We start from the raw sequence: 72,089 nt of genomic DNA on the forward strand, positions 1-72,089 counted from the left end.
AAATCCAAATTTGTTCTTTGTGCTATATCTATGTTTTATTACTTTTTCCTAGAGTTTTATTGTATTACTCATAAGTTTAATGCTACGTTAGTTAAAACTTTGAATGGCTCTTTTATTTTTATATAAGTTGGAATTAGTTATTCTTTCTTTCTCGTCGGGCAACACACACCACTTCTCAGTATAACATTGAATTGTATGGTAATATTACGACCCAAAGTCTCTCCAAGGTCGTGATGGCAACCAGACAACCCATTAGGTGAACCAACAAACAATTCATAAATTCAAATCTCATAATACCATAACTAAGTCTAAATAGAGATAATAACACAGTACAAATCTAAAGTTGTCAATGCAAGTATATAAATAACCAAACTACCCGAGCCCGAAAACTTGTGTCATGACGTCATGAGCTCTAATAGTATCATAAAAGACAAATATCTAAATAATACATAACTATCTGACACAAATAAAACAGTAATTTAGAATGTGACTTCTTGCACTGTTATCGAATAAACAAGTTTACCTCGAGTCTCCAAGCCTACAATTAAACGGTCTCCTAGGTTTCACTAGTGTCAGGCTCAATATCTGCACAAAAATCTACGGAAATGGAATATGAGTACAACCAACATATTACTAAGTAAATATCATGATAAATCCCACGAAGCAGTGGCGAAATATTGTCAAGAAGATACAGTTCATAAGTATACACAATAACATAAGAAAAGCATAGAAGCAGTGTATAAAATATGCATAGTTTGAGCATGAGATAAAATACATGTTTTCATCAATTATCTAGTCTAATGCACATGCCAATGCATCTAAATATAACATATACAAGGATGTGCAAAAGTATCATCTTTGCGACTGCATTACAAAGAGCCAAATATCAAGGGCGTTTTATAAACGCTCAATCTTTACAGTTATCTTGTACTAGAACACGTTTCCAACAATACCTGCACATATATCCAAAATCCACAAACCAAAAAGTATGGACAACTCGCATGCATCTCATAATAAGGGCATGAACTACTCACGTGCTATAATTACATCGAGGTTTGGACTTAATATGAAAGTATAAATGATTATATCTATTCCGACATACATATCTATATAATATTAAACTAACATGTGAAGGACGCCTATAGCATTATACTAGCATGGAGAAAATGTTAAATAGTCATGCAACTAGTAAAGAATTTAAAAAACGTAAAGCATGTAATGAGTATAAGCATATCAAACTACCCCAACATGAATAAAGCTGGTACATGCATGTGCGCTCGTCATCTCACATATGCATTACCTCAAACCCGTAGAACATATTAAACAAGTTCACTTAGGAAAAATTCCCTCAAGATGAAGTTAATCAAGATACTTACTTTAATCTGAGCAAGAGTCAACCTTCAAATATCGCTTTACCTTGCTCCAAAGCCTCCAAATGTTTATTTTCTCCCCAAAAGTGCTAAACGATGTCAAATATAGTCGTATGACTCATTTCCATAAGAAAAGATTCAATCTTGGTCAAAGGCGATATAAGTACGGGTCCGCATGGTCAAACCTCAAAACAAATGTCAAATGCGGTTACTTATAACCTCTCGAGTTCAAATATAATTAGATTTTCAATTCGAGTCCAAATCGGTGTTCGAATTCGAAAAAGTACTTCATTTTCTTTAAGTTAAAACCCAAATATTTACCTTTTGATTTCATGATTTAGGTGTTAAAATTCATAGATTCTCATAATACATCATTAAAATTATGTGTGGATTATTTACCCTCAAGATGCATGTGAAAATTAGTGACGGGTTCCCAGAAATTCAACTGTCACGACCCAAAATTCCCAACGTCGGGACCGTGATGGCGTCTAACATTCCACTTGCTAGGCAAGCCGACGTTAGAGAATTATTAAGCCAATCCTTATTCAATTCAGTAAATAACAGCAAATAAACTAAACTAAAATACAGCGAGTGCGGAATAATATAATAACTTCATTAATTACTACTACCCGGATCTAGAGTCACAATTTACGAACTTCTAGGATTTAATACAAGTACGAGTCTGAAAGAAATACAACTGTTAGAACGAAAGAAACAACAAAGAAAAATAACGAAAAGATAGACGGGGACTTCAAGGTCTGCGAACACCAACAGATCTACCCTGAGTCTCCGATGAACTAGTCCGAGCTGCTACGCCTCTCGATCAGCTGGGACCAATATCAAAATCTGCACAGAAAGTGCAAAGTACAGTATCAGTACAACCGACCCCATGTACTGGTAAGTGTCGAGCCTAACCTCGACGAAGTAGTGACGAGGCTATGACAAGACACCTACATAACAAACCTGTGCAATTTAACAGTATATGTATAAATAATAGCTAAACATATATTATTGGGAGGGGGAACATGCTGAGGGGAATACGAGATAGAGAACTACAGCAGAATGGTAACTTGAATAACTAATATACTATGAACCAATAAGAACAAGTAAATACAATTAAGGAAAAACGTGCGACATCACCCTTCGTGCTTGTACTATCAACCTCACCATAAAATCAATTGAAACGGAATGGCATCACCCTTCATGCATTAACTCTCAAAATATAGCACGACATCACCCTTCGTGTATTAACACTCATAATATGGCACGGCATCACCCTTCGTGTACTTACACTCACAATATGGCACAGCATCACCCTTCGTGCATTAACAATCACAATATGGCACGGCATTACCCTTCGTGCATTAACACTCTCCCTTACCATAATGCAATGAACAAATAATAACAGGGAGATAGAATAACAAGTACAAGCCTTATCAACCTCAACTTCGAAATCAATACCCAATTATCACCAGAAGATCCATAAACATGATAAGAACGATCAATTTAACAATACTAGTCTAAACATGGATAACATGAACAAAGGAAGCTATAATTGCAAGAAACCAAGCCCCACCCATATAAGTACTCGCCACCTCACATATACGTTGTTCCCCAACATTTAAACATATAGCAAATAGACAAAATAAATCTTATTCCCTCAAGTCATGGTTAACCACAACACTTACCTCGCTCCGAAGACCAAACTCAAAGCTCAACCACGATTTTTCCTTTAGAATCCACCTCCAAACCACTCATATCTAACCACAAATGACTTAATAATATCAATTATTGCTAAAAGAATCAATTACAATGCATAAATTTAGATTTTCCAAACTTTCTCCCAAAAAGTCAAAAATTGACCTGGGGCCAGCTTGGTTAAAACCCGAGGTTCGAACCAAAATTCATTTATCGATTCACCCCCGAGCCCGATTATATAATTAGTTTCGGAATCCGAACCCAAATTAAGGTCTAAATCCCCAATTTGCAACCCCCCCCAATTCTTCCTAAATCCCTAGTTTTATACCATGAACGAATAAAGATTAGGGCTAGGAATTTAATGGGTGATGATAGAAATGGAAGAAAATAAGTTAAAGAGTACAAACATATGAATTGGTGTTGAGTTTTTCCTTCAAAATCGCACCTAGGCCGAGCTCTAATTGAGAGTTTGTGCAAAATGGGTAAAATCCCGTTTTTGAAATGTTTTAAGGTCTGGACGTCAGACCTTCTTCGCGTTCGTGAAGGGCCTGCCGCGTTAGCGATGTGCAGCAGCCCAAATGGCTTTCACGTTCGCGAGTTCCTCTTGGCGTTCGCGAAGGCTGTTCCCCCCTGGCCTCCACTTTCGCGAGCCAGTGCTCGTGTTCGCATAGAATAACGAGTGTCCCCTTCCCCAGGTCTCTCAAGCTTCGCGTTCGCGAGAAGCTGGTCATTTACTCGAAAGGTAAGGCCCCACTGCTTCAAGTTCGTGACCCATCTACCACGTTCGCGATAAAGAAAATCTTCCCCAACCCAGTTCACTCTTCACGTTCGCGAGAGTACCTTCGCGAACACGAAGAAGAACACACCAGATATCAGCTGAATCAAAACATCTGATTTTATTTCTAAGTCCAGTTCACCCCGTAGCCTATCCGAAACTCACCCGAGCCCTCGAGGCTCCGATCCAAACATGGACACAAGTCCTAAAACATTGTACGAACTCGCTCGCGCAATCAAAACACCAAAATAATGCCTAGAACTACGAATCGGACACCAAATCAAATGAAATTTTCAAGAAAATATTAAAACTTCTATTTTCACAACAGAACGTCCAAATCACGTCAAACTAACTCCGTTTCTTACCACATTTCACAGACAAGTCATAAATATAATAATGGACCTACACCGGGCTCCGAAATCAAAATATGGACCCGGTATCAACAAGACCAAACATAAGTCAATTCTAAACATCATTGAGCTTTCAAACTTTTGATATTTTATCAAAATTTCATATATCGAGCTGGGGACCTCGAAATTCGATTCTAGGCATACGCCCAGGTCCCAAATTACAATACGGACCTACCAGGACCGTCCAAACATGAATCCGGGTCCGTTTAATGAAACTGTTGACCGAAGTCAACTCAAATTAATTTTTAAGACAGAAATTCTTTTTTTTTTCTTAGTTTTTAACCTAAAAGCTTTTCGGAAGAGCACCTGGACTGTGCACGTAAATCTAAGAAGGACAAAAAGAGGTTTTTGAGACCTTGAAACATAGAATTTGGTTCTAAAATATAAGATGACATATCGGGTCATCACATTCTCCACCTCTAAAACAACCGTTCATCCTCGAACGGACATAGAAAAATACCTGAGCTAGTGAAAAGATGTGGATATCTACTCCGCATATTTGACTCAGACTCCCAAGTAGCTGCCTCAATCAGCTGACCTCTCCACTGCACTCGAACTGAAGGGTAACTCTTAGAACTCAGTTATCGAACCTGCCGAGCTAAAATAGCCACCGGCTCCTCCTCATAAGTCAAATCCTTGTCCAACTGGACAGAGCTGAAATCTAACACGTGGGACGGATCGCTGTGATACATCCGGAGCATGGACACATTTAACACCAGATGAGCTGTTGATAATCTCGGTGGCAATGCAAGCCTGTAAGCCACCTCTTCCACTCTCTCCAGAATCTAAAATGGTCTGATATACCTAGGGCTCAATTTGCCCTTCTTTCTGAATCTCATTACACCCTTCATAGGTGATACCCAGAACAACACTCTCTCTCCGACCATGAATGCAACATCAGGAACTCTACGGTTGGCATAACTCTTTTGCCTGGACTGAGTTGTACGAAGTCGATCCTGAATAATCTTGATCTTATCCAAGGCATCCTATACTAGATCTGTACCCAACAACCGAGCCTCCCCCGGCTCGAACCACCCAACTGGCGACCGACACCGCCTATCGTATAATGCCTCATAGGGAGCCATCTGAATGCTCGACTGGTAGCTGTTATTATAGACGAACTCTGCAAGGGGCAAGAAGTGATCCCATGATCCTCCGAAGTCTATAACACATGCGCGTAGCATATACTCCAAGATCTGAATAGTGCGCTTGGAATGTCCGTCCGTCTGAGGATGAAATGTTGTGCTCAACCAACCTGCGTGCCCAACTTACATTGTACTGCCCTCCAGAAGTGTGAGGTGAAATGCGTACCTTGATCAGAAATAATAGACACGGGCACACCATGAAGACGGACGATATCGCGGTAAATCTCTGCCAACCGCTCCGAAGAATAGGTAACTGCCACAGGAATGAAATGCGCTGACTTAGTCAGCCTGTCCACAATGACCCAAACTGCATCAAACTTCCTTTGAGTCCGTGGGAGTCCAACAACAAAATCCATAGTGTTAATGCTCCCACTTCCACTCAGGAATCTCTATCTTCTGAAACAAACCACCAGGTCTCTGATGCTCGTACTTTACTTGCTGACAATTTGGACACCGAGCTACATATGCAACTATATCCTTCTTTATCCTCCTCCACCAATAATGCTGCGGCAAGTCCTGATGCATTTTGGCGGCGCCCGGGTGAATAGAATATCGAGAACTATGGGCCTCCTCAAGAATCAACTCATGAAGTCCATCCACATTAGGCACACAAACACAACCCTGCATCCTCAAAACTCCGTCATCTCTAACAGTAACCTGCTTGGCACCACCATGCCGCACTGTGTCCCTAAGGACCAAAAAATGAGGGTCGTCATACTACCGATGTCTAATGCGCTCGAACAAAGAAGACCGAGCGACTGTACAAACTAGAACACGGCTCGGCTCTGAAATATCCAACCTCACAAACTGGTTGGCTAAAGGTCGGAACATCTGATTCAAGCACCCTCTCACCGACTGGAATGAATGCAAGGCTACCCATACTCGTTGCCTTTCTACTCAAGGCGTCGGCCACCACATTGGCCTTCCCGGGGTGGTACAAAATAGTGATATCATAGTCTTTCAATAGTTCAAACCACCTCCTCTACCTCAAATTGAGATCCTTTTGCTTGAACAAATACTGAAGGCTCCGATGATCCGTGAAAACCTCACACGACACACCGTAAAGATACTGCCTCTAAATCTTCAGCGCATGAACAATGACTGCCAACTATAAGTCATGGACACGGTAATTCTTCTCATGAACCTTCAACTACCGCGACGCATATGCAATCACCCTGCCCTTCTTCATTAATACCGCATCGAGCCCAACACGGGACGCATCATAATATACTGTATAAGATCCTGAACATGTGGATAACACCAACATCGGCGCTATAGTCAAAGCAGTCTTGAGCTTCTGAAAGCTCTCCTCACACTCGGCTGACCATCTGAACGGGGCATCTTTCTGGGTCAACCTAAGTCAACGGGGCTGCTATAGATGAAAACCCCTCCACAAATCGACGGTAATAGCCCGCCAAACCCAAGAAACTCCTGATCTCTGTAGCTGAAGTGGGTCTAGGCCAGTTCTGAACTGCCTCAATCTTTATAGGATCTACCTGAATGCCCTCTGCTGATACAACGTGCCCTAAGAGAGCGACTGAAGCCAACCAAAACTCGCACTTTGAAAATTTAGCATACAACTGGCTGGCTCTCAGAGTCTGAAGTACAATCCTGAGATGTTGCTCATGCTCCTCTCGACTGCGGGAGTAGATCAAGATATCATCAATAAACACGATCATAAAGGAGTCCAAATAAGGCTTGAACACTCGGTTCATCAAATCCATGAATGTTGCTGGGGCATTTGTCAACCCAAAGGACATCACCAGAAACTCATAATGCCCGTAACGAGTCCGAAAAGCTATCTGAGGGACATCGGATGCCCTAATCCTCAACTGATGGTAGCCAGATATCAAACCAATCTTCGAAAACACCTTGGCACCCTGAAGCTGATCAAATAAATCATCAATCCTCGGCAATGGATACTTGTTCTTGATGGTGACTTTGTTCAACTGCCGAAAATCTATGAACATCCTCATCGATCCATCCTTCTTCTTCACAAACAATACAGGTGCACCCCAGGCCGAGACACTAAGTCTAATGAAGCCCTTATCAAGCAAATCTTGCAACTGTTCCTCCAGTTCTTTCAACTCTGGCGGGGCCATACGGTATGGGGGAATAGAAATGGGTTGAGTGCCCGGAGTCAAGTTAATACAGAAATCAATATCCCTGTCGGGTAGCATCCCCGGCAGGTCTGCAGGAAACACCTCTGGGAACTCACGAACAACTCACTGAATCCATGGAAGGAACCTCCACACTAGAATCACAGACATAAGCCAAATAAGCCAGACACCGCTTCTCGACCATATGCCGAGCCTTCATATAAGAAATAACCCTACTGGTAGAATGGCCAGGAGTCCTCTCTACTCCAATCGAGGCAACCCCGATAAGGCTAAGGTCACCGTCTTGGCGTGACAATCCAATATAGCATGATAAGGTGACAACCAATCCATACCCAAGATAACATCAAAATCCACCTTATCGAGAAGTAGAAGATCTACACTAGTCTCAAGACTCCCAATGGAGACCACACATAAACGATAAACACGATCTACAATAATAGCATCTCCCACAGGTGTGGACACATACACAGAAGCACTCAAAGAATCATTAGGCACAACCAAATATGAAGTAAAATGGGATGACACGTACGAATAAGTAGAACCCGGATCAAATAGAACTGAAGCATCTCTACTGCAAACTGAAACAGTACCTATGATAACAGCGTCAAATGACTCAGCCTCAGGACTGGCTGGAAAAGCATAACACTGGGGCTGGGCCCCATCACCCTAAACTACGTCCCTGGGACGGCCTCTAGCTGGCTGGCCTCCACCTCTACTACCTGACCTATACCTCTAACACCCTGACCTCCACCTCTAACAGTCTGGCCTCTACCTCTGGCTGCCTAACCCGTACTTCTGGTTGGCTTAGCAGGTCCTTTAATAAACCTCCTCACCCTCTCTCTCTCTCTCTCTCTCTCTCTCTCTCTCGGTAGGAAGAAGAAGAAGAGCATGGCGGGCCAAATCCACAAAACGGGTCTCATACTGAGTAACAGTCATACTCCCATGCTGGAGACGCTCGAACTGACGGCGGTGCTCCTCTCTCAATGTGATCGGGAGAAACTTCTCTAGAAGGAGCTGAGAGAACTAGTCCCAAGTAAGAGTAGGCGATCCAGCTGGTCTGGTCAACAAATAATCTCTCCACCATTTCTTGGCGGAACTAGTCATCTGAAATGCAGTAAAATCGACCCCATTAGTCTCCACTATACCTATGTTCCGTAGCACCTCATTACAGCTGTCAAGATACTCATGGGGATCCTCTAAAGAAGAACCATTGAAGTGAACTGGAAAGAACTTGGTAAACCTGTCCAATCTCCATAAAGCCTTAGAAGACATAACTGACCCATCACCGGTCTGTGTCGCAACAACCGGCTGAACTACTCCGACTGGATGAGCGGCTAGAGTCTGATACTGGGGAGTCATCTGCTCCGGACTATGAGTAGCAGGAGTCTGGGCTCCTGCTCCAGCCTGAGAGACAGTTGATGCCATGGGAAATGCACCAGTCTGGGCCACACTCTCCATAAGGCCAACCAAACGGACCAAAGCATCCTGAAGCACTGAGGTGGCAATGAACCCCTCCGGGACCTGAGCTGGTCCGACAGGCACAACCTGGGCTGGAACCTCCTCATCAAACACTACCTGAGGCTCCACCGCTGGTGCTGCTGCTCGAGCACTAGTTGGAGCTTTGCCCCTGCCTCGGCCTCTAGCACGACCTTGGCCTCGACCTCTGCCCCTCGTAGGAGCTGCCATTGGAGGCTTTTGCTGCTGCTCAGCTGAAGATGTGATACGTGTCCTCGCCATCCACGAGAGAATAAGAGTAGAAGATTTCAATTAGCATTGAGAGAACAAAAATCGCACGACAGAGAAGAATAGAAGTGAAATTTGTTCCTAAACTTCACAGCCTCTGGAATATAAGCACAGACGTCTTTATACCAATCCTCCAGACTCTACTAAGCCTGCTCGTTAATTGTGAGACCTAGACAAGCTAGTGCTCTGATACCAACTTTTCACGACCCAAAATTCCCATCGTCAGGACCGTGATGGCGCCTAACATTCCACTTGCTAGGCAAGCCGATGTTAGAGTATTATTAAGCCAATCCTTATTCAATTTAGTAAATAACAGCAAATAAACTAAAATGAAATACAGCGAGTGCGGAATAATATAAAAACTTTATTAATTACTACCACCCGAATCTGGAGTCACAATTCACGAACTTCTAGGATTTACTACAAGTACGAGTCTGAAAGAAATACAACTGTTTGAACGAAAGAAATAGTAAATAAAAACAAAGAAAATAAAAACGGGGACTTCAAGGTCTGCGAACGCCAACAGATCTACCTTGAGTTTCCGATGAATCGGTCCGAGCTGCTACGCCTTTCGATCAGTTGGGACCAATACCAAAATCTGCACAAGAAGTGCAGAGTGCAGTATCAGTACAACCGACCCGATGTACTGGTAAGTGTCGAGCCTAACCTCGAGGAAGTAGTGACGAGGATATGACAAGACACCTACATAACAAACCTTTGCAATTTAACAGTATATATATAAATAACATATAAACATGTATTATTGGGAGGGGGAATATGCTGAGGGGAATACCAGATAGAGAACTACAGCAGAATGGTAACTTGAACAGCCAATATACTATGAACCAATAAGAACAAGTAAATACAGTAAAGGAAAAATACACGGTATCACCCTTCGTACTTTTACTCTCAACCTCATCATAAAATCAATAGAAACGGCACGGCATCACCCTTCGTGCATTAACTCTCATAACATGGTACGTCATTACCCTTCATGCATTAACACTCACAATATGGCACGGCATCACCCTTTGTGCATTAACACTCACAATATGACACGGCATCACCCTTCATGCATTAACACTCATAATATGGCACGGCATCACCTTTCGTGCATTAACAATCTTCGTTACCATAATGCAATGAACAAATAACAACAGGGAGATAGAATAACAAGTACAAGCCTTACTTCAACATTTGGTTCCACAATATCAATCTCAACTTCGGAATCAATACTCAATTATCACCAGAAGATCCATAAACATGATAAGAATGATCAATTTAACAATACTAGTCTAAGCATGGATAACATGAACAAAGGAAGCTATAATTGCAAGAAACCAAGCCCCACCCGCATGCTTTAACCCGACTACAATGCATAAGTACTTGTCACCTCACATATACGTTGTTCCTAACATTTAAACATATAGCAAATAGACAATACACGTCATATTCTCTCAAGTCAAGATTAATCAAGACACTTACCTCTCTCCAAAAACCAAACTCAAAGCTCAACCACGATTTTTCCTTTAGAATTTACCTCCAAACCACTCGTATCTAACCAAAAATGACTTAATAATATCAATCATTACTAAAGGAATCGATTACAATGCATAAATTTAGATTTCCTAAACTTTTCCCCAAAAAGTCAAAAATTGACCCCGGGCCCGCTTGGTCAAAATTCGAAGTTCGAACCAAAATCTATTTATCCATTCACCCCCGAGCCCGATTATATAATTAGTTTCGGAATCTGAACTCAAATTGAGGTCTAAATCTCCCCCTCCCCCCCCCCCCAAAATTCTTCCTAAATTCCTAGTTTTATACCATGAAAAAACAAAAATTCGGGCTAGGAATTTAATAGGTGATGATAAAAATAGAAGAAAATGAGTTAAAGAATACAAACCTATAAATTGGTGTTGAGTTTTCCCTTCCAAATCACATCTAGTCCGAGTTCTAATGGAGATTTATGAAAAATGGGTAAAATCCCGTTTTTGAAATGTTTTAAGGTCTGGGCGTAAAGCCTTCTTCGCGTTCGCGAGAAGCTGGTCGCGTTCGCGAAAGGTAAGGCCCCCATTGCTTCGCATTCGCGACCCATCTACCGCATTCGCAGTGAAGAAAATATTCCCCAGCCCAGTTCACTCTTCGCGTTCGTGAGAGTACCTTCGCGAACGCGAAGAAGAACACACCAGATATCAGCTGAAGCAAAACATCAGATTTTGTTTCTAAGTCCAATTTCCCCCGTAGCCTTTCCGAAACTCACCCGAGCCCTCGAGACTCCAAACCAAACATGCACACAAGTTCTAAAATATAGTACGAACTCGCTCGCATGATCAAAATACCAAAATAATGCCTATAACTACAAATCAGATACCAAATCAAATGAAATTTTCAAGAAAAAATTAAAACTTCTATTTTCACAACCGAACGTCCGAATCATGTCAAACTAACTTCGTTTCTCACCAAATTTCACACACAAGTCATAAATATGAACTAAAATACGGACTCGCTATCAATAAGATAAAATATCAGTCAATTCTAAAAATCATTAAACTTTCAAACTTTTAATTTTTATCAAAATTCCATATCTCGAGCTAGGGACCTCGGAATTCGATTCCTGGCATATGCTCAGGTCTCAAATTACGATACAGACCTATAGGGACTGTCAAAATACGGATCCGGGTCAATTTACTCAAAACGCTGACTAAAGTCAACTCAAATTAATTTTTACGGGAGAAATTCTTATTTTTCTCAGTTTTTAACATAAAAGCTTCTCGGAAGAATGCCCGAACTGTGTATGCAAATCGAGAAAGGCCAAAATAAGGTTTATGAGACCTAAAAATACAGAATTTGATTCTAAAATATAAGATGACCTATCGGGTCATCACACCAACAATAGTAAAATGAGTTCAAAATTTCAAAATTAGACGTTAAGTACCCTTTAACCTAAAATGCAAATCGAAATTGCAACCAGCCCTCATCGTGAAACATAATAGCCAGTTACCCTGCGCAAACCGTGATGGGTAGCCATGTGATTGCAAAGGCCAAATGGTCTGGCTCTAGGTTTACATAAATGCGAGCTAGACCATGATACCACAATCCTAATTGCTTGTTCTTCGCGATAGCAACCCATGGTGCAACTGATCGCGATGAAAAAAAATTGAACTAGTAAATATTAGCTTTTCCAACTTGCTTTCGAATGCATCGCAATACCTCTGAGGCCCTCGGGTGTTAATTCGTGCATGCGTAAACATCCAAAAATATTATACAGATCTAACTTAGATCTCGAAACACACAATGAAGCTCATTTTTTTAAAATCGAGGACCTATGTCAACTTTTTGAACTTTAAAGTTTCAATTAGCATGCAAGTATACTAAAATGATCCCGAGCCTTTTTGGGAGCTGAATTACTCGTACCCGCAATTCTCAAATTACCACACCTACAGGAAGTCCTAAATTAAGGAACAGAGTGCTAAAACTCAAAATGGTAAATTAGGTTGTTACAAGTTAGCCACCATATTCCAACCTCTTCAAGACACTTCCATCACTATGGAGATACCATCTGAACAACATACTTTTCTAATCTTATTATATTCTCATGGAATCTTCTGCTTCTTTGAGATAGTTTTTAGTGCAGTTGAAGTCTCTATTATGCACAAATTTTTGAAAAACTAAAATGTCATTTTCATGGTTCGAACTATCGAATAAATAGATAAAATAAAAATATTTGAGCTCCTTAGGTCTCTTGGTTAAGCTCCATTATTTTCTAAGAGAGGTCGTGGGTTCAAACCCTTGTAGTTGCATGCATGTTGTGTTTAAAATTTTGTATCTTACCTACTAAAAAGTATGTATGTTGGTAGATTTGAACCATTGATCTCTTATATAGTTAGGGTAAACTAAACCAAATAGTAGTTTCTATGGGTGTTGTCCATTGTAGGTTTTCTCCCTATTTGTTTCTTTCATCTTCCACTACTAGAAATTCACTATTTTTTATACCGACGTTCCTATTAGAATTTCGTTAGAAATTGAAAAATTTCATACTTGTCAGGAACATTTCGATGTATTCACCATGAAACTCTAAATGGATTTCCGACGGAGTTTCAGAAATTAAGCACGATAAGAAATGGTGAAGAATTGACTAAATTTCTAATGGAATCCATCGAAAAACTAAATTAATATAAGTTCTATTTATTTTTGAAAAAGGGTCACATTTTCCCCCTCTGTTATCGAAAATAAGCTACATTCACCCTCGGGGGGGGGGGAGGGGGAGGGGAGGGGGGTTAAATAGCTTGTTCCCAACTTAAAAAAGACTGGTTGTCGTAAAAGTGAAACGCCCAATTTCTAATTAGTATGCACGCGACCCATACTAATAACTTACCGATTTAAAAAAAAGAAAAATTGAACCCATTCCACCACTTCTTCACGTTCTTTACTTCATATTCGTCACCTTTCTTCCTCCTCTATAACACAAGCAACACCCTTATTCCAGCATGAACCACCACATTTTTCCAACATTTACCTTCAGAGCAAACTCCATTTATGTTACTTTCTTTCTCTCTAAAGAATCAATACAAACTTTCTTACTTCTTTTCTTTTTCTTTCTCATTCCCTTTATTTTCTTTTCTCTGTCAAAATCCCATAACTTAGCTCCAAAATTTAGAGACAACTGTAAAATTGGTGATGAAGTTTGATGGTTGGCCATCCCTTTACTGCTAATCTAATTCCTTCCTTTCTATGGACCTCTAATAAAAAAAAAATAATGAACTCAAATAAACGTAAAAGGAAAGGGAAAAATGAAGGGTTTTATGGAAGGTAGAAAATTGTGATAATTTATGGTGGTGATAGTATGTAAATTTTTGTTATGGATTTTTATGAAGTTGGGTATTCTCATTTGGAGTTGTAGGGAAGAAGACCATGATGGAAAAAAGGAAATAACATAAATTAATGAGAAAAGAAAAAAAAAAAAAAGAGGAAAGATTAAGAAAAAAAATTAAGTTTAGTTTTCCTTTTCTTTTTTGGAATGGGTGAGTTATTAGAATGGGTCGAGTGAGTTTTAATTAAAACTGGGCCAATCAGGGATAGCCAGGTGTCTTTTTATGATGGGACCAAGCCACTTAAAATGTAAGGGTAGTTATACTAAGAAACTGAAATTTAGGGTAAATGTAGCTTATCCAATCAAGACTAGCCACGTGTCTTTTAATTTGTGATATATTTATTTTTAAACTTGTAATTGAGTACGTCAGAAATTCAGAAAAATAATCATTAAAAAATTTATTTTTTTAATAGAAATTTTAATAATTTGTGATATATTTATTTTTAAACTTGTAATTGAGTACGTCAGAAACTCAAAAAATAATTATTAAAGAATTTATTTTTTTAATAGAAATTTTAATAAAACTACTAAAAATATTAGTTGTCCAGAATTGCAGACAATGAAAACAGACAGGGTAATATCCACTTTCTAAAATAATTAATGTAGTATCAACTAAAAACTTAGAATAAACTACTAAATTAAACCCTAACAACACTGAAAACATATAATACAATAACCTCAGATCGAACAAAAAAATGCCACGATCCAATATCCCAACCACGAGGCCGTGATGGCGCTTAACATCCGCTTGCTTGGCAGGCCAACATTAACTAAACGATTAATCACTTTAACAATTTTAAAAGCAGATTATTAAGAAAAAGCTATAAAATTTTGAAATACATAATAAAATCCATACACACTATCTAGTCTAATACCAGAAACTGATGTCACTAGTGCATGAGCTGCTAAAAATACTACAAACAGGGTTTGAATCAGATAAGAAGGGGACTTCAGCATTTGCGAATGTGATGCAACTCTACCTCAAGTCTCCTGGAAGTGATAGTTCGAGCAATCTCCGCTATGCGCAGCTGGGACTAACACCTGATTTACATTAAAAGTGTCGTATGAATACAACCGATCCCATGTACTCCGTAAGTACTAAGTCTAACCTCGACGAACTAGTGACGAGGCTATGACAGAGCACTCACTATAAATTTGTACGAGTATAAGTAGAAAACGATAACGAATTAGAGAAACAACAATTAACATGGAAACCAGAATAGAACATCCACAACAGAGGGCCCCATAATATCATCATTACTCAACTTCACAAAACAATGCAATAATGAAACCAACATCCAAGAATAACCGTATAATATAACTTCTCCGTTGCGGCGCGCAACCCGATCCACATCTATATTAAAATACCGTTGCGGCGTGCAACCCGATCCCATATACAATATCAACATCATTGCGGCGTATAACTCGATCCCAAATATCATATCAATACCGTTGTGGTGTGCAACCCGATCCCAAATGTACATATTATGATACCACGACCAGCAACGGTGTATCTCACAACATAATGCAAAAAGGAAGTAAGCGAATAAAGCCTCTAAGACAATCCATAATACATAGTAAAGTAAAATAGGAGCAGGTAAGACTAACAAACAAGTGAAAACACGAGACAAGTACAAGCATCTATCTAATAACATGTAAAAGTATCTATCTAATAACATGTAAAAGCATAGAACAAGTAAAGACAAATAATAAATAAAGGCATAAAAATATGGAAGCATAAAACAAATAGAGGCATGTAATAAGTGAAGGCATGTATTGAACAAATAAAAACATGTACCAATTAAAGCATGTAACAAGTAGTAACATAGAATAAATGAAGGCACGAAGTAATTGAGGACAAGCAATTAAATAGCCCACCCCCATGCTTAACCCATAACCTTGCATATACGCTCATCACCTTGCATATACACCGTCCTCACCCATAAATTAAGTAGCAAATAGACTAACCAAGTCCTAAATACCTCAAGTCAAGGTTAACCACAACACTTACCTCTTTCCGCAATTAAATCAATAATCCACCACGACTTTTCCTTTAGAACAAGCTTCCAAACCAACCGAATCTAGTCAAATATCATTCAAATAATCCAAAACAAGCTTTAGAAACTACCCCCAAATGAAAAAGGTTCAATGTTTAACTAAATTAAAAAAGTCAACAAAAAGTGAACCTGGGCCCACGTGGTTGAAATTCGAGATTTGGACCAAATTCCGATTTACCATTCATCCCCAAGCCCGGATACGTAATTTGTTTCGATATCCGACATCAATTCGAGGTATAAATCTCACTTTTACAAAGTTATTAAATTCTACCCAAAACTCCTAATTTCTATCTTGAAATTTATAGATTTAAGGAAGAAATTAATAAAAAGTAAAGTAAGACTAACAAACAAGTGAAAACATGAGACAAGTACAAACATCTATCTAATAACATGTAAAAGCATAAAACAAGTAAAGGCGAGCAATAAATAAAGGCATAAAAATGTGGAAGCATAAAACAAATAGAGGCATGTAACAAGTGAAGGCATGTATTGAACAAATAAAATCATGTAGCATTTAAAGCATGTAACAAGTAGTAACATAGAATAAATGAAGGCATGATGTAATTGAGGACAAACAATTAAGTAGCCCACCCCCATGCTCAACCCATTACCTTTCATATACGCCGTCCCCACCCATAAATTAAATAGCAAATAGACTAATCAAGTCCTAAATCCCTCAAGTCAAGGTTAACCACGACACTTACCTCTTTCCGCAATCAAATCAATAATCCACCATGACTTATCCTTTCGACCAAGCTTCCAAACCAATCGAATCTAGCATATCATTCAGACGATCCAAAATACGCTTTAGAAACTACCCTGAATGAAAAAGGTTCAATTTTTAATTAGATTTAAAAAGTTCAATAAAATGTTGACCTGTTCCCACATGGTTGAAATTCGAGATTCGGACCAAATGCCGATTAGTCATTAACCCCGAGCTCGGATACATGATTTGTTTCGATATCCGACCTCAATTCGAGGTACAAATCTCAATTTTATAAAGTTCCTAAATTCTACCCAAAACTCCTAATTTCTACCTTGAAATTCATTGATTTGATGAATAAATTAATAAAAAGTAATGGGATTTGATAAAAAATAAATTAAAGTTGCTAACGAATGAATTTGAGAAGAAAATGCTCTCAAGAAATTACTTCAATGGAGTCTAGGGTTGAAAAATAGTGTAAAATGAGCTAAGTCTGATTTTTTTCAATTTTTACCCCGTTGCAGATAACGCCATTGCGAACTCTTGTTCGCAATTGCGACCATTGCAAAAGCAAACCACTGATTGCAAATTGCGATCAGTGTCCCAACCATGCAGTCATCGCAAATGCGACATTCCCTTCACATTTACGAAGGACCTCCAGCTGGCAAATCGGAAATCCTTCGAAAAAGCGAAGCTATCACCCAGCCTACTAGTATCGCAATGCGACCCCCTTTCAGTTCGCAAATGTGATGAATTCTTCGCAAAATCGAAGTCCATCTCCCCAGTTCCCACTTCGCATTTGCGAGCCTGACATCGCAAATGTGAGGCTCGCAATTGCAATCAGGTCCTCGCAAATGCGAGACCTTAAACTTCACATCGGCAGAATTCCAACAGCAGTTTATTTCCGCCAAAACACATTCAAAACTCACTCGAACCCCTCAGGCTCCAACCCGAATATTCACACAATTGTAATAACATCATGCAAACTCGTTCTCTTACTCAAATCATCAAAATAACATCAAAATCAAGAATCGATTATCAAAACTCAAGATTTTCAACTTAAAAATTCAAGTTTTGCCAATTTTCACATAATGTGCCGATACACCCAAAGGTCACCCAGGACCCCAACTTAACATACGCACAAGTCCAAAAATATCATACGAGAATCGTCAAAATACCGATCCAAAGTCGTTTACCAAGAATGTTAATTGTGGTCAACTCAAGCCTAATTTTAAGTCAAAAATCACATTTTCTTCAAAATATCACATAATAGCTTTCCAAAAAATGACACGGACCATGCACGCAAGTCATAAATCATCAAATAAAGCTACGAGAGATCTCAAAATATTAAAAAAGGAGCTAATACTCAAAACGACCTATTGGGTCGTCACAACAAATATAGCTTTCTTGACAATAAAATATATACACAATCAGTAATGTAAAAATACCTCAACAAAATTAAAACATCTAAATTTTCTAATCTTGAAATTAAAAAAAAATACACTAAAAATGTTTTAAAAATTTAAAAAATAGTTAAATAGGAAAACTTACAAAGGACGAGGAGGAGGAGGAGGAGGAGGAGGCAAAAGAGAATATGTAAAGGAGAGAAAAATGAGGAATAAGGGTTTTCTACCCATTTATGCCCATGATTGTTCGACAGATTCCGTCACTAAGTATGTTGGTAATCAGTTAGTAAATTCTGTGTCGGGACTTATATCTTGTCGCCAATTTTTAAAAATCGATGAAAACTCTTTATGGTCTACGTATACATTATCCTCCCCAGATCCCACTTGTGGTATTATACTGGATATGTTGTTGATAAAAAAATTTGATACATTTGGCCGGAATATATTTATATTACTTCGTTGTCCCGAAGTGAAAGAGTGTCTTCAGTTTTCTAAACATTTGATTTTTAATATTTGGAGAACTCTTCTTAATTTTCAAAGTTTCAAAGTCTTGAGTTGTGAGTAAGTAGTAAGCTTAAGCATGTTTTTCAAATTACGAACTGAAGATATTCGTTAAGGCCATCGCCTGCTTTATGGGTTATGTCACGACCTAATTTTCCCTCCGTGTGAATTCGTGACGGCACCTATCTCTACAACTAGGTAAGCCTAACACTTTGCGAAATAATAAAATAAAAATATAAAATTAACCAACTATTCAAAAATACACAACAATCTCCAAAACTCGGAATATCGTGATTCACAAATTACAGAAGGAGAAGTCTATTGTCTCTATACATCAGAATTTAACAAGGAAGATACAGAAAATAATGGACATGAGAAAGAGTAGAAGGGGACTCCTTGGTCTGCGGACGCAGCAGATATACCTTGAAGTATCCAAAGCTGTCCCGACTCACTGATAGCGCGGCTGATAAGGTGTACCTGGATCTGCACAAGAAAAATATGTGCACAGAGTAGCATGAGTATACCACAATCGGTACCCAGTAAGTGCCAAGCCTAACCTTGATCGAGTAGTGACGAGGTCAGGTCAAGGCCCTACCGAAATAAATATAATAAATTAAACAGTCAAAAGATATAAGTAAGTTTTACGGTAAACAGTTAAAGAAATTTTTCAAAGAAATTTAACGGTCAAGGGAAACCTCGGCTCAGAACAAGGTATACACAATGTGAAATCTCTTGGGATACCGTCTCGTAGTCCCAAATGAATATGCAGTACAAGGGAATCTCCTGGAATACATCTGTAGTCCCAAAGTAAATATGCAGTGCTGGGGGATCTCCTGGAATACATCCGTAGTCCCAAAATAAATATGCAAGACATGGGGATCTCTCGGAATACGTCCGTATTCCCAATTTAAATATGCAAGATAGGGGGGATCTCCCGAAATACCGTTCCGTAGTCCCAAAGTAAATATGCAGCGCGAAAGATAGAAATACGACTACATCACCAAATGTTTTGCAATTTAGGCTACGTACCAGTCAGGGAAGGGGCAGAAAATTCACGAAGCATGCTGCACATAATTCACATATACAATTAAGACACGTAGACAAGTAGTAATAGACTAAACATGATAGCTACACAGATTGGAATAAGTTAATTAAGAATAGAATAGATTTGTACTTATTAAAATGGTATAACTCAAAATAACAGGAAAACATATTGCTGCTCAGTAAGAAAATCGGGTTTTACCATAACTAGCCCGTGGACGTACTCATCACCTCACGTACACCACGCTCACATATCACAATAGCTTCAAATCTTAAGGGGATTTCCCTCACACAAAGTTAGGCAAGCCACTTACCTCGAACCAAGCTCAATCAATCGGTCACAATACCTTTCCCACGAATATTTGGCTCCGAATGGCCCAAATTTAGCCAAAAGCAATTACATATCATAAATACAAACATAATAGACTCATCTAATTAATGAAATCAACATTTTAACAAAAAATCCGAAATTAACTCAAAAATCGCCCGTGGAGCCCACGTCTCGGAATAGAGTAAAAGTCGCAAAATACGAACACTCATTCACTTCCGAGTTTACTCGTACCATAATTGTTTAAATTCGATACCAAAATCTCGATCAAAACCCCAAAATTCTGTCTAAGAACTTTTCTCAATTTTTACCCCAAATCCAAAATTAAACGATGAATTCAAGCATAGATTAGTGGAATATAACCATAAGGGAGTTAAGAATCATTACCCAATCGATATCTCTGAAAATCCCTCAATCCCTCGTACAAAATCCGAGCTCCCAACACACGTTTTTGATAAAAATGGCATAACCCACGTTTTTGGAAACTTTAATACTGCCCAGACGCGTCCTTCATCGCGAACGCGGCCACACCCTCGCATTCGCGAAGTACAAATTACTTCGGCCCAAAAATCCTCCATCACGAACGAGATGCACATGTGGCAAACGCGAAGACCACTCAGCTTGACCCTTTGCGAATGCGGGTTCTCCATCGCGAAGCACGAAATCTCACCTGCCTCCTGTTCTTCTTCGCGAACGCGAGGACCATGTCGCGAACACGTAACTTCGAGGTTCCACACCTTCGCGAACGCGAGAGAGACATCGCGAACGCGATGAGTAATTCAGCTGCCCTTCCCAGATACCTTACGCGAACGCGAGGACTCCCTCGTGAATGCGATGAAGAAAATGCCTGCAACAGAATACCAGAAATCTGCTATCTTCCAAATTCTAAAAGTGATCCGTTAAGCATCCAAAACTCACCCGACGCCCCCGGGACCTCAACCAAACATACTAAAAAGTCCTAAAATACCATACGAACTTAGTCGAGCTCTCAAATCATATAAGAAAAAAATACTAAAATCACGAATCACCTCCCAATTCAAACTTAAAGAACTTGAAACTTTAAAATTCTACAACTGATGCCAAAACCTATCAAATCATGTCCGATTGACCCCAAATCTTGCAAGTCATATTCAATATTATGGACCTATTCCAACTTCCAGAATCAGATTCCGACCCTGATATCAAAAATTCCACTACCGGCCCAAAACTCCAAAAATTCGACTTTCGCCATTTCAAGCCTAAATGAGCTACGGACCTCCAAAATACAATTCGGACACGCCCCTAAACCCAAAATCACCTAACAGAGCTAACGGAACCGACGAAATTCCATTATGGAGTAGTCTTCACACAATTCTAACTACGGTCCAAATCCTAAGGCTTAAGCTCTCATTTAGGGACTAAGTTTCCCAAAATACTCCGAAACTCAAAACCAATCATCCCGGCAAGTCACAATAGCAGAAATAGATATGGGAAAAGCACTTAATAGGGGATCGAGGCTATTACTCTAAAAAATGACCGGCCGAGTCATTACATCCTCCCCCTCTTAAAACAATCGTTCGTCCTCAAACGAGTATAAAGACATACCTGAAATTGTGAAAAGATGAGGGTACTGGCTGCGCATTTCCTGCTCGGTTTCCCAAGTTGCCTCCTCGACCGGCTGACCTCTCCACTGAACCTTTACTGAAGCAATATTCTTTGACCTGAGCTTTCTGACCTGCCTGTCCAAAATGACTACTAGCTCATCAACATAAGATAGGTCCTTGTCCAACTGGACAGAGCTGAAATCCAATACATGAGTCGGGTCACCGTGATACTTCCGGAGCATAGACACGTGGAATACTGGGTGAACTCCTGCTAGGCTGGGAGGCAAGGCAAGCTCATAAGCAACCTCCCCAACTCGCCGCAATATCTCAAAAGGACCAATGAACCTCGGGCTCAGCTTGCCTTTTTTCCCGAACCTCCTGACACCCTTCATAGGCGATACCCAAAGCAAGACCCACTCACCAACCATGAATGCCAAATCAGGAACCTTCCAGTCCGCATAACTCTTCTGCCTGGACTGGGCTGTGCGAAGTCTCTCCTGAATTACCTTCACATTATCCAGGGCATCCTGGACCAAGTCTGTACCCAATAATTAGGCCTCGCCCGGCTCAAACCATCCCACTGGGGACCAGCACCGCCTACCATACAAAACCTCATACGTTGCCATCTGAATGTTGGACTGGTAACTGTTTTTGTAAGCAAACTCTTCAAGTGGCAAATATTGGACCCATGACCCTCCGAACTCCATCACACAGGCACGGAGCATATCCTCTAGAATCTGAATCACGCTATATATATTATGGTGAAATACCGCGCTATATATATTATGGTCCCCAAGTTTTTTTCCCACATATTTTAGTTCTATGAGTTCAAAAGAACCACATTTTGATTTCGGATTCCTAAAGACAGTGACCGACATTATTAACCAATAGAAGATAGATTCATTTGGAAGGTAGTCCCATTTTAGGGAAATAAAAATATCGAGGAAGATATCTTTTTCCCGTTACTTTTTTACTTTATCGACTTTTTCTAGTTACTTTACTTCAAGAGCACCGTCTCGGTGACCTGTCAGCACTGTTTTCCTCAACCTATTACCGCTAATATCCTTTGTCAGCACGCCGCCATCATCGTTTGTCTCCACGTGTTGCACCTTCATTGGCTAGTTCCAAATACGTCCGTTCCCCTATTCTTTCACCCACTATAAATTCACTCAATTACCACTGCCAAAAAATTAGAGATCCAAAGCGAGGTGAAGTATATAGAAGACGAACCGGCATGAGTACCATAATTAGAAGAAAGTTGAAATAAAGCGAATTGAAGATAGGAGTAGTAGGCAAGCGACTTTCTCGAAACGGAGAAACAGACTGATGAAGAAAGCCAAACAACTCTCTATTCTCTATGACGTTGATGTCGTCGTCATCGTCTTCTCTAGCCGTAGACAACTCTTCGAATTCTCCAGTACTAAAAGGTTCCTTCTTCTTCTTTTTCTTTTTCTAAACAAAGAAATTACTCTCTTTTGTGTTGTATTTATCTGAATGAGATGATTACCTCTGGTAGATTTTTACTATAATATTATTACTTTGAGCCCTAGATATTTTTTAAAAGCGGATTTTTTTTGTTTAGAATATTTATCGCCTGAGTGTAAGCACGACAACTAGCTATCTAAGCTGATAGAGATACGTTTTAAATTGATTATTTTAGAGGGTGTTTGGCTAAGCTTTTAAGCTGGTCAAACTGGCTTATAAGCACCTTTTGGCTTATCTACGCGTTTGGTAAACACTCAAAGTGCTTATAAGCCAAGTGCTTATAAGCTAAAATCAGCCATAAGTCATAAGCCGGTCACCCCCAACTTATGGCTTTTCAACTTATAAGTACTTTTAGTTTGACCAACACTTTTACTAGTTTATCCTTAATAATATTTTCTAATTCACAAAATACTTTTCCCAAAATAAATTTATTAACTTTCTCTTCATTCCATATTCGTTATTAATTCTTTTCTTTACAAAGAAATTTTTAATTTATAATTTTTTGAAAAAGATTCAAGGGTATTTTAGTCATTTTAACAAAAGAATAGCTTATCAGTATTTTTTTAATCAAACACATCAACTGTTTATTATCAGTTTCAGCACTTCTATCCAAACACGTAAATGCTTATTTTAAAAATCAGTTTCAACATTTAAAAAAACTTTTTAGCACTACAAGCTTATCAGCTATTAACAATCAGCTAATTCAAACGGGCTCTTAATCTTCCTTGACGATTTTTTGTTGCGTTGATGCGACCGATGCTTATGTCATGCAACAGGCTCTAAAAATTAAATTTTAATTGGTGTGTGTGTGAAAGACTCTTACTTCATGGCTCACAACTCAGGATCCGAGTCTTCTTCTTTCGTGACTTCTTTGCCTTTTGCCATTAAAAATTAACATAGACAGAGAGTTTTAAGCATGTGATATGCTGCTGTCATTTGCAGTTTTTGCGAGTAACATAAACTGAAATCTCATTAACCACCGACGAAGTTGAAGTTTTACTAGAAATTATGAACATGCAAGTAGAAAACTAGGCAATTTAATCTGGTTGTTAAGGTGTTCTACAAAAATCATTGTTTAGCCGAAGGGGTGATATATAGTAGAAAACGTCTAATGATAGGAATTTGACAAATTAATGTACTAGGTGTATGTACAGAAATTTCTTCATCCATGGAAGATCCATTATTTTATGTGTTGCAAAACCTGGGCACCTTATTTCATTAGGGCCTTTCCTATAATTGACCGACATTAAGGGTGTGTTTGGTACGATGAAAAATATTTTTCGGAAAATATTTTTTAATTTTTCATGTTTGATTGACTTAAATATTTTGGTAAATATTTTACTCATGAACCCATTTTTCTCCAATTGGAGGGAAATATTTTCCCTACCAAGAGAAAGAAAAATATTTTCCAAATCTCTTTTTCAACCTTCTCCACTCTATTTCCCATCCCACCAACCCACCCCACACCCCAATCTAACTCACCCCACCCCTACCCCACCCTCACTCTCACCCCCACCCTAAATAAAAATATTATAATAGTACTTTCTTTTCATGTTATAGACAGATTTTTGTTTTCATTTCAACAAATAAGTATTTTCTTTTCGTGATATAAAAAAGTTTTTTTCATTTTAACAAAAAAAATACTTTCTTTTCATGATATAGAAAAAAGTATTTTCTTTCATTTCAACAAAAAAAATATTTTCTTTTCATGATATAGAAAAAGTATTTTTTTCATTTCAACAAAATGAGTATTTTCTTTTCATGATGTAGAAAATATATTTTCTTTTATTTCAATAAAATGATTACTTTATTTTCATGTTATAGAAAGAGTACTTTCTTTTTCAACCAAAAAAGAGTATTTTTTTTTTTATAGTTATGGAGTATTTGTGTGAATTTTTAGAAGAATAATTAAATTGTTGAAGAAAATAGAGTCCTGAAAACGTTGGGTATTTTGAGGGGGGGAGGGAGGGGAGGGAGAAAGGAAACAAGGGGACTTAGGGAAAAGAGGTGAGGAGAGTAGCATAAAAAAATATTTAAAAAAAATATATTTTTTACTCTCTAATCAAACACTAAAAAATATTTTCTGGAAAATATTTTTTACTCACCAACCAAACAAGGAAAAATAAGTGATAAAACCACTCATTTTCCATGAAAACATTTTATATGAAAATATTTTCCTTCATACAAAACACACCCTAAATAAGAATGTCAGTCTTCTATGTTATTAAAGCAAGAAAATAAGGGATGATGTATTTTTATTCATTGAGTTAAAAGATAGTTATTTGAAAACAATTTTTTGGAAGAGTACTATGGTTAGAAAATTAGGACATCATTTATGGGACAGTAGCCTACGAGGACTAGAGAAAATCTCCGCTCCTTTTCTTTCCATTATCCCCAAACTAAGAAAGCCTAATCTTTGATATCTCTTTCTAATATTAGCTAGATAGATACTTCACATTATATATTTATATATAATATATCGAGAGTTGATGATACCTCCACCCGTCCCCCCTCCCCCCCCCCCAAAAAAAAAGAAATCAGCTGATCATTCTTATAATATTTGTTTAATAAGTAGAACAGGTGGAATTATATGCTTGAAAGATGGTTGGTCATACATTAATAAAATCTTGAAAGTGTGATCGTTAATTGAGAAGAAATTTAAGTGGTACTTTCCATATTGCCTGGACATCAAGGAGAGAATCGGAAGGTGGGTCTATATTGAATTTCTATTTGATTAACTTATACACCTTCCTTGGGAAGGTTGTTCTTAGACCTAGCTTGATCGAGAGAGACGTAAGCTTGGTACTATGCCTTGGATTGTACACGTTGGGTATCGGGCAAATGAATGAATAGTTATTGATGTATGTAAAATATAAATTATGAATCATTTTTATGGTTCCACATGAGAAACCTGTAAGAGCGCAACTTAGATTTTATTTAGTTAGTTTTTGCATAATTTCTTGAAGGGAATCATGTGATGGTGTTCAGAATAAAACAAAGTATCAAATAAAATGGATCTCTTAGTTAATTTTATCATAATGTACTTCATACACCTAACACTTGTACTCTAGAGTTCTAATTGTTCCTTTTTTTTTTTAACACTTTACATAGCTTTTCATCCACTTGACAACTAAAAGTTCTCCAAAAGTAGAAAATATATAGTTTAAAATTAGTTAGCACTTACCATATGATTTGGCCCGTCTTATTTCTATCTTGCATGTGAAAATATTATTTAGCGAGACAATATGTTCATGTCAATAGTATGCATAACAAAAGATTGATAGATAATAACTATGTACCTTTTTTGCGGAACCTTGGTTCCACATTGAAATTTTAGAAGAAAAGGTGGATTTAGTGTAACAACCCGGTCGGTCATTTTAAGAGTTATAGTCCCGAACCCCTATTTATTGCTTCCCCCGTATCTATTTCTGCTATTGTAACTTGCATGAAGGTTTCGTTTTGGGTTTTGGAGTGTTTTGGGACACTTAGTCCCTAAACGGAGATCGTAGTCAGAACTGTATGAAGATGACTCCGGAATGGAGTTTTGTCGATTCCGTTAGCTCCATAGGGTGATTTTGGTCTTAGGGGCGTGTCCGAATTGTATTTTGGAGGTCCGTAGCTTATTTAGGCTTGAAATGGCGAAAATTAAATTTTTAAAGATTTGGACCGGTAGTGGAATTTTTGATATCGGGGTCGAATTCCGATTTCAATTCCGGAAGTTGAAGTAGGTCCAAAATATTGAATATGACTTGTGTGCAAAATTTGGGGTCAATCGGACGTGGTTTGATAGGTTTCAGCATCGGTTGTGAAAATTTGAAGTTTCAAGTTCTTTAAGTTTGAATTGGAGGGTGATTCGTGATTTTAGCGTTGTTTGATGTAGTTTGAGGGATCGACTAAATTCGTATGGTGTTTTAGGATTGGTTGGTATGTTTGGTTGAGGTCCCAGGGGTTCGGGTGAGTTTCGGATGCTTAACGGATCACTTTTGGACATTGGAAGATAGCAGATTTTCTGGTGTTTTGTTGCAGACATTTTCTTCATCGCGTTTGCGAAGGAGTTCTCGCGTTCGCGTAAGGCATCAGGGAAGGTTACTGAGTTACTCTTCACGTTCGCGATGTGGTTCCCGCATTCGCGAAGATGTAGAACCCTGAAGCTACACGCTCGCGACATGGTCCTCGCGTTCGCGAAGAGGAACGGGCAGATGGAGCTTCAGGCATTTAAGCCTACGCGTTCGTAAAGAGGGTCTCGCATTCACGTAGGTTCCGCCAGTGAAAGGTACGCGTTCGCGAGAGGTCACTCGCGTTCGCGAAAGAGGAAATTCTGGTCAACATTTTTTTGTTCAACGCGAATGCGAGGCTTTGACCGCGTTCGCGAAGAAGGAATTAACTTGGCAGATATAAGGAATTAATTGGAAGCTCGGATTTGGACGAGATTTCGAGAGATTTTCAGAGACATCGATTGGGTAATGATTCTACACTTGATTTTGGTCATATCCCACTAATCTATCGTTAATTTCATCATTTAATTTCGGATTTGGATTGAATATTGGTGAAAAATGGGAAGAAGTTCTTCAACTAAGATTTTGTGTTTTGATTAGGATTTTGACATCGGATTTGGATATTTTTGGTACGAGTGAACTCATGAGTGAATGTGTGTTCATATTTTATGACTTTTACCCGACTCCGAGACGTGGGCCCGGGGAGACTTTTTGGGGCGATTTTTTAATTTCTTGCTTTAGCTTTGATTTCATTAATTAGATTAGTTTTTTATAGTTGTATTTATGGTATAAATTTGATTTTGGCTAGATTTGAGACATTCGGAGTCGGATATTCGTGGAAAAGGCATTGTTACCAATTGATTGAACTTGGTTCAAGGTAAGTGGCTTGCCTAACCTTGTGTTGGGAAAATCCCCTTAGGATTTGGTACTGTTGTGATATGTGAGCGCCGTGTACATGAGGTGACGAGTATGTACACGGGCTATATTGTTGTAAAACCCGAGTTTTACTGATTATCAAGTTGTTTTTTCCTTTTAAATTGAGTTATATTATTTTTAATGAGTATTAGTTTGTTTCCATTCTTATTTTATCTATTCCAATATGTGTAGTTATCTCGTTTAGTCTAATATCGCATGTCTACGTGCTTTAACTGCTTATTTGAACTTTGTGAAGCATGCCTAGTTGATTTCCTGCTTTTCCTTATTCTTTATCAGCCTTAACTATAGAACTCTTGCTGTTAACTGTGGTATTTATCGGTTTGAGCTGTGTGTTTGCTTTTGAGACTACGAGGCGGTTCCTCGGAAGTTCTCTCTGCACATTTACTTTTGAGACTACGAGGCGGTACCTTAGGAGTGAGACTACCAGGCGGTACCTCGGGAGTTCTCCCTGTATATTTACTTTTGAGATTACGAGGTGGCACATCGGGAGTTCTCCCTGCATATTTATTTTGAGACTACGAGATGGTATCTCGGGAGATCCCCTACTGTTTAACCCTGTGTGTTGTACTGTTATTTCGCTGTGCTTTCTTTTTGTTAAATTCTAGTCTCTTATTATATTATTATATTCTCCCGCTTTATTTATTATATACCAGTGGGCCTGACCTGACCTCGTCACTACTCTACCGAGGTTAGGCTTGGCACTTATTGGGTACCACTGGAAGGCACGCAGCAGAGGTTCCTATTGCTGCACCAACCCTCCATGAGACTCTAGCCTAGTTCATAAGCATGTTCAGCACCTTAGCTCAGGCTGGATTGATTCCATTAGCTCCCACCGCATCTCAGGCCGGGGGAGGGGCACAGACTCCCGCAGCCCGTACTCCTGAGAAGAGGGTCCAGGTTGATCAGGCCGAAGAGTTCATTCCTATGCCGCCGGTAGCTCCGGTACAGCACGAGACCAGGACAGCTGTTTCAGAGGCGGAGTAGTTCAGACTTGAGAGGTACAAGAAAAACCACCCACCTACCTTCAGCGTATTAGCTACAGAGGATGCTCAGGGTTTTCTGGAGGAGTGTCATCGTATTCTCCATACTATGGGCGTAGCAGAGACGAGTGAGGTTTCTTTTACCACCTTCCAGCTTAGATGAGCAGCCTATCAATAGTGGCGTGCTTGTGAGCTGAGTAGTCCGGATGAGGCAGCTTCACTTACATGGACTCAGTTTTCGGACATATTTTTGAGAGAGTATGTCCCTCAGAGCCTCAAGGACTCATGGCGCACGGAGTATGAGCAGCTCTACTAGGGTGCTACGACTGTGTCAGAGTATGCAGTCCGCTTCAGTGATTTGGCCCGACATGCACCGGCCTTTGGTTCCACAGTTCGAGAGAGAGTTCGACGATTTATTGAGGGACTCCACCCTAGTATCCAGATTAGTATGGCCATGGAGTTGGAGATGGATATCTCTTATTAGCAGGTCGTGAGTATTGCCAGGAGATTGGAAGGTATGCTTTCCCGGGACCGAGAGGAGAGAGAGGCCAAGAGGTCTCGAGAGACTGGTTCTTATTCTGGAGCTCATGCCCTAGCAGCTCGCCATGGTAGGGGTTATGTGAGTCGCCCCGTTCATTCAGCTCTTCCAACCGCCAGTGGTGTTCCAGCCCCTGCTAGGCCCCAGGAGCCTTATTATGCACCGCCAGTATCTAGTGTGCCTCCTGCTCGGGGTGCTTTTAGCGGCCAGTCCAGCAGACTTGGCCCGAGTCAGTCATAGTAGCCACGCCCTTCGAGGAGCTGTTTTGAGTGTGGCGACACTCGCCATATGGTGAGGGATTGCCCCCGACTTAGGAGGGGTGCACCTCTGTAGACTTCTCAGCCACCACATGCTCCATCGGGTCCTCAGGCTATGATTCCAGCACCATCTACCGCCCCACTGCTCAGCCAACTCGAGGTGGAGGTCGGGGAGGTTGAGGTCGCCCTAAAGGGCGAGGCCAAGCCAGGTATTATGTTCTTCCGGCTAGTACAGAGCCAGTTGCTTCCGACTCTGTCATTACAGGTATTGTTCCAGTCTGTCATAGAGATGCGTCGGTATTATTTGACCCAGGCTCTACGTATTCTTATGTGTCCTCTTATTTTGCCTCGTATTTGGGCGTATCTCGATATTTCTTGAGTTCCCCTATGTATGAGTCTACTCATGTAGGATATTCTCTTGTTGTGGATAGCATGTATCGATCGTGTTTGATTGCTCTTTGTGTTTTTGAGACCACAACCAATTTATTATTGCTCAGTGTGGTAGACTTTGATGTTATCTTGGGCATGTACTGGTTGTCACCCCATTATTCTATTGTTGATTATCACGCTAAGACTGTGACGCTGGCTATGCCAGTCTACCGCGATTAGAGTGGAGAGGTACCTTAGAGTATACTCCCGGCAGAGTTATTTTATTTCTTAAAGCTCAACGAATGGTTGAGAAGGGGTGTGACGCGTATCTAGCTTATGTGAGAGATGTCAGTATTGATACCCCTACAGTTGAGTCAGTTCCAGTAGTTAGGGACTTTCCAGATGTATTTCCAACTGATCTTCTAGGCATGCCGCCCGACAGAGATATTGATTTTGTCATTGATGTTATGCCGGGCCCTCAGCCCATCTCTATTCCTCCGTATCGCATGGCTCCTCCTGAGTTGAAGGAGTTGAAGGAACAGTTACAAGAATTTCTTGAAAAGGGCTTCATTCGGCCTAGTATGTCACCTTGGGGTGCTCTTGTCTTGTTTGTGAAGAAAAAGGATTGTTCTATGCGTATGTGCATTAATTACTGCCAGTTGAACAAAGTTACAGTGAAGAACAGGTATCCATTGCCTTGTATTGATGATTTATTTGATCAGCTACAGGGTGCCAGGGTATTTTTCAAGATTGATTTACGTTCCGGCTATCATCAGTTGAAAATTCGGGAGCCAGATATCCCGATGACTGCTTTCAGGACTCGGTATGGTCATTATGATTTTCTTGTTATGTCTTTTGGGCTGACCAATGCCCCAACAGCTTTTATGCATTTGATGCACAGTGTGTTCCAGCCTTATCTTGACTCCTTCATTATCGTGTTTATTGATGACATTCTGGTGTACTCCCGGACTCAAGAGGATCATGAGCATCACCTGATGATTGTGCTTCAGACCTTGAGAGAAAAGAAGTTATATGCAAAATTTTCAAAGTGTGAGTTTTGGCTAGACTCAGTGGCATTCTTGGGTCATGTAGTATCAAGTGATGGGATCCAGGTGGATCTAAAGAAGGTGGAAGCAGTGTAGAGTTGGCCTAGACCGTCATCAGCTACGGAGATCCAGAGTTTTCTTGGTTTGGCGGGGTATTACCGTCATTTTGTAGAGGGATTCTCATCTATTGCAGCACCTATGACTAGGCTGAACGAGAAGAGTGCTCCGTTCAGGTAGACAGAGGAGTGTGAGGAGAGCTTTTAGAAGCTCAAGACAGCTTTAACTACAACCCCAATATTGGTATTGCCTATAGGTTTGGGGTCTTACACTGTATATTATGATGCATCGCGAATTGGTCTTGGCGCGGTGTTGATGCAGGACGGTAGGGTGATTGCCTATGTGTCCAGACATATGAAGGTGCATGAGAAAAACTATTATGTTCACAACCTTGAGTTAGCAGCTATTGTTCATGCCCTAAAGATTTAGCGGCACTATTTGTACACTGTTCCTTGTGAGATTTACACCGATCATCGGAGTTTGCAGCATTTGTTCAAGCAAAAGGATCTTAACTTGTGTCAGCGGAGGTAGTTGGAGCTACTTAAGGACTATGATATCACCATTTTGTACCACCCGGGGAAGGCCAATGTGGTGGCCGATGCATTGAGTCACCGAGCGGAGAGTTTGGGGAGTTTAGCATATCTTCCAGCAGCAGAGAGACCCTTAGCATTGGATGTTCAGACCTTAGCCAGCCAATTTGTGAGATTGGATATTTCGGAGCCGAGTCGAGTGTTGGCTTGTGTGGTCTCTCGGTCTTCTCTTTATGATCGTATCAGGGAGCGTTAGTATGATGACCCCCACCTGCTTGTCCTTAAGGACATGGTCCAGCACGGTGATGCTAAGGAGGTCACTATTGGGGATGATGGCGTATTGAGGATGTAGGGCAGGCTTTGTGTGCCTAATGTAGATGGTTTGCGTGAGTTGATTCTTCAGGAGGCTCATAGCTCATAGTACTCCATTCATCCGGGTGCCGTGAAGATGTATCAAGACTTGAGGCAGCATTACTGGTGGAGGAGAATGAAGAAGGACATAGTGAAGTATGTGACTCGGTTCCTAAATTGCCAGCAAGTGAAGTATGAGCATCAACGACCGGGTGGGTTGCTTCAGAAGTTAGAGATTCCGGAGTGGAAATGGGAGCGGATCACTATGGATTTCGTTGTTGGACTCCCACGGACTCAGCGGAGGGTTGATGCAGTTTGGGTGATTGTGGATAGGCTGGCCAAGTCAGCTCATTTCATTCCTGTGATGACTACCTATTCTTCCTAGCAGTTGGCTCGAATTTATATCTGTTAGATCATCAGGCTTCATGATGTACCAGTATCTATTATCTCTGACCGGGGTACGCAATTTATATCATGGTCATGGAGAGCCGTACAACATGAGTTGGGTAGAAGAGTGGAGCTGAGCACATCATTTCACCATCAGACGGACGGACTGTCCGAGCGCACTATGAAGATATTAGAGGATATGCTCCGTGCGTGTGTGATGGAGTTTGGAGGGTCATGGGACCAGTTCTTTCCACTTGCGAAATTTGCCTACAACAGCAGCTATTAGTCGAGCATCCAGATGGCACCGTATAAGGCTCTGTATGGTAGGCGGTGTCGGTCCCCAATGGGTTGGTTAGAGCCGGGCGAGGCCAGATTATTGGGTACAGACTTGGTCCAAGATGCCCTGGATAAGGTGAAGGTGATTCAGGATCGACTTCGCACAGCCCAGTCCAGACAGAAGATTTATGCAGACCGAAAGGTACGCGATGTAGCATTCATGGTTGGAGAGCGGGTCTTGCTCTGGGTATGGCCTATGAAGGGCATTTTGAGGTTCGAAAAGAAGGGCAAGCTGAGCCCAAGGTACATTGATTCTTTTGAGGTATTGCGGCGTGTTGGGGAGGTTGCTTATGAGCTTGCCTTGCCTCCCAATCTTGCAGGGGTCCATTCATTCTTCCATGTTTCTACGCTCCGGAAGTATCATGGCGATGCGGCTCATGTGTTGGATTTCAGCTCAGTCCAGTTGGACAAGGATCTATCTTATGTTGAGGAGCCAGTGGCTATTTTGGACAGGCAGGTTCGAAAGCTGAGGTCAAAGAACATTGTTTCCGTGAAGGTTCAGTGGAGGGGTCAGCCGGTCGAGGAGGCGACTTGGGAGACCGAGCATGATATGCAGAGCCGTTATCCTAATTTTTTTCACCACTTCAGGTATGTCTTTATGCTTGTTTGAGGACGAATGATTGTTTTAAGAGGGGAAGGATGTAACGACCCGGCTGGTCGTTTTGAGAGTTATAGCCCCGAACCCCTATTTATTGCTTCCCCCGTATCTATTTCTGCTATTGTGACTTACCAGGAGGTTTTATTTTAATTTTTGGAGTGTTTTGGGATACTTAGACTTAGTATTTGGATCGTAGTCAGAACTGTGTGAAGACAACTCCCGAATGAAGTTCCATCAATTTTGTTAGCTCCGTTGGGTGAATTTGGGCTTAGGGACGTGTCCGGATTGTGTTTTGGAGGTCCGTAGCTTATTTAGTCTTGAAATGGCGAAAGTCGAATTTTTGGAGATTTGGACCGGTAGTGGAATTTTTGATATCAGGGTTGGATTTCGATACCGGAAGTTGGAGTAGGTCCGTAATGTTGAATATGACTTGTGTACAAAATTCGGGGTCAATCGGACGTGGTTTGATAGGTTTCGGCATCGGTTGTGGAAATTTGAAGTTTCAAGTTCTTTAGGTTTGAATTGGAGGGCGATTCGTGATTTTAGAGTTGTTTGATGTGGTTTGAGGGCTCGACTAAGTTTGTATGATGTTTTAGGATTGGTTGGTATGTTTGGTTGAGGTCCCGGGGGGCATCGGGTGAGTTCCGGATGCTTAACAGATCACTTTTGGACTTTGGAGGATAGCAGATTTTCTGCTGTTTTGTTGCAAACATTTTCTTCATCACATTCGTGAGGGAGTTCTCGCATTCGCGTAAGGCATATGAGAAGGCCATATGAGTTACGCTTTGCGTTCGCGATGTGGTTCCCGCATTCGCGAAGATGTGGAACCCTGAGGCTACGCGTTCTCGACATGTTCCTCGCGTTCGCGGTGAGGACCGGGCAGATGGAGCTTCAGGCATTTAAGCCTACGCATTCGGGAAGAGGATCCCGCGTTTGCATAGGGTCCGCAAGTGAAAGGTAAGCGTTCGCGTTCGCGAAAGATGAAATTCTGGTCAATATTTTTTTGTTCAACGCGAACGCAAGGCTTTAACCGTGTTCGTGAAGAAGGAATTAATTAGGCAGATATAAAGATTCAAAAATGAGGGTTTAGCCATTTTTATTTGTAAAAACATTAGTTTGGGAGCTCGGATTTGGACGAGATTTCGAGGGATTTTCAGAGACATCGATTGGGTAATGATTCTACACTTGATTTTGGTCATATCCCACTAATCTATCATTAATTTCATCATTTAATTTCGGATTTGGGTTGAAAATTGGTGAAAAATGGGAAGAAGTTCTTCAACTAAGATTTTGGATTTTGATTGGGATTTTGACATCGGATTTGGATAATTTTGGTACGAGTGAATTCGTGAGTGAATGGATGTTCATATTTTGTGACTTTTACCCGACTCTAAGACGTGGTCCCGGGGAGACTTTTTGGGGTGATTTTCTAATTTCTTGCTTTAGCTTTGATTTCATTAATTAGATTAGTTTCTTATAGTTGTATTTATGGTATGAATTTGATTTTGGCTAGATTTGGTCCATTCGAAGTCGGATATTCGCGAAAATGGCATTGTTACCGAGGTAAGTGACTTGTCTAACCTTGTGTAGAGGAAATCCCCTGGTACTGTTGTGATATTTGAGCGCCGTGTACATGAGGTGACGAGAACGTACACGTGCTATATTATTGTAAAACCCGATTTTTACTGAGTATCAAGTTGTGTTTTCCTTTTAAATTGAGTTATTAGATTGTTTTCATTCTTATTTGAGCTATTCCAATATGTGTAGTTATCCCGTTTAGTCTAATATTGCATGTCTACGTGCTTTAACTGCTTATTTGAACTCTGTGAAGCATGCCTAGTTGATTTCTTGCTTTTCCTTGTTCTTTTTCAGTCTTAACTGTAGAACTCTTGCTGTTAACTGTGGTATTTATCGGTTTGAGCTGTGTGTTTACATTTGAGACTACGAGGCGGTTCCTCTGGAGTTCTCCTTGCACATTTACTTTTGAGATTACGAGGCGGTACCTTGGGAGTGAGACTACCAGGCGGTACCTCAGGAGTTCTCCCTGTATATTTACTTTTGAGATTACGAGGCGGCACCTCGGGAGTTCTCCCTGCATATTTATTTTGGGACTACGAGATGGTATCTCGGGAGATTCCCTACTGTTTAACCCTGTGTGTTGTACTGTTATTTCGCTGTGTTTTCTTTTTGTTAAATTCTAGTCTCTTATTATATTATTATATTCTCCCGCTTTATTTATTATATACCAGTGGGCCTGACCTGACCTCGTCACTACTCTACCGAGGTTAGGCTTTGCACTTATTGAGTACCGCTGTGGTGTACTCACGCCCTTTCCTGCACATATTTTTTGTGTGCAGATCCAGGTTTCTCGTACCAACCTCATACTTAGTTGCAGTCATTTATGTTTTTGGAGAATTTCAAGGTACATCTGCCCGCGTCCGCAGATCCTCGGAGTCCCCCTCTATCCCCCTATGTTGATTTTTCTCTTAATTCTATATACACTAATGTATAGAACAGTTAGAACTTCGTAGAAGCTATGTAATTTAGTTAAATTCCATTAGTATCTTTTTCAAGTGCACCTATTTTTATGGAACTTTGCTGATCGGGTGTATTGGAAAAATGTCCCTTGAAGTTTTTGGTACATCATACTCAACAATTAAAAGTTGGACTGACGCAAGGATTATGATAAAATGATCTTGTATCCGCTCTCCTTCAACTTTTTGTTTTTATTTTGCTAAGTAGTCTTGCTATCTTATATTTGGTGTCCTTTTGAAGGATTAGAGCATCATTAATTGTTAATTGACTTTTTAGATTTTATTGTGAAGGTACAATTATGAGCAAATATTAGGATATAATTAGTGACCTCAATTAAGGTAAAGGATTTTTTAGTTATATCCACTTGAAATAAGGACTTCAAAATGTATCATAACCTAAAATTATGGAATATGGCCAAGAGGCCACGAGTGTAACATTAATAATATCTTATAGCATCTATTAATTATAAAGTTGTTTTAGCTATTACATGTGTGAGATATACATATTGACAACTCAATATGTGGATCACAAACTTAGTCATGTAACATGATTCTCTTCTTCGGACGTTATGCAAACCATACATCTCCAAAATACATATAATCATAATCATAGAGCTGATTAAGAAATTACAATAGATTAATGTGGGCACAAGCTTACACAAACAGGAACGATAATGCATTTTGGCTAACCATCAATGAAATGTGCTAATGAAGATCAACAAGAAAGCTCGTTAGTGTCAACTATTGAACTTGTAAGTCGAAGATAAAGGTGTAATTGTACTAAACCGCATCTTAAAAGGACAATGAAAAGAACATAGTGAATACATAATCCTTGTAGCATGTGATATAATGTGACATAGTAATAACTCCTCATACGTTCATAAATTGATTTCATACAATTGGAGACATATCGGAGACGTGTGTGCTATCTATGCATTGATATTCGGCCATTTGATGTGTCAATCTTCCATTTGAAGTCAAAATGTCATCATATGTACAATACGAGGGAATGTACCACAAGTAAGCACAGACAATGGCCGTATGTGACGTGCCACTGAAAATATTTATGAGAGTCGAGGATAATGCCTTCTCAACGTCTGTTGTCATAAGTTTTCCTTTAGTGTATTTTTACTTATGGGTATTATTATGTAGGTAATGCGTTTCATTCTATATCAATATTCTACACTTCACTTTCATATTCTTAATTATATTTGCACGACCCAATACGTGGCTGGATGGGACGCCAAGTGCCTCTGTCCTCTCATCCCTTCGATGAAGCATGATTTTTGCTTTTTGAAATTTTTTGGTGCAAGTATCTTCAAGGTAGAATGTGTATTGTTGTGGTTTGTAGTGGCATCTAGGTATGCAATGCCTGAAACGATGCATAAAATATGAGATAAAGGGGCAAACGTTTGACAACATTGTTATTTGAGTGAAGTTGCCATAGGAGTTGAATCTTAAAGCAAGCTAGGCTTCAAGAATGATATTCTTCGACACGCGCTTTAGACGTGCTTTGCACAAAGATGATCTTCGAAGGTAAGAAGAATTAGGATCAGAATATTTAATAGGCGAAGTGTTGTATCTCCGAGTGACTGTCTATGTAGAGCGCATGTTGGCAATGACAATACTTCGCCTATGTTATTCACTCAATCATGTAAACAACTAACATTTTTTGTATCTTCAATTAAGTGTAACATTCTGACATCATAATTTTGTGGATTCCACGAAGGTCGTAAGATAGCCAAAGTTTAGGCGTGTGAAAGGAGAGGAGCAAAGGATGCCTTGGCACAAGGCATGTCAAGGCATGGGCACGGGCACACAGGAGGTCAAGGCATATGCAGGAAGCAAGACGCCAAGAAAAGGGGTTGGGGGCTTACCTGGTGCCTAACTCGTAAGGATGGCAAGACGCATGTGAATGGTAGACGGGCATCTGAGCTTTGCGGAGCATGGAAGAACATTGTAGCCTATGATTACTAGAGTCTTGGTGATTAATAACAGTTGAGGGAGCATAATGAGCATGTGAATAATGCCCAATACAATAAATATAATATATTTTACTATGGAACGTTGTAGAGCATTTTAGAAGGATCTAGAGATTGATGGAGCATAATGTGTATAAAAGACTTCAGGTTATGTTGGACAAAGGTCTACTAACAAAGTTGAACAAGCCAGCAAGTTGCAGAAGATTTTAGAAAAACCTAGGAGGAGTATAAAGTAGGGTTTTGAGTTCGGTGATGATAAACTTTAAGTAGTTTCTTTCTGTAACTTTTAAGTGCTCTTAAACTCTTCGAGTGAGCCTATAAACGGCAAGTCACTTTTACAACCTTGTGAGTGCTTATAGCTTTGTGTGATAAATCGGGTGGGCATCCCCCTTCATTCCCCAATCTTGTTGCTGGTTTTTCTTTTGAATCGTAAGTGTTGTTGGCTAGTTAAACACCATAATTGTTCTAATGGTGCTTTCTGTCGCTCCTAAGGCATACTTGGATGCTTGTTGAGGCTTTTACAAAGGTCAAGGCACCACTATGGAAGGTTGAACTTTGCATCTATGAATAGGATAGTAGGGCTAAGTGTTGAGAAGCAAGTAAATGATTAGGTCGGCGACAAAGTGATATCGGAGCATACTTACTAGGTTATAAAATGTGAAGCCAAGGGTTAAACTAGAGTAGATCCGCATTGTTGTGGGAGTATGCATAGGTACTGATGGAGTATCATGCACTCATGGTAAGAAATTTTGGCAAGTCAGAAAGAGCGTGTTAGTGTGGTGCATGGGCGCGAGAATGTGTTCATCGAGAAAATAAAGAATGAACGGCTCGAGTCGAGCAAGAAAGAGAGAGGTTGTTTCCATGAGGAGAGAGAGATTGGCAATAATTTATAGATGAGGCGGCGGAGCCACCACCACATGATACTCCCAACAAGTTGCCTTGTTGGAGGTAGGTGAATTAGCTGCCAATAAAGGCTAGAGAGAGTAGAAAGTGTCGTATTCATGCTTGAGTCACACGCATTGCTGGGGATTGATAGCCTCGAAGGTTAAGTATAAAGGAGATGCTCACCATGAATAAGGGTCGCAATGAGCGCATGCATGCCTTAGAGGCTAAGATGATTAGGGGTGGATGCACCGTGGCTTGGGATAACGCTTCGTTAGAAAAGTTAATGCAAAGACAAAATATCGAATACAACTACCAAACCTTGAATAAAAAAAACTTGGGTCGGCTATATGCGCCCCCGCTGATCATGTTAACCTCATATAATCTCATGTTAGGCTAACATTAGGCAAAATAAATAAAAGGTACTAGAACCTTTTTTGTATTTTGTACATATGTATAAATCTTTAAAGACTTACAACTAGTTGAAATGCATATCTCATAGTGTAAAAGTAACATAACATGCATCTCTCGACTAAGAGGTTTCGCTTATGTAAATTCTTTTTTCACTATGTCCTATTTTCTTGCCAAGTCATCGCAAATCTTCAAAATAATTTTTTTAAAATTAACTTTAGGTCTTACCTCATCATTTTTTATCACCTTCTATGATCGTGATTTTACATCTACGAATTGATACATTTGGCGATCAACGCATGACACGTTTTTTACTCCATATTCTTAAGCGATATTTTTTATTTTATTTTCGATGTGCATTACTTTAACCTTCTCGTGAATGTGTTCATTTTTTTTGTACAATATTGTATGGCCTCACATCCATTTTAGCATTTGCAACTGAGCAACACTCCAATGTGTCAAATATAAAATATTACTGGTCTTATAATAGTTGTATATAAAACTAACGTTTCACTCTGGGTGAGCATTTTATCACATAATACTACGATAATACTCTGTTACAACCATTCAGTTTTTATTAAAAAGTAATATATTCATCTATCATTTCATTCTTTTGGTGCAGTGAGCCTAGATAGATGTAACGACCCTACCGGTTATTTTGAGTATTATAGTCCTGTTTCCCAATTTATTGCTCAATTTATGCTTTACAGTTGATATATGGCTTATCGGGATAATTTAAGTTCGAAAAGTTGACATGATGTTGCCTTATGTGTAAACGACCCCGAATTTAATTTTGATGACTCCGTTAGCTCCGTTGGGTGATTTTGGACTTAGGAGTATGTACGGATTGTGATTTGGAGGTCCTAGTGGAATTAGGCTTGAAATGGAGAAAGTTGAATTTTGAGAAGTTTGACCGGGGGGTTGACTTTTTGATATCGGGGTCAGAATCAGATTCTGGAAATTTAAATAGGTCCGTTATGTTATTTATGACTTGTGTACAAAATTTGAGGTCAATCGGACGTGATTTGATAGGTTTCGGCATTGAATGTAGAAGTTGAAATTTTTTAGTTTTATTAAGCTTGAATTGGGGTATGATTCATGGTTCTAGCATTGTTTGATATAATTTGAAGTTTCAACTAAGTTTATATGATATTTTAGGACTTGTTGGTATGATTTGACGGGTCCCAAGGGGCTTGGTTAAATTTTTGGATCATTGTTGAGAGACTAGTAAAGTTAAGAAATTTGGGAGTTTGACCATGGTCAATATCGGGTCAAGACGATCTCTTTTCAGTGTTTTGAGTGTGCGAGCAGGTCTGTAGCATGTTTAATGATTAAAATTCATATATGGTTTGTGTCCGGGAGGTTCCAGATGTGTTTTAGGGTGGTTTCAGATCATTTCGGAGAAGTTTGAGTATGCTGGTTTCTGGTGAGGTACTGTTCATTCGCAATTGCGAACCATTAATCGCAATTGCAAATGTTCACTCGCAATTGCAAAAAATTGGTTGCAATTGCGAACACTGTTCATGGGAGGTACTGTTCATTTGTAAATGCGAAGTTTTTGTCCGCAAATGCGAACCTGGACAAAATGTTTAAGATCTGAAAATGGGACTTCGTCCCAGATTTTATTTTTGACGAATGGGAGCTCGGGAAGAGGCGAGTTTTGGGAGATTTTCAAAAAAACTAACGGGATAAGTGTTCTTAACTAAAATTTGGTTAAACTACCGAAATCCATTGCTATTTTTATCCCTAAATCAGTAAATTGGGTTGAAAATGGTAGAAAGTTTCATAGATTTTAACTGAGGATTTGGAGATCGAGTTGATGTCGGAATTTGGTAAAATTTATATGGTTAGACTTGTTATTGGACGAGCGTTCATGTTTTATTGCTTTTGTTGGATTCCGAGATGTGGGCTCCACGAACGATTTTTGAGCTAAATTTCAGATCTTACTGAAAAATTAGTATTTTTTATGGAATTAAATAAATTTTATTGACTAAATCTAATTATATGTGGCTAGATTCGAGGCGTTTAGAAGCCAATTCACGAGGCAAAGGCATAGTAGAGTAGAGAATTACACTGTTTGAGGTAAGTAACAGTTCTAAATTTTGCCGTGAGGGTATGAGACCCCAGATTTTTGTATTATGTGATCAGTTTTGAGGTGACACACATGCCAGGTGACGGGCGTGTGGGCGTGCACCGTAGGAATTATGACTTCGTGAAATTCCATGGAACTGTGTAGTTGAATAATCTGTTGTTATCTGTACATTCTCCATGTTGTAGAGACATTGAACCACAAATCATGTTTAGATTATGTGTTGGCACTGTTAGGACCCATATAGGTCGTGCACATGTTGAATTATCTGCTAAATTATTATTTTGTACTCAACCATAATTTACTTATTTATTTTATCTCAGTCTCTATTGATTATTATTGATGTATCATACTATTGTTGTTTGGGCTGAATTGCATGATCATTGAGAGCCCGAGAACTTGGAGAGATTTATGACTGAGTGAGGCAGAGGGCCTGATTGTGAGATATTATACTATAGCACGTGAGTTGTCCGTGCGGATCCAGATATTATACTATAGCACATGAGTTGTCCGTACAGCACGTGAGTTGTTCGTGCGGATCCAAATATTGATACTATAGCATGTGAGTTGTCCGTATAGCACGTGAGTTGTCTGTGCGGATCCAGATATTGATACTATAGCCCGTGAGTTGTCCGTGCAGCACGTGAGTTGTCCGTACGGCTTATAGCGCTTGGGCTGTAGGAGCCTCTCCGGAGTCTGTACACACCCCTAGTGAGCGCAGGTACCTACTGAGTGCGAGTAACGAGTGCTGAGTGATTGTGGTCCTGAGAGGATGCATGTGATTTCATTATTGCTGCACTTCAGTTGTCTTATATCACTGTTTGAAAATTTCTGAGAGATATTATCTTATGTTTCAGTTGAACTTGACATGAAATTACTGTTTTGAGCTTAAATGTTGAACTTGAAAGCATGCCTACATTATTATGTTGGAAATTATTATAATTGGACTCAACTATGAAGCTCGTCACTACTTTCAGTTCCTTATTTATTATTATTACATGCTGAGTTGGTTGTACTCATACTACACCCTGCACCTCATGTGCAGGTCCAGGTATCTCCGGACACGGCGGTTGCTAGTTTTTTAGAGTTTTATCTGTTGGAGATTATCGAGGTAGCTGCTTGGCGTTCGCAGACCTTGACTTTCTTTCCTTTCAGTTTCTGTATTGTTTTATATTTTCATATAATGTTTTTAGTAGTCACACTTTGTTATCATTTAGATGCTCACATACTCAGTTACACCGAGTTTTGGGAGTATTTATATTTGTACTTCTGAGATTTCTTCAGCTGAAATTAAATATTATGTTTTCAAATTTAAAAAATATAGTATTTTATTGAGATTGTCGGCTTGCCTAGTATTGAGATAGAAGCCATCACGACATGTAAGATTTTGGGTCGTGACAATAGAGAAACCATAATCTTATATAATATCACCATAATCTTGTGCTGACTAAATATGCAATGCATATATTCAATATTACTTCTACTTATTTTAAAGTTGTTATGTTCTAATGTGGTTTTCCTCACTTCTAGTTTTTGGTGGACACCTTTCCTACATTCATAAATTAGCACAATATTATTGGCAAATAGCATATAATGTGGGACATTATTGATGTTTGATTAACTCATTCATAACTTGGGTAAATAAGTACGAACTCAATGTCAATCTTTGGTGTAAACTCAATTTCCCAAGCTACCTTTGTACCTCCTACTACTGTTTTCATGCTAGTGACGACTTCGTTATATATGTCTTTTTCCCTCCTTATATTTAATATAAGTTTATTTCTTTTTTGGTACACACCAAAGATCCTTTCAAGGTTCTCTATTATATGATTTTCTATGTTAATGAACACCATGTGCAATTTTTTTTTCTTTTTCTCATTCATAACTTGCATCATTCTCTTTAGAAAATATATAGTCTCTGTTGTAGAACCAACTATATAAATTCAAATTTGTTCTTTATGCTAAATCTATGTTTTATTACTTTTTCCTAATGTTCTATTGTATTACTCATAAGTTTAATGCCACGTTAATTCAAACTTTGAATCTCTCTTTTATTTTTATATAAGTTGGAATTAGATATTCTTTGTTTCTCGTCGGGCAACTCGCACCACTTCTCAGTATAACATTAAATAGTATGGTAATATCACGATTCAAAGTCTCTCCAAGGTCGTGATGGCAACTAGACGACCCATTATGTGAACCAACAAACAATTCACAAATTCAAATCTCATAACACCATAACTAAGTCTAAATAGAGATAATAACACAATACAAGTCTAAAGTTGTCAATGCAAGTGTAGAAATAACCAAACTACTCGAACCCGGAAACTTGTGTCATGATGTCATGAGCTCTAATAGTATCAAAAAATACAAAAATTTAAATAATACATCACTATCTGACACAAATAAAACAGTAATTTAGAAAGTGACTTCTTGCACTGTTGTCGAATAAACAGCTTTACCTCGAGTCTCCAAGCCTACAATTATACGGTCTCCTAGATTTCACTAGTGTCAGGCTCAGTATATGCACACAAATCTATAGAAATGAAATATGAGTACAACCAACATGTTACTAAGTAAATATCATGATAAATCCCATGAAATAGTAGCGAAATACTGTCAAGAAGATACAATTCATAAGTATACATAATAACATAAGAAAAGCATAGAAGCAGTGTATAAAATATGCATAGTTTGAGCATGAGATAAAATACATGTTTTCATCAATTATCTAGTCTAATGCACATGCCAATGCATCTAAATATAACATATATAAGGATGTGCAAAAGTATCATCTTTACGACTGCATTACAAAGAGCCAAATATCAAGGGCGTTTTATAAATGCTCAATCTTTACAGTTATGTTCTACTAGACCAAGTTTCCAACAATACCTGCACCTATATCCAAAATTCACAAACCAAAAAGTATGGACAACTCGCATGCATCTCATAAGAAGGGCATGAATACTCACGTGCTATAATTACATCGAGGTTTGGACCTAATATAAAAGTATAAATGATTGTATGTATTCCGATATACATATCTATATAATATTAAACTAGCATGTGAAGGATGCCTATAACATTATACTAGCATGGAGAAGATGCTTAAGTAGTCATGCAACTAGTAAAGAATTTAAAAAATGTAAAGCATGTAAAGAGTATAAGCATATCAAACTACCCCAACATGAATAAAGCTGGTACATGCATGTACGCTCGTCATCTCACATATGCATTACCTGAAACACGTAGAATATATTAAACAAGTTCACTTAGGAAAAATTCCCTCAAGATGGAGTCAACCAAGATACTTTAATCTGGGCAAGAGTCAACCTTCAAATATCGCTTTACCTTGCTCAGCCTCCAAATGTTTATAATCTCGCCAAAAGTGCTAAACGATGTCAAATATAGTCGTATGACTCATTTACATAAGAAAAGATTTAATCTTGGTCAGAGTCGATATAAGTCAACAAAAGTCAATTCCGGGTCTACGTGATCAAACCTCAAAACAAATGTCAAATGCGATTACTTATAACCTCTCGAGTTCAAATATAATTAGATTTTCAATTTGAGTCCAAATCGGTATTCGAGTTCGAAAAAGTACTTCATTTTCTTTAAGTTAAAATCCATATATTTACCTTTTGATTTCATGATTTAGGTGTTAAAATTCATAGATACTCATAATACATAATTAAAATCATATGTGGATTACTTACCCTCAAGATGCAGGTAAAAATTAGTGACGGGTTCCCAGAAATCCAACAATAGTAAAATGAGTTCAAAATTTCAAAATTAGACGTTAAATACCCTTTAAGCTAAAATGCAAATCGCAATTGTAATCAGCCCTCATCGTGAAACATAGTAGCCAGTTACCCTGCGCAAACCGTGATGGGGAGCCATGTGATTGCAAAGGCCAAATGGCCTGGCTCCAGGTTTGCGTAATTGCGAGCTAGACCATGATACCACAATCCCAATTGTTCGTTCTTCCCGATAGCAACCCATGGTGCATCTGATCGCTATGCAAAAAATTGAACCAGCAAATATTAAATTTTCCAACTTGCTTTCGAATTCATTGCAATACCTCTGTGGCCCTCGTCATAATTCGTGCATGCGTAAACGTCCAAAAATACTATACAGATCTAACTTAGATCTCGAAACGCACAACGAAGCTCATTTTTTTCAAATAGAGGACTTATGTCAACTTTTTGAACTTTAAAGTTTCAATTAGCATGCAAGTATAATAAAATGATCCCGAGCCTTTTCGGGAGACGAATTACCCGTACCCGCAATTCTCAAATTACTACACCTACAGGAAATCCTAAATTAAGGAACGGAATGCTAAAACTCAAAATGGTCAATTGGGTTGTTACAAGTTAGCCACCATATTCCAACCTCTTCAAGACACTTCCACCTTTATAGAGATACCATCTGAACATCATACTTTTCTAATTTTATTATATCCTGATGGAATCTTCTGCCTCTTTGACTTAGTTTTGAGTGTAGTTGAAGTCTCTATTATGCACAAATTTTTGAAAAACTAAAAAGTCATTCTCATGGTTCGAACTATCGAATAAATAGATAAAATGAAAATGTTTGACACATATAGCTCCTTAGGTCTCTTAGTTAAGCTCCATTATTTTCTAAGAGAGGGCATGGATTCAAACCCTTGTAGTTGCATGCATGTTGTGTTTAAGATTTTGTGCCTTACCTGCTAAAAAGTATGTATGTTGGTAGATTTGAACCATTGACCTCTTATATAGTTAGGGTAAACTAAACTAAAAATAGTAGTTTCTATGGGTGTTGTCCATTGTAGGTTTTCTTCCTATTTGATTCTTTCATCTTCCACTACTAGAAATTCACTATTTTTCTACCGACGCTCTTATTTGAATTTCGTTGGAAATTAGAAAATTCCATACTTGTCAGGAACATTTCGATGTATTCACCATGAAACTCCAAATGGATTTCCGACGGAGTTTCATAAATTAAGCTCGATAAGAAATGGTGAAGAATTGACTAAATTTCTAATGGAATCCATCGAAAAACTAAATTAATATAAGTTTTATTTATTTTTCAAAAAGGGTCATATTTACCCCCTCTGCTATCGAAAATAAGCTATATTCACCCTCAATGGGGGGGGGGGAGTTAAATGTCTTTGTCCCAACTTGAAAAAGACTGGTTGTCGTAAAAGTGAAGCGCCCAATTTCTAATTAGTATGCACGCGACCCATACTAATAACTTACCGATTTAAAAAAAAATTGAACCCATTCCACCACTTCTTCACGTTTTTTACTCCATGTTCGTTACCTTCCTCCCTCCTCTATAATACCAGCAACGCCATTATTCCAGCATGAACCAACACATATTTTCCAATATTTACCTTCAGAGCAAACTCCATTACATTACTGTAACGATCCAGCCGATCGTTTTGAGTGTATTATCCCCGATCCCCTATTTACAACTTCTCCCAGATCTATTTCTGCTATTGTGACTTACCGGGAGGTTTTATTTCGGTTTTTGAACTGTTTTGGGATACTTAGTCCATAAATGGAGGTTTAAGTCTCAGAATTTTGGCCATAGTCGGAAGTGTATGAAGACGACTCCGGAATCGAATTATATCAGTTCCGTTAGCTCTGTTGGGTAATTTTGGACTTAGGAGCATATCTGGACTGTGAATTTGAGGTCAGTAGCTAATTTGGGCTTGAAATGATAAAAGTTGAATTTTTGGAAAGTTTGACCGGGGGGTTGACTTTTTAACATCGGGGTTGGATTCCGATTTTGAAAGTTGGAGTAGGTCCGTAATGCTGAATATGACTTATTTGTAAAATTTGAGGTTAATCAGATGTGGTTTGGTAGGTTTCAGCGTCGTTTGTAGAATTTGAAAGTTTAGAAGTTCTTTAGGCTTAAATATGGGTGTAATTGGTGTTTTGATATTATTTTGAGTGATTTGAAGGCTCGACTAAGTTCGTATGATGTTTTGGGATGTATTGGTATGTTTGGTTAAGGTTCCGGAGGCCTCGGGTGAGTTTCGGGTGGTTAACAGATCATTTTTGGAATTGGCTTGATAGCTGAAGTCTAGTTATATCAGGTTCTGGTTTCCTTGTACGAGATCGCAGGGATTCATTCGCCATCGCGTAAGCTTATTCGGTGCAGAGGTAAGTTTGTTCTACGCGATCGCAGAGTTAGGAATGCGATCGCGTATGTGTGCGAAGTTGTGCTTCGCGAACGCGTGGCTAAGGTCACGTTCGCGTAAAAGGATTTGAGTAGGAGGGGAGGTGCGGCCAATGCACTACGCGATCGCATGAGGCAGTATGCGATCGCATAGGTATGAGAGGCAGTGATCCGCGATCGCGTGGGTGATTTCGCGATTGCGTAAGGTAAAAATCTTGGGGCAGCGAAGTTGTTCTTCGCGATCGTGAGGCTATTTCTGCGATCGCGATTAAGGAAATGTCTGGGCAGTATTAAAGTTTCCAAAAATGGGGGGTTTTGCCATTTTATCGAAAACTTGAGTTGGGAGCACGATGGGTGATTCTTGATGGGATTTTCATTGAGTTGATTGGGGTAAGTGATTCTTACTTGATTTTGCTTAAATCCCATGATTTCATCTTTAATTTTATCATCTAACTAGTGAATTTGCCGCGCTCTGCGCGGTCATAAAATAAATAATTGAGATTTAAAAATTTCCTTTATAATTTTAATTCTATAAGTTGAATAGGTAGAACATATTTATATTTTTAACAGTTAGCTCAGTTTTACAAAAAATAATTTGAAGTCAACAAAAAGAATGATATTAAAACTACAATGATATATTCTTAATAACTTCATATATCGTAAAAAAAAAAAATTTGGTAAAAAAAAACAATAATTAGTAATAAAAACACATAGTATATGATTTAACTTTTTCGTCATTCATAATTAGTAAAATTGTGTTGTCATTAGCAATTTTTTTTCTTTTGTAAATTAAGTAATCTATAAACCACAATAGAAATTTCTATATTCATTGTGACATTACACTTCTCTATTGAAGTAGTAGATTTCTCCAACAAAAAATCTCTTTTACTTTTTCATTACTAAAAGGGAAAAAAGGAAATTATATTTTATTTACTTTATTCACTGTTTACACGCATGAGATGTGATTTGTCTCTATATATGGAGGATTTAAAGACATTTATGATAGAAGATATATGATCAAGGCAATCCTAGATTCCTAGTGTTCAACTTCACTCACTGTCTCTACATTTCAAGTAATGGTTGGGAATAGTTATCTTTGTTATCTATTTTTTCCTGAAAACTTAATGCTTTTTCAGTCAAAGGGCGATTTAACTACTTCTATTATTCTTAGATTTTCTTTAAAAAGGAAGAGAAAAAACTTTTCAAGAAAGTCATTTCTCTTATATCAGTTACCTACTCTAAATTAAACACGATTGTCTGATCCTTAGTCTTCACCAAGCGGGATTCTTCAAATAAGGGGAGGTAAAAAGAACAAAGCTAATTAGGAAAAAAAGAAGAGAAAATATATGCGTGTTCTTTGGCCATAGGAATATATATGTAAAATCTACACTCTACACCTTTTTCTTTTTGAAAATTTCTTATATTTACGATAAAGAAAAGAGAATAGAAAATAAACCCACAAAACAAAATAAGAAAAAGGGAAAAATTTAAAAGTTGAATAAAAACGAAGAAGATAAAAATCGAAAAGTTTAAGATTAGGTAAAAATAAAAAAAGAAATGTACGTACTTTCTTCTTGTCTTTTTCCCTTTCATTTCTCGTTCTTTTCTTTTCCCCTTGGATTTATCGGTTCTTTCATTTCTTTTCTTCTTTCTCTCCCCCTAATTAACATGCTAATTCCTCCATCCCTAAGAAAAATTTCCTCCAAATTTGTCTTTATAATAAAATAATAAATTTGTTGCACTATTCTATACAAATACACGCATTCATTCAATATACATCTCCATTTTCCCTTCTTCTTCTTCTCTATTCTCGTCCTATTCATAATGAATGATGTTAACAATAACTTCACCCTTCTCTGTATCAAGTCTTTCATAATAATACATCTTGCATGATTCAAATGATTATCTTAAACTCAGTATCAATAAATGAGTTAGCAGGCTTTGCTCTGTCTCTTCCGTTAAAAGACACAACATCTTTTTACTCCATATATCAAAAGTCATGCCTCTTAATCCTCTTCTTTCTTTTTCTACTAAACTCACGCCTTCGACGATAGAATCTACTCCCTCCGTTTCCATTTTTTGTTTGATGATTTTACTGCCTATTTATGTTCCTTCTCGTTTTTCAAATTTGAAGTAAAACGGAGTTTGAATGGCATAAAATGCCCAAGTAATTAGCGATTGGTGCATAAGTTTAAAACTTTACATCGGTTGTAAAACTTAGGGAAGAGGTGAGAAGCCTGTAGGAAAAAGATCTTACCACTTAGAAATGTTATAGGTGTTAACAAAAAGTGAGATATAATTAAACCTGACCAAAAAAATGTGTAGAAGAAGATTTGGAGGCTGGGAAGAAAGGAATAAAGATAATCTATAATTAAAGGCAGTCATAAAAGTGAGTAAAGGTAGAAAGTAAATGCATACGTTTCAAGGAAGAAAATCGAAACAAAGAAGGAGGTTGGAAAAAAAGGAGAAGTTTCAACAAAAAGTTGTAATGATACATAATAATGAGGAAAGAGAGGCGACGTAATAGGTGCAAAATAAGAAAATTAATGCACCGTTTCAGGAAATTAATCTTTTAGATTTATTAATTGAATTTATTGTGTGAAAAGAGAATAAAAATCCCTAAAATTCTAAGAAAATAGATAAATATATTTCCTCATCAATAAGAGATGACGCATCACTTTCTAAGGGCCCTGCTTTATATTTATATATAGATTTGTGATTTGGGGTGAGAAATTGGGGAAAAAGAAAGAGAACTCTTGAGTTGGAATTTTGAGGTTTTGAATGGCATTTTGTTATCGGATTTGAGTAAATTTGGTATGGTTAGACTCGTGAGTGAATCTGCTTTCAGGTTTTTTTTGACTTTTGTCAGATTTCGAGACGTGGGCCCGGGATCCGGGTTCGAAATATTTGGCTATAATTTAGTACTTTTCTTGTGCAATTGATCCCTTTAGCCTATATTAATTGTATTGTTCTACTTGTGGCTAGATTCGGGACCTTTGGTGACTAATTTATGAGGCAAAGGCATTTCGGTATAGAGATTTGCTGGGTTTGAGGTAAGTAACAGTCTTAAATCTAGTTTTGAGGGTATGAAACCCCGAGAATTGGTATAATGTGATATTTGGAGGTGACGCACGTGCTAGGTGACAGGCGTGCGAGTGAGGACCGTGAGGGATTGTGACATGGTCTGTCCCGTGAGACTGTAAAGTCGAATAGCCATTGTTATTACTTGTTTTTCCTTGTCTTTGAGCAATTGACTGCCTTTCATGTTAGAAATCATGCTTAGGCCATATGATACCACTATTTGGACCCGCAGCAGTCGTATACTTGTTGAATTGATAGCTAATTGTTGTCTTGTACTCAGTCACAGTCTTATTGTGCGTTATATCCCTGTTTTCTCTCATTTCTTGTTGATACTTGTTGTATTCCCTATTTGGGCTGGTTATTATGATATTCTGTGAGCCCGAGGGGCTAGAGAGGTTAGTGACTGAGATAAAGCCTAAGTGTCGGGTTGAGAGCTATGTGAGGTATATGGATTGGGTTACACACTGCAGCAAGCCTTTTGGCTATATATATATATATATATATTGGACCGGGTTGCACGTCGCAACAATATTGGATCGGTTTGCACGCTGCAATAATATTTTGATCGGGTTGCATGCCGCAACAATATTGGATCGAGCTACGTGCCGCAGCAATATAGCGCTTGGGCTGAAGGAGACCCTCCAGAGTCTGCACACCCCGAGTGAGCGTAGGTACTTATTGAGAGTGTGTATTGAGGGCTGAGAGCCGAGAGTATGAGCTGTTAAGATGAGTTGAGTGGCTTCTGCCTTGAGAGGCTGTACTTGATTTTATTTATTGTTGCACTTAGTTATTATCTGTTGTTGTGGTGAAATTTCTGGAAGATTCATATCTGTTTTACTTGAGCTCGAACTGATTTGACTTACACCGCCGGAATTGAAAGCATGTTCACTCTCTACTGAAACCTTTTGAAATGAACTGTATTTTTTTATAGCTCATTACTGCTTCTCAGTTCCTTATTTAATTATATTACTTGCTGAGTTGGTTGTACTCATGCTAAACCCTGTACTTCATGTGCAGATCCAAGTGTGTATGGCTCTGGCGGTCGCTGAGTTCGTGCGCGGGCTGATTATTGGAGACTTACGAGGTAGCTGCCGGCGTTCGTAGTCCTTGTTTCTCCTTTCTTATTATCTTTTCTCTCTTGTATTGGCATTTGGCTCTGACTGTATTAGACTCTATTTTTAGATTGGTTGTTAGATGCTCGTGACTTAGTGACACCCCGATGTCAGACTATTTTTCCGTATTTATATTTTAATTGGGTTTTACCCCATTTTATAAAAAACTCTGGCTATTTTAAATGTATTAATTCATTCTGTTAAATTTTGAAAGTGTTTTGGAAAGGTCGGCTTGCCTAGTACCATGATAGGCACCATCACAACGGGTTAGGTTTTGGGTCGTGACAAGTTGGTATCAGAGCCTAGGTTACGTAGCTCTCACGAGTCATGAGCAGGTTTAGTAGAGTCTTGCGGATCAGTACGGAGACATCTGTACTTATTTTTGAGAGGTTGTCAAACCCGTAGGAAACTTCACATTCTTGACTTCTTATCATGTGAATCTGTTGATTATAGTAACTAAACATCTGTTGTTTCAATCTCTCACAGATGGTGAGGACTCGTACTACCGGGTAGGATGGACAGCCACCAGTACCACCAGCCAGGGCCGTGAGAGGCCGAGGCCGCGGTAGGGGCAGAGGTGCAGCCCACACAGCAGCTGGGGCAGTACCTGCAGATCCACCAGTTGCCCCAGATCAGGATCAGATTCCCGTTGTTGATGCACCAGCTCAGGCCCCACCCGTGCCTATTGTGATTCCAGGCCTTTAGGAAGCCTTAGCTCAGATTCTGACCGCGTGTACTGGTCTTGGTTAGGCGGTCTCTGTTCCAGCCGTAGCAGCCACTTCTCAGGCCGGGGGAGGTGCTTAGACTCCCGTTGCTCGCACACTAGAGCAGGTGGTACAGGGATTCCAGATACCGGGGGCACCACCGGCCCAACCGGTTGCAACTGCTCAGGACTATGTGGTTCCTCCTATGCCTGAGGATGAGCAGTGTAGATTGGAGAGGTTTGGGAGACTCCAGCCTCCATCTTTCAGTGGTGCAGAGGAAGAGGATGCGTAGGGTTTCTTGGACAGGTGTCAGAGGGTACTCCGTATAACATGTATTGTGGAAACCAGTAGGATCTCGTTCACTACCTTTTAGTTCTCTGGGGCTGCATTCAGTTGGTAGGACGCTTATGAGAGTTGTAGGCCGGTCGGCGCAGTGCCCTTTACCTGGTAGTAGTTCTCCATTATCTTTCTGGAGAAGTTCGTGCCTCAGTCCCACGGAGAGGATCTGCGTAGACAGTTTGAGCAGCTTTGTCAGGGTGATATGTCTATGATGCAGTATGAGATGCGATTCAAGAAGTTGGCCCATCATGCTATCTGGTTGGTTCCCACAGACAGGGAGAGGATCGGGAGGTTTATAGATGGCCTCACTTATCAGCTGCGATTGCTTATGACTCGAGAGAGAGTGTCAGGTGCTAGTTCTGATAAGGTTGTTGACATTGCTCGTCAGATTGAGATGGTTCGTAGTCAGGAGAGGGTTGAGAGGGAGGCCAAGAGACCTAGTGGACAGGGAGGATTTAGCGGTGCTCCTTCTTAGGGTCAGTTCCAGCACGGTAGAGGTTGTCCTTTCAGACATGCTCAAACGGCTCGTCCAGGTCACCATGGTGCATCATCTAGCCTTGGTTCTCACAGTTATCAGCAGGGTCGTTCATCTCTCGGTGCCCTCCCAGCGTAGAGCTCGTCCTGTGCTCCATCAGGTCAGGGTTCGCCTATGCCAGGTCCTTCTGCTAGTTATCTCGTTGCTCGGGGCTCCCTTCAGTCCCCTGCACCAGCACCGGGGAGTTGTTATGCGTGTGGGGAGTTTGGTCACATAAGGAGAGAGTGTCCCCGTATAGTGGGAGGTCCAGCTCCGCAGAGGAGCCAGTCTATGTCATCAGCACCAGCCCCTCCATAACTCGCTCACCCAGTCCGGGGTGGGGCCCAGTCAGCTAGGGGTCGCCCGAGAGAGGGAGGCCGATCAGGGGGCGGCCAGGCCCGTTTCTATGCTCTTCCTTCCATACCAGATGCTATTGCTTTGGATGCTGTGATTATAGGTATTGTCTCAGTTTTCCATAGAGATGCCTCTGTATTATTTGACCCTAGTTCCACTTATTCATATGTGTCCTCGTATTTCTCTCATTATATGGATATGCCCCGTCAGTCTCTACTTTCATCTATTCATGTATCCACTCATGTGGGCGATACTATTATTGTGGACCACGTATATTGATCATGTGTGGTGACCATTAGGGGTCTGGAGACCAGAGTGGATCTTTTGCTGCTCAGTATGGTTGATTTCGATGTGATATTGGGTATGGATTAGTTGTTCGCATGTCATGATGTTCTAGATTGTCACGCTAAGACTGTGACGTTAGCGATGCCGAGTTTTCCGAGAGTTGAGCGGAGCAGTTCTATAGACTAGGTTCATAGTATAGTGATTTCATACATGAAGGCTCAACGGATGGTTGAGAAGAGTTGTCTGTCTTATCTAGCCTTTGTGAGGGTTGTTAGTGTAGAGGCCCCTGCTATTGATTTTGTTCCGGTGGTGCGAGATTTTTCGGATGTGTTTCCTGCAGACCTGCCGGGCATGCCGCCCGACAAGGATATTGATTTCGGTATTGACTTGGTTCCGGGCACTTAGCCCATTTCTATTCCACCATACTGTATGGCACTAGGTGAGTTGAAGGAATTGAAGGAGCAGCTTCAGGAACTCCTTGATAAGGGGTTTATTTAGCCTAGTGTGAGGACCCATAAAAATTTTAACCAAAAACTCGGGGTTTCGTGGTGCCAAGTTAGATTCCTGCAATATTATAGTAGAAATACTTCGTGGCTCGCAAGCTCCCTGCGGTTCGGACTTTTTGGATTGAACAGATTCTTACAGACTGAGAGGAAAATGTTTCGCAGAAAAACGCATTTTTGCGGCCAATTATGCGGCCGCATAATCACTCTACGGACCGCATAATGGCCGCAGAGTGAAGCAGTAAGTTTTGCCAACTTAAGGTCAGTTTTGCGGTCGATTATGCGACCGCATAATCGATATACGAACCGCATATCGATCGCATAACCCCTCTTGGGTTTTTGCAGAGGGAGTTCTGTGGTGCATTATGCGACTGCAGAACGAGTATGCAGACCGCATACTGGTCGCATACCTGGGCCGTAAGTTCAGGCCCCTGAGGGCCATTTCTGCGGTCACTTTGCGGACCGCATAGCCATTATGCGGTCGCATCTGCGACCGCAGACCTGTGTTGGGTTACCATTTTTCTTAATTTAAAACCCAACCCACATTCCGTTAAAACACCCATTTAATCCATTTTGAAGCTCATTTCTTATATTTCTAGTGTGAGAGAGAGAGGGTTCTAGAGGGAGGGCCTAAATTTCATCAATCAATCTTCAACCATCACTCAAAGCTTGGAAATACTCAAGTAAAGCACCCAATTTCTTCATCCAAAAAGGTAAGATTTCATCACCACATCTCTTAATTTAAAACATAGCGATAATGGGGTACTAGGGTAATACTTCATGGGTATAAAAGTGGTTCATCTTGCATGCATGTGATAAAGAGTGGGAAAAATAAAAATTGAACTAGAACCATGAACATTTTCCTAATTTTGGGTTCAATTTATATATTGCAAAAATAGATTGAGGTTGCTAAGGGTTCCAGATAATTGTAGTGTCTAAAGAAGCGCTATTGAGGTATGTATGGCTAACTCTCTTCTTCTTAGAATTGAACTCCCGGTGTCTGAATAATTAGTGTGAGTTCCAACTTGATTATACTAGAATTGTTTGTCTTAGTGTGTTTGATTGAAAGATTCATGTTCCCTAATTATTTTAGATGGTACTTATCGACATAAATGATGATGTTATTAGAACAAATAAAAAGGGAAAGGCTTGAATTGTAAAATGTGCTCAAGTGCTGAGAACTACTTAATAAATGAGGTTGTTTGTGCCATTTAATGAAGATGGGAAAGAAATGTGAATTGAGTGGACAGTTGATAGAGGTTATGTCTCAAGTGAGATGGCTTAGCCGGTCGAGCCGAGATCGGACGCCATGCTGTACACATGGTGGCATTTGTATTGGAATTATTGAATTACATTGTGGATATGGATATGTCTCACTTGAGATGGCTTAGCCGGTCGAGCCGAGACCGGACTCCGTGTAAAATCATGGTGGCATTGTGGGTTGTGGCTTTGGCACTAAAGATTATAAATCTAAAAAGATGGAAAGATTGAATTGGAAACTATGTGACCCTTACTTGGTGTTTTCTTTGTATTTCTAGGAAACTCTTATTGATTATTATGACTGCTTTCTCTTTATTTCACTATTCATTCTGCTAAGACTGGTGTTTGCCTTACATACTAGTACTATTTGACAGTACTAACATTCCTTTTGCCGGCGGCGCTACATCTTTGAATGGATGTAGGTGGTTCCATCGCACATAGTGTCGATCGCAGATAGGTGGTGCTCTTCTTCTCTCCTCACAGCAGTCTTGGTGAGCCCCATTTCTCCCAGGGGTCATGTAGTCCTTCTTTTATATAGGCTTTCATATTTTGAGGTATAGCCGGGGCCTTGTTGCCGGCATTGTCATGTTGTTTTTTTGTACTCTTAGAGGCTCCGTAGACATTTATGTGGGTCATGTATGTAGGTTGGGGTGGTCTTTGAATCTAGTTGTATTTTGGGAACTCAACTATGGCATAATGTATATAAGGAAAAATGAACTAGTAACGTTTATATATTTATATAACTAATCCCCCTATTTTACAAATGGTGATGCGATCCCTCTTTAGATTATGAATGAGTCGGGTAGAAAAGGTTTAATAGGCTTGCTCGACCGAGTTCACTCGGTTGAGCGCCGGTCGCGCTCCCCGCGGTTGGGACGTGACACCTAGCGTGTCACCTTGGGGTGCACCAGTTCTATTTGTGATGAAGAAGGATGGTACTATGAGAATGTGCATTGATTATAGACAGTTGAACAAGTTCACAATCAAGAATAAGTATCATTTACCGCGTATTGATGATTTGTTTGACCAGCTTTAGGGAGCGATGGTGTTCTCCAAGATTGATTTGAGGTCAGGGTATCACCAGCTGAAGATTCGAGACTCAGACATTCTTAACACAACTTTCAGGACCCGATATGTCAATTATGAATTCCTTGTGATGTCTTTTGGGCTGACTAACTCCCCAACAATCTTCATGCATCTGATGAACAGTGTGTTTCAGCCGTATTTGGACTCGTTCGTCATTATATTCATTGATGATATCCTGGTGTACTCTCGTAGCCAGGAGAAGCATGCCCAATATCTGAGGATTATGTTACAGCGATTGAGGGGGGAGAAGCTTTATGCAAAGTTCTCCAAGTGTGAGTTTTGGCTCAGTTTAGTGGCCTTCTTGGGACAAGTGGTGTCCAGTGAGGGTATTCAGGTGGATCCGAAGAAGATAGAGGCAGTGCAGAGTTGGCCTAGACCGTCCTCAGCCTCGGAGATTAAGAGCTTTCTTGGTTTGGCGGGCTATTATCATCATTTTCCGGAGGGTTTTTCATCTATTGCATCGCCCTTGACCCGATTGACCCAAAAGGGTGCCCCATTCAGGTGGTCGGATGACTGCGAGGAGAGCTTCCAGAAGCTCAAGACTACCTTGACCATGACTCCAGTTCTAGTTCTGCCATCAGCTTCTGGTTCCTACACAGTGTATTGTGATGCCTGACGAATCGGTATTGGGTGTGTTATGATGCAGGAGGGTAGAGTGATTGCTTATGCTTCGCGCCAGTTGAAGACCCATGAGAAGAACTATCCTGTCCATGACCTTGAGTTAGCAGCTATTATTCACGCCTTGAAGATTTGGCGGCACTATTTGTACGGGGTCCATTGAGAGATTTACACTGATCATCGGAGTTTGCAGCATTTGTTCAAACAAAAGGATCTTAACTTGCGTCAACGGAGGTGGTTGGAGCTTCTTAAGGACTATGATATCACCATTTTGTATCATCATGGGAAGGCCAATGTGGTGGCCGATGCCTTGAGTCGTCGGGTGGAGAGTTTGGGGAGTTTAGCATATCTTCCAGTAGCAAAGAGACCCTTGGCATTGGATGTTTAGGCCTTAGCTAGCCAGCTTGTCAGATTGGATATTTCGGAGCCGAGTCGAGTATTGGCCTATGTGGTTTGTAGGTTTTCTCTTTATGATAGTATCAGGGAGCGTCAGTATGATGACCCCCATCTGCTTGTCCTCCAGTACAGGGTTCGGTGAGGTGATGCTAGAGATGTGACTATTGGTGATGATGGCGTGTTGAGGATGCAGAGCCGGATATGTGTGCCCAATGTGGATGGGCTTCGGGAGTTGATTCTTGAGGAGGCCCACAGCTCGCGGTATTCCATTCATCCGGGTGCCGCGAAGATGTACTAGGATGTGAGGCAGCACTATTGGTGGAGGAGGATGAAGAAGGATATAGTTGAGTTTGTGGCTCGGTGTCTCAAATGTCATTAGGTTAAATATGAGCATCAGAGAGCGGGTGGCTTGATTCAGAGGTTAGAGAACCCAGATTGTAAGTGGGAGAAGATCACCATGAATTTCGTAGTTGGGCTCCCACGGACTTCGAGGAAATTCGATGCTATTTATGTAATTGTGGATCGGCTGATCAAATCTGCGCACTTTATTCCAGTTGATACTACTTATTCTTCAGAGCGGTTGGCTGTGATTTACATCCGAGAGATTGTTCGCCTTCATGGTGTCCCAGTTTCCATCATTTTAGATAGAGGCACATAGTTTACATCACATTTTTGGAGGGCCGTTTAGCGGGCGTTGGGTACTCAGGTTGAGTTGAGTACAACCTTTCATCCTCAGACGGACGGACAGTCCAAGCGCACTATCCAGATATTAGAGGACATGTTATGCGCTTGTGTTATTGATTTTGGAGGTTCATGGGACCGGCTTCTGCCGTTCACGGAGTTTGCATACAATAACAGTGATCAGTCGAGCATTCAGATGGCTCCGTACGAGGCATTATATGGGAGGCGATGTAGATCTCCGGTGGGATGGTTTGAGCCGGGTGAGGCTAGGCTCTTGGGTACAATCTTGGTCTGGGATACATTAGACAAGGTGAAATTGATGCAGGAACGGCTTCGCACGGCGCAGTCTAGTCAGAAGAGCTATGCCAACAGGAAGGTCCGTGATGTGTCTTACATGGTGGGGGAGAAGGTTCTGCTGAAGGTTTCACCCATGAAGGGTGTTATAAGGTCCGTGAAGAATGGCAAGTTGAGCCCTCGGTTCATTGGGCCTTTTGAGGTACTTCAGAGGATTGGGGAGGTGGCTTACAAGCTTGCCTTGCCACCTAGCTTGTCGAGTGTGCATCCAGTATTTCATGTTTCTATGCTCCGGAAGTATATCGGCGATCCGTCCCATGTTTTGGATTTCAGCAAGGTTGAGTTGGATGGTGATATGACTTACGATGTGGAGCCGATGGCCATTTTGGAGCGGCAGGTTAGGAAGTTGAGGTCCAAGGATATAACTTCAGTGAAGGTGCAGTGGAGAGGTCAGTCCGTGGAGGAGGCCACTTGGGAGACCGAGCGGGATATGCAGAGCAGATATCCACACCTATTTGAGACTCCAGGTACGTTTCTAGACTCGTTCGAGGACGAACGATTGTTTTAAGAGGGGGAGGATTTAACGACCCGGCCGGTCCCCTATTTACTGCTTCTCCCATATATATTTCTGCTATTGTGACTTGCCGGGAGGTTTCTTTTTTATTTTTGGAGTGTTTTGTGACACTTAGTCCCTAAATGGGGGTTTAAGTCTTAGGATTTTGATCGTAGTCGGAAGTGTGTGAAGATGACTACGGAATGGAGTTCCGTCGGTTCCATTAGCTCCGTTGGGTGATTTTGGACTTATGAGCGTGTCCGGACTGTGAATTTGAGGTCTGTTGCTAATTTAGGCTTGAAATGGGGAAAGTTGAATTTTTGGGAAGTTTGACCGGGGGGGTGACTTTTTTATTTCGGGGTCAGATTCCGATTCTGAAAGTTGGAGTAGGTCCGTAATGTTGAATATGACTTGTGTGCAAAATTTGATGTCAATCGGACGTGGTTTGGTAGGTTTTGATGTCGTTTGTGGAATTTGAAAGTTTAGAAGTTCTTTAGGCTTGAATCTGGGTGTAATTGGTGTTTTGATGTTTTTTTGAGTGATTCGAAGGCTTGACTAAGATCGTATGATATTTTGGGATGTGTTCATATGTTTGGTTGAGGTCTGGGGGGCCTCGGGTGAGTTTCGAGTGGTTAACGAATCATTTATGGACTTGGCTTGATAGCTGAAGTCTGGTTGCAGCAGGTTCTGGTTTCCTTGTACGCAATCACAGGGATTCATTCGCGATCGCGTAAGCTTATTCAGGGCAGAGGTGAGTTTGTTCTACGCGATCGCAGAGATAGGAATGCGATCGCGTATGTATGCGAAGTTGTGCTTCGCGAATGCGTGGCTAAGGTCGCTTTCGAGTAGAAGGATGTTAGCAGGAGGGGAGGTGTGGCCAATGCTCTACGTGATCGCGTGGGGCAAGATGCGATCGCGTAGCTTTGAGAGGCAGTGATCCGTGATCGCGTGGGTGATTTCACGATCGCGTGGGTGATTTCACGATCGCGTGGGTGATTCCGCGATCGCGTAGGGTAAAAATCCTGGGGCAGCGAAGTTGTTCTTCGCGATCGCGAGGCTATTTCCGTGATCGCGATTAAGGAAATGTCTGGGTAGTATTAAAGTTTCCAAAATTGGGGTTTTTGCCATTTTATCAAAAACTTGAGTTGGGAGCACGGAATTGGGCGATTCCTGAAGGGATTTTCGTGGAGTTGATTGGGGTAAGTGATTCTTATTTGGTTTTGGTTAAATCCCATGATTTCATCTTTAATTTTATCATCTAAATTGTGATTTGGGGTGAGAAATTGGGGAAAAAGAGGGAGAACTCTTGAGTTGGGATTTTGAGATTTTTAATGGGACTTTGTTATCAGATTTGAATAAATTTTATGGTGAGACTCGTGAGTGAATGGGCTTTCGGGTTTTGTGACTTTTCTCGGATTTCGAGACGTGGGCTCGGGAGACGGGTTCGGGCCAATTTCGAATTTTTGGCTATAATTTAGTACTTTTCTTGTAGAATTGATCCCTTTAGCCTATATTGATTGTATTGTTCTACTTGTGGCTAGATCTGGGATGTTTGGAGACCGATTTGTGAGGAAAAGGCATTTCGGAGTAGAGATTTGCTCGGTTTGAGGTAAGTAACAGTCTTAAATCTGGTTTTGAGGGTATGAAACCCCGAGAATTGGTATAATGTGATATTTGGAGGTGACGCACATGCTAGGTGACGGGCGTGCGAGCGTGCACCGTGAGGGATTGTGACTTGGTCCGTCGCGTGAGACTGTAAAGTCGAATAGCCATTGTTATTACTTATTTTTTCTTGTCTTTGAGCAATTATCTGCCTTTCATGTTAGAAACCATGCTTAGGCCATATGATATCACTATTGGGACCCGCAGTGGTCGTATACTTGTTGAATTGACTGCTAATTATTGTCTTGTACTCAGTCACAATCTTATTATACGTTATATCTATGTTTCCTCTAATTTCTTGTTGATACTTGTTGTATTCGCTGTTTGGGCTGGTTATTATGATATTCTGTGAACCCGAGGGGCTGGAGAGGTTAGTGGCTGAGATAGGGCCGGAGTGTCGAGCTGCAGTTGTGAGGTATATGGATCGGGTTGCACGCCGCAACAAGCCTTCGGGCTATATATATATATATATATTGGATCGGGTTGCACGCCGCAATAATATTTGGATCGAGTTGCACGCCGCAACAATATTGGATCGGGTTGCATGCCACAATAATATTGGATCGGGCTGCGCGCCGCAGCAATATAGCGCTTGGGCTGAAGGAGCCCTCCGGAGTCTGCACACCCCAATAGCGCAGGTACCTATAGAGAGTGTGTATTGAGGGCTGAGAGCCGAGAGTTTGAGTTGTTGAGATGATTTGAGTGGCTGCTGCCTTGAGAGGCTGTACTTGATTTTATTTATTGTTGCACTTAGTTGTTATCTGTTATTGTGGTGAAATTTATGGAAGATTCATATCTGTTTTACTTGAGCTCGAACTGATTTGACTTACACCACCAAAATTGAAAGCATGTTCACTCTCTACTGAAAACTTTTGAAATTAACTGTATTTTTTTATAGCTCGTTACTGCTCCTCAGTTCCTTATATAATTATGTTACTTGCTGAGTTAGTTGTACTCACGCTACACCCTGCACTTTATGTGCAGATCTAGGTGTGTGCGGTTCTGGCGGTCGTTGAGTTCATGCGCAGGCTGATTATCAGACACTTACAAGGTAGTTGCCGGTGTTCGCAGACTTTGTTTCTCCTTTCTTATTATATTTTCTCTCTTATATTTGCATTTGGAACTGACTGTAGTAAACTCTTTTTCTAAATTGGTTGTTAGATGCTCGTGACTTAGTGACACCCCGATGTCGGGCTATTTTTCCGCACTTATATTTTAATAGGTTTTACCCCATTTTATGAAAAACTCCAGTTATTTTAAATGTCTTAATTCATTCTGTTAAATTTTGAAAGTGTTTTGGAAAGGTCGGCTTGCCTAGTACCACGATAGGCGCCATCACGACGGGTTAGATTTTGGGTCGTGACAGTTACTTTCTTTCTCTCTAAAGAATCAATACAAACTTTCTTACTTCTTTTCTTTTTCTTTCTCATTCCCTTCATTTTCTTTTCTCTGTCAAAATCCCATAACTTAGCTCCAAAATTTAGAGACAACTGCTAAATTGGTGATGAATTTTGATGGTTGGCCACCCTTTACTGCTAATCTAATTCCTTCCTTTCTATGGACCTCTAATTAGAAAAAAACAATGAGCTCAAATAAACGTAAAAGGAAAGGGAAAAATGAAGGGTTTTATGGAAGGTAGAATATTATGATAATTTATGGTGGTGGAGTTGACTTTTTGATATCGGGGTTGGAATCTAGTTCTGAAAAATTTTATAGGTATGTTATGTCATTTATGACTTGTGTGCAAAATTTAAGGTCAATCGGACTTGATTTGATAGGTTTTGGCGTCGAATGTAGAAGTTGAAATTTCATAGTTTCATTAAACTTAAATTGGGGTGCGATTCGTGGTTTTGATGTTGTTTAATGTGATTTGAGGCCTCGAGCAGGTTTGTGTTATGTATTGGGATAGGTTGGTACGATTGGACAGGTCCCGGGGGCCTCGGGTTTGATTTGGGGTGGTTTCGGACCAAGTTTGGGTGTTTTGATGCTGCTGGTTGCTGGTTCTAGTGTTGTTCTTCGTGTTTGCGAGGAGCCTCTCGCATTCACAAAGAAGAATTTTGCTGTTGGGACTTTGTTTTTCGCGTTCGCGAAGAAGGAATTGTTGTTGTCTGTCATCTGACTTTGGAGGCTCATATTTCGCAATCTATAAAGAATTTGGAGATGATCCAAAAATGAAAGTTGTAGCCCTTTGTGTCTAGCTTTTATAAAGGTAAACCATTTGTCATTTGGAATCGTGTACAAAATGTTATGGTGAATACACTATAGGCTATCTAGGAAGAGTTTGGAAATCTCTGTTGCACAGGGCTGACTTTGGAAGCTTATATCTCGCAATATATAAGGAATTGGGAGATGATCAACAAATGAAAGTTAGAGTCTAGTTTTCAGAAAGTTAAACCATTCATCATTTACAGTTTTGTACAAAAAGTTATGACCATTATATAAGAGGTTTTCTGAGAAGAGTTTGAAAATGGTTGTTGGAGAATTTGTTCATCGCGAACGGGAGGGGAGGGTCGCGAATGCGAAGAACAAACCCCTGGGCAGCAGAATAAAGTCCAAATCCGTCTCATTATTCTATTTTTTTGATCAAGGAAGCTCGGGTGAGGCAATTTTCGAGAGTTTTTCAAGGAAAACATTGGGGGTAAGAATTCCTAACTTGATTTTGGTTAAATTACATGAATCTATTGTTGTTTTTATCACTAAATTAGTGAATTGGGTTGAAAATGGTAGAAATCCTCAAGACTTTAATTTAAGATTTGAAGGGCGATCCGTTATCGAAATTTGATAATTTTGGTATGGTTTAATTCGTATCGGAATGGGTGTTCGAATTTCATAAAAATTTTGTCGGGTTCTAAGGGGCAGGACCTGCGCTGACTTTTTAGAATAAAACTTTAAGTTGGTGTTTTATTATCCAGAATTATTTTCGATGAATTTTAATGAGGTTATATGATTAATTTTGATAGATTTGAGTTGTCCGGAGGTCAATTCGAGCAAGAAGGCTATTTTGGAATATCGGCCTAACTTCAAAAAGGTAAGTATCTTACCTAACCTTGAGTGGGGGAATTACTCTTTAGGCATCGAGTCTTATGTGCCATTTGTAAAATATGAAAAGCTGTGTATGCGAGGTGACGAGTACGTACTCGGGCTTATATGTGCAAAATATATTGGGTTAAGGTCTTAGGCATATTATGTAGTAAATTGGATAATTGTTGACATTTATTAAATCATCTATTTTTTCATGCCTCTATTCATGTTTGTTGAATTTATTTTTATATGACAATTTGATGTGATTATTACTCGTATAGTTATGTGGATTCCATGAATTGACGATTTGATATTTCTTGGAAATTAATTTCATTATGGATTTTTTATCTGCAAATAATTAACTAAATAAGCTTAAGAAGAGGTGTTTATATAATTATTAAGAATTTAGATTAATGAAGGCGTTGCCCTATACTGAGTATTTTCCATCTTTGTTGATTGTTTGAGATTTTATATACGTTGCATGGAGCCTTGGGCTATTTGTTGAGAAATGTATTGATTCTGCTACATATTTGGAATTTGGTTGTGGTCCGTGGCAAATTGTGATATGAATTGTTATATTGGGCTGTGGTTTAAACACTCTCCTTGATGTTATTTATGCTTACTACCTTGCTTGTTATTGATATACATGTACTTGGTAAGGAAGAGTGTAAAGCACGAAGGGTGATGCAGTGCCATTTGAGAGTGTAAAGCACGAAGGGTAATGTCATGCCATTTGAATTATATTATCATGTGAGGGAGAGTGTAAAGCACGAAGAGTGATGCCGTGCCATTTGAGAGTGTAAAGCACGAAGAGTGATGCCGTGCCATTTGAGAGTGTAAAGCACGAAGGGTGATGCCGTGCCATTGAGAGTGTAAAGCACGAAGGGTGAAGCCGTGCCATTTTATTTATATTATCAGGTGAGGATTAGAGTAAAAGCATGAAGGGTTTCCTTGCAGGCGAGGACGAGAGACATACATTATATTGTGATATCGTTTTGTTGTGTATACATTCATGCATTTATCTTGAGATGTTATTGTGCACCTATATTTTTTATGTGACTTGTAGTCTTTGTTGCTTACTGTGTTCCTCCCACTTTATTTCTTTTATTGTTATTGACTTTTCTCCCACCTAGTTGGTATCGTTATATGTATGCACGGTGAGAAAGATATAAATGCATGAAGGGTGTTGCCGTGCCAACACACACACACACACACACACACACACACACACATATATATATATATATATATATATATATATATATATATATATATATATATATATATATATATATATATATATATATATATATATATATATATATACACACACACACACACACACACACACACACGAGAATGAGACAAGTGCACGAAGGTATTGCCTTGCCATTTGATGTGATATGTTGAATATATTTCTCACACCAGGAAAGTTAAATGAGGTGTCACATGGTGACTTTTATTTGAAAGAATTATATATGAAAGATATTTACTTGAAAGAATTATATTCGGAAGATATTTATGTTAAAGAATTATATTCAAAAGATATTTATTTGAAAGAATTATAATGGAATGATATTTATTTGAAGGAAGTATATTCGAAATATATTTATTGAAAATGATTATATTATAGAGTCTTTTATTGAAAAACTTATAGATAAAAGATGTATATCTTGAAGGATTTGATTAATTGGTTGTACTTGTGTTTATTATTCGTTTGAGCAATATTTATGGTGTTCATGCTGCCTTGCAATTTATATCACTAGTTGATTGGTGTTGCTATCACTGCTATTTTTTTTCTATTATTTTTGTATACTATATTGCACAGGTTATTTGACTAGTGAGTGTATTGACTGTACCTCGTCACTACTCCACTGTGGTTAGTCTTGATACTTACTGGGTACCGACCGTGGTGTACTCATACTACACTTCGGCACATTTTTGTGCAGAGCCAGGTATTGAAGATATCGTATTCGGACAGAGATTTGAGTATGATCGCAAGGATTCAAGGTAGGACTTCTTGGTCATCACAGTCCCTTGGAGTCTTTCCATTTTATTGTACTGTTAATTTCTTATTCGAACAGTATTGTAAATTCGGTCCTTGAGATCATTCCATGTATTCAATTAGAGTTCGTGACTCAGTATTACCAGTCTTGGGAGGTTGTATTAAATTATATGTTTTAATAAAAATGACTTGAATTATGATTATAATCGGCTTACTTAGTCTTAGAGACTAAGTGTCATCACGACGCCTGTGGTGGGATTTTTGGGTCGTGAAAAGTTGGAATCAGAGCTCTAGGTTCATAGGTTCTACGAGTCACGAACGAGTCTAGTAGAGTCTTGTGGATCGGTACGGAGACGTCTGTACTTATCTTCGAGAATCTATAGAACTGTTAGGAAATTTTCACTTCTTTTATTCCTGTCGTGCGAAATTTGTTGATTTTGGAATTTGAGCCTTTATATCTCTATTCTCTCACAAATTGTTAGGACACGTGCTACCGGGTCATCTGAGCAAACACCCGCGCATACTGCTAGAGCCGCAAGAGGTCGGGGCCGAGGTAGAAGCCGAGGTAGAGGACGAGTAAGGGCACGTGTCGCAGCTAGAGCACCTGTCAAAGTAACAATTGAGGAGCCGCCAGTAGCTCCGGTTGGGGGATAGGTACTGGAAGCACCTGTTGTTACCCCAGGATTTCAGGAGACTTTAGCACAGTTCCTGAACATGTTTGGTATATTAACTTAAGCAGGGTTATCTCCATTGCACCAAATATTTCACAGATTGGGGGAGGAGCTCAGACTCCTACCGCCCGTACTCCATAGCAACATGACTACATTGGTCAGGTTCTGCAGTAGTGCTGGTACAACCTGTTATTCCGGTCATGTCTAAGGTCAGGCCAGAGGCATTAGAAGAACAAAAGGAGCTTGAGAGGTTTAAGAGATATAGTCAACCTACTTTAGTGGCACAGCTACCGAGAATGCCCAGGGATTTTGTAACGACCCGGCCGGTCGTTTCAGGAGTTATAGCCCCGTTTCCCCTAATTTTTCTTCTTTTGTGCTTTACAGCTGTATTGTGTCTTACCGGGTTGGTTTGTTCGGGTCCGGGGTAGTTTTGGAGTGAATTGAGACACTTAGTCTCTTAATTGGAAGCTTAAGTTGGAAAAGTCGACCAAATGTCGACTTGTGGGAAAATGACCTCGGATTTGAATTTTTATGGTTTCATTAGCTCCGTTAGGTGATTTTGGACTTAGGAGCACGTCCGGAATGTGATTTGGATATTTGTAGTAGAATTAGGCTTGAATTAGCAAAAGTTAGAATTTTGGCAATTTTGGCCAGAAGTGCAAATTTTGATATCGGGGGCGGATTGGATTTCTGGAAGTTGGAATAGGTTCGTGGTGTCATTTTTGACTTGTGTGTCAAATTTGAGGTCAATCGGACGTGGTTTGGTAGGTTTCGGCGTCGTTTGTGGAATTTGAAACTTTAGAAGTACTTTAGGCTTGAATTCAGGTGTAATTGGTGTTTTGATGTTATCTTGAGTGATTCGAAGGTTCGACTAAGTTTGCATGGGGTTATATGACTTGTTTGGAATTGATCCTTTTAAAGTCGAATAGCCATTGTTATTACTTGTTTTTCCTTGCCTTTAAGCAATTGACTACCGTTCAAGTTAGAAACTATGCTTAGGCCTTATGATATCATTGTTGGGACCCGTAGCGGTCGTATACTTGTTGAATTGACTGCTAATTGTTGTCTTGTACTCAGTCACAGTCTTACTTGTGTGTTATATATTTGTTCCCCCTCATTTCTTGTTGATACTTGTTGTATTCTCTGTTTTGGCCGATTATTATGATATTTTGTAAGCCCGAGGGGCTGGAGAGGTTAGTGACTGAGATAGGGCCTGAGTGCCGAACTGTAAACTATGTGAGGGCATATGGATTGGGTTGCATGCCACAACGAGCCTTATGGCTATTTATGGACTGTGGATCGGGTTGCGCACCGCAACGACCCTTATGGCTACTTATATTTTTTGATCAGGATGTATGCCGTAGCAATATAGCGCTTGCGCTGGAAGGAGCCCCTCCGGAGTTTGTACACCCCTGGTGAGCGCAGGTACCTATTGAGAGTGTGTATTGAGGGCTGAGAGCCGAGAGTATGAGCTGTTGAGATGAGTTGAGTGACTACTGCCTTGAGAGGCTGTACTTGCTTTTATTTATTGTTGCACTTAGTTGCTATCTGATGTTGTTTTGAAATTTTCAGGAAGATTCATATCTGTTTTACTTGAGCTTGAATAGATTTGACTTATACCATCGGATTTGAAAGCATGTTCGCTCTTTACTGAAAACTTTTGAAATGATCTGTACTATCATAGTTCGTTACTGCTTCTCAGTTCCTTATTTAATTCTGTTACTTGCTGAGTTGGTTGTACTCATGCTACACCCTGCACTTCATGTGCAAATCTCGGTGTGAACGGTTCGGGCGGTCACTGGGTTCGTGTGCGAGCTGATTATTAGAGACTTACGAGGTAGCTGCCAGCGTCCACAGTCATTGTTTCTCCTTTCTTATTATACTTTCTCTCTTGTATTGGCATTTGGCATAGACTATAGTAGACTCTATTTCTAAATTGGTTATTAGATGCCCATGACTTAGTGACACCCCGATGTTGGGCTATTCATTTCTGTTAAATTTTGAAAGTGTTTTGGAAAGGTCGGCTTGCCTAGTATCACGATATGCGCCATCACGACGTGTTAGGTTTTGGGTCATGACAAGTTGGTATCAGAGCCTAGGTTAGATAGGTCTCACGGGTCATGAGCAGGTTTTTTAGAGTTGTGCGGATCGGTACGGAGACGTCAATACTTATCTTCGAAAGGCTACAGAACCCTTAGGAAACTCAATATTCTTGAATTCTTGTCGTGCGAATCTGTTGATTCTACTAACTAAACATCTATTGTTTTATTCTCTCACAGATGGTGAGGACTCGTACTACTGAGGGAGAGGATGCACATGGTTTCTTGGACAGGTGTCAGAGTATACTCTGTACATCAGGTATTCTAGAGGCCAGTGGGGTCTCGTTCATTACTTTTCAGTTCTCTGGGGCTGCCTTCAGTTGGTGGGAGGCTTACAAGAGGCATAGGCCGATCGGCGCAGCACCCCTTACCTGGCAGCAGTTCTCCAGCCTATTCCTGGAGAAGTTCGTGCCACAGTCCCACAGAGAGGAGCTGTGTAAGCAATTGGAGCAGCTTTATCAGGGTGATATGTTTGTGATGCAGTATGAGATGCGATTCTCGGAGTTAGCCCGTCATGCTATCTGGTTGGTTCCCACAGACAGGGAGAGGATTAGGAGGTTTATAGATGGCCTCACTTTTCAGCTGCAATTGCTTATGACTAGAGAGAGTGTCTGGTGCCACTTTTGATGAGCTTGTCGACATTGCACGTCAGATTGAGATGGTTTGCAGTCAGGAGAGGGTTGAGAGGGAGTCCAAGAGGCCTAGTGGACAGGGTAGATTTAGCGGTGTTCCTTCTGGGGGCAGTTCCACCACGGTAGGGGTTGTCCTTTCAGACATGCTCAGACGGCTCGCCCAGTCCACCATGGTGCATCATCTAGCCATGGTTCACATAGTTATCAGCAGGGCCATTCATCTCTCAGTGCCCTCCCAGCTCAGAGTCCATCCCGTGCTTCATCGGGTCAGGGCTCGTCTATGCCAGGTCCTTCTACCAATCATCCTGGTGCTCGAGGCTCCCTTCAATCCCCAGCACCAGCACTGGGGAGTTGCTATGAGTATGGAGAGTTTGGACACATCAGGAGACATTGTCCCCGCCTTGCGGGAGGTCCGGCTTAGCAGAGGAGCCAGTCTACGACATCAGCACCAATCTCTTCACCACCCGCTCAGCCAGCTCGGGGTGGAGCCCAGTCTGTTAGGGGTCGTTCGAGAGGGGGAGGTAGATCAGGGTGTGGTCGGGCTCGTTTCTATACCCTCCCTGCCAGGCTAGATGCCATTGCTTCAGATGTTGTGATTACAGGTATTGTCTCAGTTTGCCACAGAGATGCGTCTGTATTATTTGACTCTGGTTCCACTTACTCATATATTTTCTCATATTTTGCTCATTTTCTGGATATGCCCCGTGAGTCTTTAGTTTGATCTATTTTTGTATCTACTCCTATGGGCGGTACTATTATTGTGGACTGCGTATATCGGTCATGTGTTGCGACTATTGGGGGTCTGGAGACCAGACTGGATCTTTTGCTGCTCAGTATGGTCGATTTTGATGTGATATTGGGTATGGATTGGTTGTCTCCATGTCATGCTGTTCTAGATTGTCACGCTAAGACTGTGACGTTGGCGATGCTGGGGTTACCGAGGGTTGAGTGGAGCGATTCTATAGACTATGTTCCCAGAAGAGTGATTTTATACTTGAAGGCTCAGTGGATGGTTGAGAAGGGTTGTCTATCCTATTTGCCTTTTGTGAGGGATGTTATTGCAGAGACTCCTGCCATTGATTCTGTTCCGGTGGTGCATGATTTTCCGGATGTGTTTCTTGCAGATCTGTCGGGTATGTCGCCTGACAGGGATATTGACTTCGGTATTGATTTGGTATCGGGCACTCAGCCCATTTCTAATCCACCGTGTCGTATGGCACTGGCAGAGTTGAAGGAACAACTTCAAGAACTCCTTGATAAAGGGTTTATTTGGCTTAGCGTGTCACCTTGGGGTGCACCGGTTCTATTTGTAAAGAAGAAAGATGGTTCTATGAGAATATGCATTGACTACAGGTAGTTGAACAAGGTCACAGTCAAGAACAAGTATCCTTTGCCGTGTATTGATGATCTATTTGACTAGCTTCAGGGGGCGTGGGTGTTCACCAAGATTCATTTGATGTCAGGGTATCACCAGCTGAAAATTCGGGATTCGGATACTCTTAAGACAACTTTCAGGACCTGATATGGCCATTATGAGTTCCTCGTCATGTCTTTTGGGCTGACTAATGCCCCGACAACATTCATGCATTTGATGAACAGTGTGTTTAAGCCTTATTTGGACTCGTTTGTTATTGTATTCATTGATGATATCCTGGTGTACTCTCATAGCCAAGAGGAGCATGCCCAGCATTTGAGGAGTGTTACAGAGATTAAGGGAGGAGAAGCTTTATGCGAAGTTCTCCAAGTTTGAGTTTTGGCTAGGTCCAGTGGCGTTCTTGGGGCACGTGGTGTCCGGCGAGGGTATTCAGGTGGATCCGAAGAAGATTGAGGCGGTGCAGAGTTGGCCCAGATCATCCTCAGCCATGGATATTAGGAGCTTTCTTTGTTTGGAGGGCTATTATCGTCGTTTTATGGAGGGTTTTTCATCTATTGCATCGCCCTTGACCAAATTGACCCAAAAGGGTGCTCCATTCAGGTGGTTAGATGAGTGCGAGGAGAGCTTCAGAAGCTCAAGACTGCTTTGACCACGGCTCCAGTTCTAGTTCTGCCATCAGCTTCTAGTTCCTACACAGTGTATTGTGATGCCTCATGGATCGGTATTGGGTGTGTTCTGATGCAGGATGGTAGAGTGATTGCTTATGCTTCGCGCCACTTGAATACCCATGAGAAGAACTATCCTATCCATGATCTTGAGTTAGCAGCAATTGTTCACGCCTTGATGATTTGGCGGCACTACTTGTACGGGGTCCATTGTGAGATTTACATTGATCATCGGAGTTTGCAGCACCTGTTCAAATAGAAGGATATTAACTTGCGTCAGCAGAGGTGGTTGGAGCTTCTCAAGGACTACGATATCACCATTATGTACCATCCCGGGAAGGCCAATGTAGTGGCCGATGCCTTGAGTCATCGGGCAGAGAATTTAGGGACTTTAGCGTATCTTCCAGCAGCAGAGAGACCCTTGGTATTGGATGTTCATGCCTTAGCTAGCCAGCTTGCCAGATTGGATATTTTGGAGCCGAGTCGGGTATTAGCTTG

At 40.2% G+C, this 72,089-nt stretch overlaps 1 long non-coding RNA gene across 1 annotated transcript; it reads left to right on the plus strand.

Moving 5' to 3' along the window:
- Positions 1–22,789: 22,789 nt before the first annotated feature.
- LOC107820010 (uncharacterized) lies at positions 22,790–36,208 on the plus strand. Its single transcript, XR_012699279.1, has 2 exons — positions 22,790–23,177; positions 35,973–36,208. It is a non-coding gene; the product is annotated as an uncharacterized LOC107820010 (long non-coding RNA).
- The last annotated feature ends 35,881 nt before the right edge of the window (positions 36,209–72,089 follow it).

The sequence above is a fragment of the Nicotiana tabacum genome, chromosome 15 (genome assembly GCF_000715075.1).
Source record: "Nicotiana tabacum cultivar K326 chromosome 15, ASM71507v2, whole genome shotgun sequence".
NCBI lineage: Eukaryota > Viridiplantae > Streptophyta > Magnoliopsida > Solanales > Solanaceae > Nicotiana > Nicotiana tabacum.